The sequence below is a fragment of the Salmo salar genome, chromosome ssa13 (assembly GCF_905237065.1).
Source record: "Salmo salar chromosome ssa13, Ssal_v3.1, whole genome shotgun sequence".
Lineage (NCBI taxonomy): Eukaryota > Metazoa > Chordata > Actinopteri > Salmoniformes > Salmonidae > Salmo > Salmo salar.
The window spans coordinates 47,708,565-47,780,653 of record NC_059454.1 but is presented as its reverse complement, the minus strand read 5'-3'; the positions used below and the strand labels follow the sequence as shown (position 1 = coordinate 47,780,653).

Sequence of the window (72,089 nt, the reverse complement as noted above, 5' to 3'; positions counted from 1 at the left end):
TATGAGGTTCCTTCCTTCCTGCCACACTCATTGCCTGAAGTCAGCTCTGCCTGCCCCGGGATGTCTTCCTGGGGGCTTGGAAATTGCCACGGACCTCTCCGCCAGCTCTGCAGAGTACCAGGACCTCCGAGAGGGGTTCACTAAGGCCCAGGCCACTTCGCTTTTGCAGCCCCGACTGGCATCCAAGAAGGTCAAGTCTGAGCCACTGGCACATTGCTATTCTGTGTCTAGAGCCAAAACCAGGTCTGACTGCCCCTTCTGTTTCTAGGCCCATCCCTCCCCCCGTGTCATCGATGGACAGCCAGTGAACACGATGTGCGCCTCCTGAAGTTTCAACCACGGGGCAGGGGTTTCCAGTACCTGGTTGACTGGGAGGGCTATGGCCCGGAGGAGAGGTGCTGGGTTCCTGCTAAAGACATCTTGGACCCGGCCCTCACCGCCGGCACCTCAGTCAACCATGTATCCGCCCAGGTGGAACGCCAAAAGGTGGAACGTGTCAAAAGCTGCACTGAAGTCTGACAAGACAGCCCCCACAATCATTTTATCATGCATTTCTCTCAGCCAATCATCAGTCATTTGTGTAAGTGCTGTGCTTGTTGAGTGTCCTTCCCTATAAGCATGCAGAAATTCTGTTGTCAATTTGTTTACTGTGAAATAGCATTGTATCTGGTCAAACACCATTTTTTCCAGAAGTTTACTAAGGGTTGGTAACAGGCTGTTTGGTCAGCTATTTGAGGCAGTAAAGGGGACTTTACTATTCTTTGGTAGCGGAATGACTTTAGCTTCCCAAATAGGAGTGGCAATATCGTCTGCTATTATCCTCAGTAATTTTCCGTCCAGATTGTCAGACCCCGGTGGCTTGTCATTGTTGATAGACAATAATTTTTTCACCTCTTCCACACTGACTTTACGGATTTCAAAAGTACAATTCTTGTCTTTCATAATTTGGTCCGATATACTTGGATGTGTAGTGTCAGCGTTTGTTGCTGGCATGTCATCCCTAAGTTTGCTTGTCTTGCCAATGAAAAAGTAATTAAAGTAGTTTGCAATATCAGTGGGTTTTGTGATGAATGAGCCATCTGATTCAATGAATGAAGGAGCTTTTTTCCCCAAAATTTCATTTAAGCTTTTTACTATCATTCTTTATATAATTTATCTTTGTTTCATAGTGTAGTTTATTTTTATTTAGTTTAGTCACATGATTTCTTAATTTGCAGTACGTTTGCCAATCAGTTGTGCTGCCAGACTTAATTGCCATACATTTTGCCTCATCCCTCTCAACCATACAATTTTTCAATTCCTCATTAAAACCTGTTAGGGCTAGGGGGCAGCATTTGCACGTCTGGATAAAAAAAATGTACCCGATTTAATCTGGTTACTAATCCTACCCAGTAACTAGAATATGCATATACTTATTATATATGGATAGAAAACACTCTAAAGTTTCTAAAACTGTTTGAATGGTGTCTGTGAGTATAACAGAACTCATTTGGCAGGCAAAACCCTGAGACATTTTCTGACAGGAAGTGGATACCTGATGTGTTGTATTGACTTTAAACCTATCCCATTGAAAAACACAGGGGCTGAGGAATATTTTGGCACTTCCTATTGCTTCCAGTAGATGTCACCAGCCTTTAAAAAGTGTTTTGAGTCTTCTGGAGGGAGATCTGACCGAACAAGAGCCATGGAACGATGATGTCCCATTAGACACCTGGCGCGCGAGTTCATGTTGGGTACCCTCGTTCCAATACGTTATAAAAGAGTATGCATTCGTCCACCTTGAATATTATTCATGTTCTGGTTAAAAAAGGCCCTAATGATTTATGCTATACAACGTTTGACATGTTTGAACGAACGTAAATATATTTTTTCCCCTCGTTCATGACGAGAAGTCCGGCTGGCTTAGATCATGTGCTAACAAGACGGAGATTTTTGGACATAAATGATGAGCTTTTTTGAACAAAACTACATTCGTTATGGACCTGTGATACCTGGAAGTGACATCTGATGAAGAGAATCAAAGGTAATGGATTATTTACATAGTATTTTCGATTTTAGATCTCCCCAACATGACGTCTAGTCTGTATCGCAACGTGTATTTTTCTGGGCGCAGTGCTCAGATTATTGCAAAGTGTGATTTCCCAGTAAGGTTATTTTTAAATCTGGCAAGTTGATTGCGTTCAAGAGATGTAAATCTATAATTCTTTAAATGACAATATAATATTTTACCAATGTTTTCTAATTTTAATTATTTAATTTGTGACGCTGACTTGACTGCCGGTTATTGGAGGGAAACGATTTCCTCAACATCAATGCCATAGTAAAACGCTGTTTTTGGATATAAATATGAACTTGATAGAACTAAAAATGCATGCATTGTCTAACATAATGTCCTAGGAGTGTCATCTGATGGAGATTGTAAAAGGTTAGTGCATCATTTTAGCTTGTTTTATGGTTTTGGTGACCCTGTCTTTGACTTGACAAAACATTACACACAACTCTTGTAAATGTACTGTCCTAACATACTCTAAATTTATGCTTTCGCCGTAAAACCTTTTTGAAATCGTAAAACGTGGTTAGATTAAGGAGATGTTTATCTTTCAAAGGGTGTAAAATAGTTGTATGTTTGAAAAATTTGAATTTTGACATTTATTTGGATTCAAATTTGCCGCTCTTGAAATGCACCTGCTGTTGATGGAGTGCACCACGGGTGGCACGCTAGCGTCCCACCTAGCCCATAGAGGTTAATCCAAGGGGATTTCCAGTAACAGTTTTTCCAGTAATTTTCTTAACGGGTGCGTGCTTATAAGTAGTTTCATAAATGCGTCAAGTGCAGCGTCTGGTTGCTCCTCATTACACACCACAGACCACCAAATATTCTTTACATCATCAAGATATGAATCACAACAAAACTTCTTGTATGACCTCTTATACACCATATTTGTCACTCCGCTGATCTATTTCACCTGTCGTTGTGCTTGTCTCCACCCCCCTCCAGTTGTCGCCCCTCTTCCCAATTATCCCCTGTGTATTTATACCTGTGTTCTCTGTCTGTTTGTTGCCAGTTTGTCTTGTATGTTTTTCAAGTCAACCAGTGTGTTTTTCCGTACTCCTGCTTCTATTCTCTTTGCTATTCCTCCCAGTCTTGACCCTTGCCTGTCAAGTCTCTGAGCCCGCCTGCCTGACCACTCTGCCTGCCCCCGACCCTGAGCCTGCCTGCCGACCTGTACCTCTGCCTCCATCTGGATTACCGACCTCTGCCTGCCTTGACCTGTCTACTGCTTGCCTCTGTTGGAACATTAAACAGTGTTACTTCGACAGTCTGCATCTGGGTCTTACCTTGATCTCTGATAATATTAGGCCCAGCCTTTGGAACTTTCGTTTCCTAGATATGGCTATTATATTGTGATCACTACATCCTATGGATTTGGATGCTGCTTTAAAGCAAATTTCTTCAGCATTAGTAAAGATGTGATCAGTACATGTTGATGATTTAATTCCTGTGCTGTTTGTAACTACCCTGGTAGGTTGACTGACAACCTGATCCAGGTTGCAGGCACTGGTTACAGTTTGACGTTTTTTTCTTGAGTGGGCAGCTTGATGATAGCCAGTCAATATTTAAAATCACCCAGAAAATATACTTCTCTGTTGATGTCACATACATTATCAAGAATGGGCTTTAGGTGAGGCAGATGAACCTGTAGCCATATTACTTTAACAGTATTTAACATTAGATCCTCTCTAGGCTTTACAGGAATGTGGTTCTAAATATAGACCGCAACACCACCTCCGTTGGCATTTCTGTCTTTTCGGTAGATGTTATAATCATGTATTGCTACCACTGTATCATCAAAGGTATTATCTAAGTGAGTTTCAGAGATAGTCAGAATATGAATGTCATCTGTTTCAAGCAAGTTATTGACTTCATGGACCTTATTTCTTAGGCTACATATGTTAATATGGGCTATTTTTAGCACTTTTCTGGGTTGCTTGATTGTTTTTAATGCTTTACTTGGAAGCTTATCAGAGGTAGACTTGCTCATGTTATTTACATTGGAGCTGATAGTGTAGGGTGAGCTGCATAAGGTGGTCTTCCTACTGTTGCACACCACCTCAGTGCTAACAGCGTAACTCTGGTTTATAGGCTCATGATTACTGCTTACAATAGCTGTAGGATAAACAGATGTATTCGGTGCAATTAAGGGTACATTAAATTACTTACATTGTGTTTGCCAATGCCCATAAGATCATTGAAAGAGCTTGGATGCAGCAGGGTCCCCCTTAGATTATCTATTTGAATGGGGGGAGAAACCTTGGAGTTGCAACCAAGGTAACAAACAGTCAGGAGCACAGCTGAGCAAAATACACCTGAAGACCATCAACTGAATTGGACTCTCATGTTTTGATATAGGCCTATCTTTTTTTTGCTAGCCTATACCAGAAGAAATAGGCCAAATTCAATAGCATGATCTTAACCTTTTTTTGTTAGAAATAATTGCATGATTAAATAAAATTCCCAAATACATATTTAGTGAAATGTAAGAAACAAAATGCTTAGTGATATAGACCTATGAGTTATTAACCACATTATCATAAACATTCTCAAATACATGGATCCAAAATACATTTCTTGAACAATAATAATGATTGAATGACATTTAATAGGAAATGAATTGTGTAAATCCAAGCAAGAAGTTAACGTGTTACCTTCAATATCTGACGATAGAACTAGGTTAAAAGCAGAGAAGTACTTGAAACATGAGAACTTTGTCTTGCCAGAGAAGGATGCCAAGTGTAAATTAATATGTGGCAGGTGGGAATTAATGTGATTCCTTGTTATACTTAGGAAATTATTTGTGGCAAACGTTATTTTGCACCATTTCATATTGGATTTTTAGAAGAGTACATTTTTAACTTTGATTTTGTATGAAGTATGAGAATGAATTCTGAGCAGGATTAACCCTTTAACCCAAACAACATGACCCTGAGCCAAACAATGAGTACAATATTAATCATACAAACATCAAATGATAGCTTTACCCTTCTACAGAATGACAATAACATACAGTACCAGTCAAAGGTTTGGACACACCTACTCATTCAAGGGTTTTTAAAATTTGTACTATTTTCTACATTGTAGAATAATAGTGAAGACAGCAAAACTATGAAATAACACATATGGAATCATGTAGTAACCGCTCAGCAAGGAAGAAGCCACTGCTCCAAAACCGCCAAAAAAAGCCAGACTATGGTTTTCAACTGCACATGGGGACAAAGATCGTACTTTTTGGAGAAATATCCTCTGGTCTGATGAAACAAAAATATAACTGTATGGCCATAATGACCATTGTTATGTTTGGAGGAAAATAAGTGTCGAGCGGCCTAGTCATATAACTGCCTACCTCAACTCCTTCTACTCATGAGACCAAGCCCATGCATATACAGTTATACAAACTTGCAGGAGAAAACAATAGTCCAGTGTTTTCTAAGGCCTCAGCAGTAATTTTACATTTCCGTGTTGCTTACAGTGGTATGTCTGACTTGTCTCTTATCTATTTACTCCCCTGCAGGGGTCTGTGTCTTGGTATCCCTTTTAGCCTTGAGGCGCTTTCTCACAGACACCCTGTTTTGACTGCAATGGCTCACACATCTGCTCAGACCGGTTCTTATAAGAGGCAGAGACTAGAAAAGAACTGTGGAATAGTATTAAACCTTATAATGCATATATTGCTACTCCGTGGTCCAGTACCCTATAAATGTAGTGGGGGAGGTTCTTATAGCCCTTCCCTTTCTATTAATACAACATAAGCATAATCAGTTATTATAATACATCAATCCTTTGGTGCAGCCCCTATCATGACCCCAAGGTGACCCCTATCACAACACTGAACCATACATGAGAGCATCAGCTGTTCCGGACAACTGTGTGTGATCATGCTCTCTATAGCCGATGTGAATAAGACCTTTAAACAGGTTAACATTCACAAGGCCGTAAGGCCAGACGGATTACCAGGACGCGTACTCAGAGCATGCGCTGACCAGCTGGCAAGTGTATTCACTGACATTTTCAACCTCTCCCTGACCCAGTCTGTAATACCTACCTGTTTCAAGCAGACCACCATAGTCCTGGTGCCCAAGAACGCCAAGGTAACCTGCCTAAATGACTACCGCCCTGTAGCGCTCACATCTGCAGCCATGAAATGCTTTGAAATGCTAGTCATGGCTCACATCAACACCATCATCCAAGAAACCCTGGACCCACTCCAATTCGCATACCGCCTAACAAATCCACAGATGACGCAATCTCTATTGCACTCCACTCTGCCCTTTCCCACTTAGACAAACGGAACACCTACATACGTGAGAATGCTGTTCATTGACTATTTCTCAGTGTTCAACACCATAGTGCCCTCCAAGCTCATCACTAAGCTAAGGACCATGGGACTGGACACCTTTCTCTGCAACTGGATCCTGGACTTCCTGATGGGCCGCCCCCAGGTGGTAAGGGTAGGCAACAACACATCCGCCACACTGACCCATAACACAGGGGCCCATCAGGGGTGCGTGCTTAGTCCCCTCCTGTACTCCCTGTTCACACACACGACTGCATGGCCACGCATGACTACAACACCAAGTTTGCAGAAGATACAACGGTGGTAGGCCTGATCACCGATGACGATGAGACAGCCTATAGGGAGGAGGTCAGAGACCTGGAAGTGTGGTGCCAGGACAACAACCTCTCCCTCAATGTGAGCAAGACAAATGAGCTGATCGTGAACTACAGGAAAAGGAGGGCTGAGCACGCCCTCATTTACATCAACGGGCTGTAGTGGAGCGGGTCGAGGGCTTTAAGTTTCTTGGTGTCGTGATAACTATGGACCTACCATGGTCCAAACACACCAACACAATCGTGAAAAGGGCACGACAACACCTATTCCCCCTCAAGAGGCTGAAAAGATTTGGCATGGGACCTCAGATCCTCAAAAGGTTCTACAGCTGCACAATTGAGAGCATCCTAACTGGTTGCATCACTGCTTTGTCCGACTACAAAGGGTAGTGCAGACAGCCCAGTCCATCCCTGGGGCTGAGCTTCCTGTCATCCAGTATCTCTATACCAGGTGGTGTCAGAGGAAGGCCCTAAAATTGTCAAAGACTCTAGCCACCCAAGTTATACACTGTTCTCTCTGCTACTACACGGCATGCGGTACCGGAGCGCCAATTCTGGGATCAAAAGGCTCCATAACTGCTCGATACCTCCAAGCCATAAGACTTCTGAACAGTTAATCAAATGGATACCCGGACTATTTGCATTGACCCCCTTATTTTATTCTTATTTGTTATTATCTTTTGCACTAACTCTCTTGCACAGGTTCAATGTACACTCACTGGACTCAAACGGTACGTTTCAAACAGAAGCAGTGCCTACGCTTGACAACACTTCGCTTCAAAAGATTGGCCTCTTCGTGGGCATAGGTGTGAACCTATTCAAGTAAGTAAATAGATTTGGAAAATGTAAATAAAATGTGTTATTAGCAAGCTAGCTACAGCAGGCCACTGTGTGTAGGCTAATGAGCTGCTTGTTAGCTAGCTAGCTAGCTAGCCAACTTGACATACTATAGCTATGTGAAATATCATCAGCTACTTCAAAGTAGCTCGTTATCTTGATGTAGGCCTATTTATCATTATAAATTAAACACATGCTCCAAATGCATTTGTAGATAACAGCATTGGAAAAGGTTGAAAGGATTTTCTACTCCAGCTGTCAGAAAAGGGAGTAGGTGTACTAGTTAGATAGGGTTGTGGGATGACATTATGAAAATATTCTCCAGTTTGAGACCCTAGAGAGGAAAACTATGAAGACAGACAGAGAGATTATGGTCAGGGCTGTCTAATTGTAATGAAGTGAAGCCTGTTCCTTTGTGATGTCTGTTATCAGATATGGAGAGCTGCGAAAGTCTGTCTGCAGATGAAGAGGTCCCAGTGAATGTCCCAAGAGACTTCTGGCACATCCTTATATGCCATGGGTTGTATGTGTGCCTATGTTAGCAAATGTTGTATACAAAAATACAGTAGAAAAGTCACACACAATTTAGGCTACAAACGTATTACAACTGTAACAAGCCAATCCTTCTGCTGGAGCACATGAGGTTGGTGGCACCTTAATTGGGGAGAATGGGTTCATGGTAATGACTGGAGCCGAATTGGTGGAATGTAATCAAATTCATCAATCACATGGTTTCCAGGTGTTTGAAGCCATTCCATGTGCTCCATTCCGGCTATTATTATAAGCCTCCGGTGTGCTGGAGGTATGCTGGGTGTGTAGGCTTCTGTTCCAGCCCAGCACTAACACACCTGATTCAACTTATCAAACCTAATGAGTTGATAATAATGTGTATTATTGTTGGGCTGGAATAGAAGTCTGCTCACCCAGTAGATTAGGAACAGGAGTGAGGTTGGCCACCTCTGGTATGGACTTTTTTGTTCACGTGAAATTAGGCTTTAGTAATAAGAGCCTACTTACTAAGATGTCTAACATTTACAAACAGGTTAGACTATTTGTACGTTTTGAAATTATATTTTGATTAATTCAATGTTGATTCATTGAGGTGTTTAAACTTATTTCAGTTGTTAACTTAAAAACATTATTCAAGATGAACTACTGTAGTCAATGTTCTATCATCACAGATCACATTTCTGCAATAAAAAGGTGTGAAGGGTATCTGTCTCTAATTTGTCTGTTTCTGTTTCCTTTCTCAAATAAGCATTACCTTATTGTCCAGTTGTCAGCGCTCCAATAGGCTTTATTTGATTGTCACTGTCTCAGGATATCAGCCATTTGAACCCATTTTGCAGTCATAGGCCTACAGTATGATGGCATTATTGGCCTAATGGGCATGTGCAATCAATGTGCCCCTTGTCGTTGTACATCTGAAGCAGAGAATAGCTAAACTCACACATCATTTGCATATTGATGAGCTAGCTATATGTTCTCAATTTAAAATGATACCAGTAGATAATGTATATGAGGCTGACCATAAGTCACATTTTCGACATTACCTTTCTGACATTAAATTGTTTAGGGCAAATCCAACCCTTGCATTCTAGGTAGAGTATTGTACATGAAAATAAGGAGCTGGCAATTTGTAGGCTAATTAAAAATGTCAGAAAGGGAAAATAACGTCACTACCTTGTTTATTTGCTGAGATGATTTTAGAATAAAGAGACAAAATCAAAAGGAAAGTGGCATGGAGGAGGATTGTAGAGATGCTGGTGGGTAAAGAGAGATTTGCACTTACAATGTTTGCAAGTCAAAGCCACAATTCATGTCCATGTAGGCCTATGTATTTTACAGGAAGTGAGCTATAGTCATCAATGTCGTCATCACACAAGCATAATGAAAGAGCCATAAGCTATAATATGTGAATTATAATGTTAAGATACCATAATCCAATTGATAGCATATTACATGGGACATTCATGCTTAGTGTATCATTTACAATGGTATAATGCATGTTACTGGGGATTTCGATCCTTTGGTGGGCAAATGTCACAATTTCATTTACTCAACACATGAACAAATGGTGGCTTTGATCACAGTTATGAGATTTAGATTGCTTAATGTTCATAGCTAACAGGCAACACAAACATTGTTGTGCAAATCTCTCTTCACCCACCATCAACACCAACAATCTCTGCAATCCTCCTCCATGCCATTGACCTTATGATTTTGTCTCTGTTTTCTAGAAAAGCAAAATCATATAGAATTGGAAAACTAGACACGACGATCGTCTTTCCTCCATCTTTTTATGGTTGTGCTTGCCCGGAACTAATGACAAGCGGAACTACACCACCAGTCAAAAGCTTTAGAACACCTACTCATTCAAGGGTTTTTCTTTATTTTTACTATTTTCTACATTATAGAATAACAGTGAAGACATCAAAACTATGAAATAACACATATGGAATGTGAAAGGTGTTAAACAAATCAAAATATATTTTATATTTGAGATTCTTGAAATGACCACCCTATGCCTTGATGACAGCTTTGCAAGTCGCTAGGTGCAGGCAAGGCCATAAGCAAATAGGTCAACTTGGATATGACAAAAGATAGACAGGTGTTTTCCTTTCCAAAGGAACCTCTTAACAATCAATGCTACGGTTGAGTAGCTGTTCTAAGTAGTGTATTTAAGACAGTCAATTTAAGCAGGACCATCCGGTTATTCTCTTCAAATCATAGTTTGTCTACGCGGCTTTCATCATCACTCTGGGATCATTGACACTGCTGATTAGCCGTCCTCAGGAGACCACTCTTCCAGAACGGGTGCAAGTAAACAGACAACTAAGAAGGATAGTGTGACATAAGGTGGACAATCAGAGACTTACACGTGAGAACGAAAGAGAAGGCCATCCAAAGAATAAGGCCCAATCTAACCCTTCTCACCAAGCGGAACCCGGCCCACGAAGGCCTGGGCCCAACAGAGATACGAAGACCTTCAACACGTAAATACATACATTACTTCTTACCCATAAGAGGATATTTCCTGATATGAGGAAATTATTAATTAATGACTGGTATGATATCTATATACTCTTGAGTTAATTCTCCCTGGCATATTACATAATTTATGCAGCAGCATACAACACATTTTTGGACACTGATGTGCTGTGCTCACTTGAACAGGAAGGTGGCACGGCAGTCCTTCTTGTGGGCAAATGTTATCAAACTTTGTCATCAAAGTCTGGTATTCTCTGGATTTATGGTGCTTTCAAGACAACTGAGAACTGGAAAAAAACAAGGTCAAATCATGACATCAGTGATCTTCGGGTCAGAGCTCTAGAAAGAAGCACGAGTTCCCAACTTGGAATTTTGAGTTGGATGACCGTAGATTGTTTTTTTCGAGTTCCCAGTTGTCCTCAACTCACTGAAGTCTGATATTACTCAGTTCCGAGTTTGTAGTTGTTTTGAACGCGGCGGAAGTTATGTTGGACTAACAGCATGGCCAATGTATTCAACCTTTTCTGGCCCGTGGTGTTGCGTGTGAATGTTTATCCTATTAAGCTAGGAAAAAAATACACTTAGACCCAGACTTGGACCACACACCCTCTCCCCCAAATAGCAGGCAGGGGAAGCAAAAGTGATTTCTTTGCAACGCTTTAAGTTAACCACTGATTCCTTCCAAACCACTCATTGTTGAATTTGAGATTTCCAACATGTGTAATGTTTATGTCCACTGGCCAATGAGCACTGATACGTTAGATCTATAATTTTCTCTTCATATGACATGGATTGAAAAGGATTTGCCAGTAGATTGTCGACATGATTCACGATGATACCATAGACTTACATTAGAAGTGCCCATCCAAGAAGGCTCAAGGTCATTGGCCACAGATACATATACAAAGTCACATATCTACCGTAGCTTTGATTTGACTGACCATGTCAACATCAGACACGCATGTCTAGCTTGCTAAGATTTTGAAAGTATGATGTTGACATGGACAGTCATATTAAAGCTATGGTAGATATAACATGATTTTATGTAATTTTATCTGTGGCCAATGACCTTGAGCCTTCTTGGATGGGCACTTCTAATGTAAATCTATGGTAGCACCCAAGGGACTTAACTTTCTACCTCTCCCTGTAGATTTTGCATTGATGTGTTCTCATGGTTGACAGAACACTGAGCCAATCACGGCACAACTAGAGAACATTACCAACCCGTACGCTGTGTATTTCTGCTGTCTGACCCTGCACCACAGAAAGCATGGAGCTAAGTTGAAACGCCTGCATTTTGGAGCTGCCTTACTCAAGAAAGCAAAAAAGAGACCATGTTTGTATGCAGCTTTATTAACTAAATGTTTCTTTTTTTTACATTGTTTGCAAACTGATGTGTGACAAGTATTAATGCCAAATTAACATGCAAAAACAGGCAACACATTTTTTTTTTGCTAAGCCCTGAATGACGGGTCGCCACTGGCTACCATACAAAAAGCCCCATAAAAATGGAATCCAATGGACACCTTGCCATTCACCTTGTAGTGCCAAAAGGTGACCAAAACGCGTAAAATACGCACACACATCTTTGGGCACCGCCAACGACCCGTGACCCTAAACGTCTCTAGGTGTCAAAGTTGATAATCTCATTTGATATATATATATTTTTTAATAGACTTGTGGTTCTGAGACAACTGCAATATTTCAACAAACGAAAAGAACACCAACATCAGCAAAAACATGGCCTACAGGCCTGCAGCATAGCAAACAGAGGATGACAACCTTTGGTGTTTTCGTTTTTAAATCGATGTTTAACAATACGTTTCTTAAAATCAATCACCCAACTAAATGGAATGCTGATGAGTGAAATTGGACTAGCACCATCTTGTGGACAAGTAGCCCAAGAGTAGGCCTACATTGCCAAGAGGACAGCGTGGAGCGTTGAACATTGGAGTGCCAATGCACATAGGCTCGTGGTGCATTTCAGCATCATGGAGAGCGCCTCTCATTGCAAAATAGGACCTTTCATTGCATTCACAATCAGGAGTCAGCTAGAATGATTCACATTGAATAAACTGTTGTAGTCTTTGAAGTTCACTGATTGATTATTAAAACTGGCATTACAATCAAAATGTTTTGAACTTTGAACATAAATGTTCCCATCAACTTAAATTACATGGACCACGAAAGGGCAAATCAAACTCAACATTGACCGGTTATTCACGGTTGATGCCATCTGATTTAATTTTCTGTGCACAGTGCACCCAAAACCAAGTGCAACGCACCTGTCGGCAGTCACTGGCCAAAGATGAGTATCTGGATAACAAGAAAACAAATGTAAAATATACTGTGTCTGTAAAATGCATATAGGTTCAGAACTTTTGTGAAACTGCAAAGTTGAAAAATATGGCAAACAGAAATCACAACTGGATGGTCTTCAGAGATAGATGGAGGGGTTGAGGGTAGCTGAAGGATGGGACTAAAAATAAACAAAAGATAACTATTGTAAATTCTAAACTGGGTGGTTCGAGCACTGAATGCTGATTGGTTGACAGCCGTGGTATATACCTGTATACCATGGGTAGGACAAAACATTTATTTTTACAGCTCAAATTACAATAAGGTACCTCGGGGGTTTGTGATATATGGCCAATATATGGCTAAGGACTGTGTCCAGGCACTCCGCGTTTTGTTGTGCATAACAACAGCCCTTAGACGTGGTATATTGGCCATATACCACTCCTCCTCGGGCCTTATTGCTTAAAATATACTGCGTCCGTAAAATGTATATAGTATGTCAGCTGGACATGCATCAGCTGGAAGTTGAAGCCTAAGTGTTGTTGTCCATTAGTTTACTCCAATTAGTGGAGGTAGGGTTAGGGGACAATAATAAAGGACTATCTGGAGAAGAAAAAGAAACACTTCAGCACTCCCTACCGGCACGTTCTGATATCAAGGTGTGGGGCTAGTGGCATATTAGAGACAGGTCTGAAAACATGCATAGTAAACATTGGCAATTGTAACAGACCGATGCATTACAATAACAGCTTTCAGAGCGTGTAACGAGCATGAGTAAGTTTAAATAGAAAAACATTGTGTAAAAACAGGGCCATATTTCAACATACAAACTTAAATCTTACCTACAGTATTTCATTGCAGCACGACCATACTGTGAGGTTTACGAGTCATGTAGCCTAGCTTGTATGCTTGCCCATCAAGCGATGGTCATGATCATGTGGACTCACTGTTCAAGGTTGCATTTGAATTGCCCTTTCATGATCCATGTCATTTAAGTTAATGAGAAGACTGGTGAAATTCACAACTCAACGCCCTTTCTGGTCAGAAGAAATGTTACACAAAGCTATTAAAAGTATTGACTCATGATGAATTGAACAACTGGTTTAGAAATAAAAAGAAATGCCAAATACTTCAAGTTTTCCAGTAATGGCTAGATTTAAGAATTTATACAATTAATTTACAAAGTACACTGACAAGTTCAACAAAACCACCAGTTTGTTCACTTTTCATTTGTTCAAAAATATTAACTATTTAATAAAATGCATTGTAATACTCAAAAAGTTATATATAGTTATTAAATGTTGAAATGGAAAAACATTCTGATGTTGAAAGATGAGCATTGTAGAAATTACATTTTTAGCACAATGTAAAGAGATAATGTGACCGTGGCACCTACACCCCAGTGAAAATGGACACCTGAGAAAAACTAAGATCATGGCTTTTGAGCAGAGTCGGCATCTACTTGCATGGTTATAAAAATATACACCGTTTTGAATTCCAAACTCAATTCTGCCCAGACATTTTCACCTCTACACACACACGCTGGTGCTTTGAGTAAAATGAGCAGTGCATGTAGTTATACATTTGAAGTAATCTTTACTGATATGGATCATTCATAGTTCAACACCACTAGACCTAGGCACTGGTTCCAGTACTTGCACTCCAAACCAGTGAGGACAAACAGGGCCTCCGTCCCTGACGTGTTTTTAACACTATAGGAGGAGTACATCTCTCTAACTCTCAACCGTCTCCTTTGCCTCCTGCTCCTCAGTCTCTGGTGCCACACCCTCCTGCACATGAACTTCCACCCGTCTCCCCAACGCTTTGACCACTGCCGCCGTGCTCTGCAGTGCGTTGTTACCCATAGGCACTGCCACCATGGTAGTGGTGCCCTGGGCCGTGCCCCCAGCCAGGCCCTGTAGCTGGGTGCTCAACGCGGCAGGCAGTGTGATCAGCTGGTAGCCTGGGCTGACCATCTTGACGAAGGCTGAGGTGGCGGGTGCGCCCTCCTGAACGGCGGCGGCCGTGGAGAGTACCGTCAGATTGGAGGCATCTGGCCCCAGCTCACCCGTGGGGGAGGTCAGCACCGTGTAGGTCTGCTGGCCGGCACCGGCTCCCCCCACCGAGAGCACTTTGCACCCAGCAGGCAGGCCTGCCAGCTGGGTGAGGGGCAGGGTGATCTGGGTGGGGGCACTGGACATAACGGCAGGTCCCGAGACAGCGCGGGTGAGGCGTGGGCGTTTGGGTGTGGACGGCACGGCCACGGGAGTTAGGGTCATGAGGACGTTGTTGAGGTGTTGGGATTTGCTCTTTAACTCCTTCGCACGTTTCCTGTGCTCGTCACATTGCTGCTCCAGAGCTACGGCAAAAGATGGGCCAAACTTAATACACAACGCAAAACACTAACATTTCACATTATTTGCAAAAGGAGCTGCTTCTAAGCCAGCTGCAACGAAAATAATAAAACATTTAACTCACCGACAAGACTGCGTGAATACTGCTCTCTATAGCGGTCCATCTGGCTCTTGTGACTGGCTAGCACCTTCTTAACCAAGTCGAGCATGCCAAAGTTCTGCACTATATTGTTGAGCAGCACAGCGTCTGAGAAGACATAGTCCAACGCAGAGAATAGGAGCATGAAAAGACAGGATTGAAGTGAGAATGGCATTAGGACAGCAGAAAAACACATCCCACATGACTATGTTCAACGAATGGGGGAAACATTTCTGAACAAAATCCTGGTTGAAGTTAAAATGTTGTATTAGCACATAACATACAATCAGAACCATCTTTGTTTATTTTGTCTTATTATAAGACCCTCCCAGGGGTTAAAACAAAAGTCCCATGACTGAAACTTAAGGTTGATCTCAGATCAATTATCTGTGGGGCCAAGTTAACCTATCCCTTCATGTAAAAAAAAAAGTAATGACCATCAAATCATGCTTTAAGGGACTTGTTAGGGCTAGGGTCCTTTTTTCAGAATTTCCACCTGACTGACGTTACTCGGGCCCAGAAGCCAGGATATGCATATAATTGGTAGCATTGGATAGAAAACACTGAAGTTTCTAAAAATGTTAAAATAATGTCAGAGACTAACAGAATTGATATGGCAGGCAAAAATCCGCAGAAAAACCAACTGGAAATCTTTTTTTTTTTTTTTAGGTCCCAGGCTCTTATAATGGAAAGCTATGAGTCCTATGTAATTCAGTCTCCCAGATTGCAATTCCTATGGCTTCCACTAGATGTCAGTCTTTATTCAAGGTTTTAGGCTTGTTTCGTCAAAAACAAGCAAGAATTTGGAGTTTTGGTGAAGAGACCACTGGAACAATATCAATCTTTCGGCACGCGAGGAAGAGGGCGTGCGCTTACTAAATTTACTTTCCTATTGAACATACTACTTTCCGTATGAAATATTATAGTTTTATTTACATTTTAGGGTATCTGAGGATTAAATAGAAACGTCGTTTGACTTGTTTGGACGAAGTTTAGCGTTAGCTTTTTAGATTCCTTTTGACTGCATGTTGAACAAGTGGATTACTGAAATCAATGGCGCCAACTAAACAGACTTTTTGGGATATGAAGGATTTTATCTAACAAAATGACCATTCATGTTGTAGCTGGGACCCTTGGGTTTGCAAACAGAGAAAGATTTTCAAAAGTAAGTGATTTATTTAAAATCGCTATTTGTGATTTTGTGAAGCCTGTGCTGGTTGAAAAATATGTTGATGTGGGGCGCCGTCCTCAGACAATCGCATGGTATGCTTTCGCTGTAAAGCCTATTGTAAATTGGACAACGCAGTTAGATTAACAAGAATTTAAGCTTTTAAAATTATATAAGATACTTTTATGTTCATGAATGTTTAATATTATGATTATTTATTTGAATTGCTTGCCCTCCAATTTCGCTAGCGGGACGCCTATCAAGGGAAAGAGGATAATTTTGTACAGGTATTGCGAGTTTAACGAATTCCAGTCTTTTTCAATATAGAAAACAAAATTTAAATCGATTGAACAAAAACAAAACAATTTCAAAGATTTTGTTAAGTTACAGCATTATTCTTATTTTATTCATCAAATCTACACACAATACCGCATTATGACTAAGCAAAAACAGGTTTAGAAATGTTTGCCAATTTCTTAAATTTAAAACGTCACATTTACATATGTATTCAGACTCTTTACTCAGTACTTTTTTGAAGCACCTTTGGAAGCGATTACAACCTCAAGACTCCTTGGGTATAAAGCCACAAGCTTGGCACACCTGTATTTGGGGAGTTCCTCTCAAGCTCTGTCAGGTTGGATGTGTTAGCGTCGCTACACAGCTATATTCAGGTCTATCCAGAGATGTTCGTTAAAGTCCAGAATCTGGCTGGGCCCCTCAAGGACATTGAGACTTGTCTCAAAGCCACTGCTACGTTGTCTTGGCTTTGTGCTTAGGGTCATTTTCCTGTTGAAAGGTGAACCTTTGCCCCAGTCTGAGGTCCTGAGCGCTCTGTAACAGGTTTCCATCAAGGATCTCCCTGTACTTTGCTCCATTCATCTTTCCCTCGATCCTGACTCTACTCCCAGCATCTGCAGCTGAAAAACATCCCACAGCATGATGCTGCCACCACCATGCTTCACCGTAGGGATGGTTTCCTCCAGATGCGACGCTTGGCATTCAGGCCGAAGAGTTCAATCTTGGTTTCATCAGACCAGAGAATCTTGTTTCTCATGGTCAGAGTGCTTTAGGTGACTTTTGCCAAACTCCAAGTGGGCTGTTATATGCCTTTTACTGAGGAGTGGCTTCCATCTGGCCACTCTACCATAAAGGCCTGATTGGTGGTGTTCTTCAGAGATGGTTGTCCTTCTGGAAGATTATCCCATCTCCACAGAGGAACTCGGAGTCAGAGTGACTGTCGGGTTCTTGGTCACCTCCCCGACCCTTCCCCAGATCTGTGCCTCGACAAGATCCTGTCTCAGAGTTCTACATACAATTCCTTTGACCTCATGGCTTGTTTTTTGCTCTGACATGCACTGTCAACTGTGGGACCTTATATAGACAGGTGTGTGCCTTTCCAAATCATGTCCAATCAATTGACTTTACCACAGGTGGACTCCAATCAAGTTGTAGAAACATCTAGGGCCTCCCGAGTGGCACAGCGGTGTAAGGCACTGCATCACAGTGCTTGAGGCGTCATTACAGACCCGGGTTCAATCCCAGGCTGTGTCACAGCTGGCCGAGACCGGGAGACTCATGAAGTGGTGCAAAATTGGCCTAGCGTCATCCGGGTTAGGAGAGGGTTTGGCCAGCCGGGATATCCTCTTCCCATCATGCTCCATTGACTCCTTGTGGCAGGCCGGGCGCCTGCAAGCGGACTTCGGTCACCAGGTGGACAGTGTTTCCTCCGACACATTGGTGCGGCTGGCTTCCGAGTTAAGTGAGCACTGTGTCAAGAAGCAGCACGGCTTGGCAGGGCCGTGTTTCGGATGACGCATGGCTCTCGATGAAATTGGGGAGAAAAATGGGGTAAAAGTACCAAAAACTAAAAAGAAAAATACATATGTAAAAACAAGGATGATAAATGGAATCAGGATGCACCTGAGCTCAATTTCGAGTCTCATAGCAAAGGGTCTGAATACTTATGTAAATAAAGTATGTTTTTTTAAATTTTTAATACATTTGCAAACATAAAAAAAAGGTTTTCGTTTTATTATTATTATGAGGTATTGTATAGAAAAATAATATTAACTTATTTTAGAATAAGGTTGTAGCTTAAAATGTGGAAAAAGTCAAGGGGTCTGAATACTTTCCGAATGCACTGTATACACAAAAGTATGTGGACACCCCTCCAAATGACTAGATTTGGTTATTTCAGCCACAACCTTTGCTGACGTGTATAAAATCAAGCACACAGCCATGCAATCTTCAGACAAACCTTGGCAGTAGAATGGCCTTACTGAAGAGCAGTGACTTTCAATGTGGCACTGTCATAGGATGCCACCTTTCCAACAAGTCAGTTCATCAAAATTCTGTCCTACTAGAAGTGGTAGGCCACACAAGCTCACAGAACAGGACTGCCAAGTGCTGAAGCGCGTAGCTCATAAAAGTAATCTGTCCTTGGTTGCAACACTCACTACCAAGGTCCAAACTGCCTCTGGAATCAACGTCAGCACAATAACTGTTTGTTGGGAGCTTCATGAAATGGGTTGCAATGGCAGAGCAGCCGCACACAAGCCTAAGATCACCATGCGCAATGCCAAGCATCGGCTGGAGTGGTGTAAAGCTCGCTTCCATTGGACTTGGCAGCAGTGGAAACGCTTTCTCGAGTGAATCACGCTTCACCATCTGGCCATCCGACAGACGAACCTGGGTTTGGCAGGTGCCAGGAGAACGCTACCTGCCCCAATGCATAGTGCCAACTGTAAAGTTTGGTGGAGGAGGAATAATGGTCTGGGGCTGGTTTTAATTAATTTGGGCTAGGCCCCTTAGCATTAATATTTCCCTTCACTGGAACTATGGCATACAATGAAATTCAAGATTATTCTGTTCTTCCAATATTGTGGCAACAGTTTGTGCACAAAGCGAGGTAAATAGAGAAATGTTTTGTCAAGATCTTGACGAGGTAAATAGAGAAATGTTTTGTCAAGATCTTGACTGGGCAGCACAGAGCACTGACCTCAATCCCATTTAACACCTTTGGTATGAATTGGAACCCCAACTGCAAGCCAGGCCTAATCGCCCAACATCAGTGCCGACCTCATTAATGCTCATGGCTGAATGGAAGCCAGTCCCCGCAGCAATGTTCCAACATCTAGTGGAAAGCCTTCACAGAAGTATGGAGGCTGTTATAGCAAAAGAGGGGAGGGGAGGTGTGGAGACCAACTCCATAGTAATGCCCATGATTTTGGAATGAGATGTTCGGCAAGCAGGTGTCCAAATACTGATCATTTAGTGTACCTTAACAACAAAAAAGGTAGGGGCGTAGATCAGAAAACCAGTCAGTATCTGGTGACCACCATTTGCCTTATGCAGCGCAATACATCTCCTTCGCATAGAGTTGATCAGGCTGTTGATTGTGGCCTGTGGAATGTTGTCCCATTCCTCTTCAAATAGCTGTGCGAAGTTGTTGGATATTGGCGGAAACTGGAACACGCTGTCGTACACGTCGATGCAGAGCATCCCAAACATTCTCAATGAGTGACATGTCTGGTGTGCTTCCCGGAATTATGTACAGATCCTTGCGACATGTGGACGTGCATTATCATCCTGAAACATTAGATGATGGCGGTGGATGAATGGCACGACATTGACACTCAGGATCTCGTCACGTTATCAGAAAATGGCTCGCCCACCCGACACCATCCACAGTGTCTGCCATCTGCCCGCTACAGTTGAAACTGGGATTCATCCGGCGTGCCAGTAGCCATCGAAGGTGTGCATTTGCCTATTAAAGTCGGTTACGACACCAAACTGCAGTCAGTTCAAGACCCTGACAGTTTGTGCAGAAATTCTTTGGTTGTGCAAACCTACAGTTTCATCAGCTGTCCAGGTGGCTGGTCTCAGATGATCCCACAGGTGAAGAAGCCGAATGTGGAGGTCCTGGGCTGGTATGGTTACATGTGGTCTGCGGTTTTGAAGCTGGTTGGACGTACTGATAAATTCTCTAAAACAATGTTGGAGGTGGCTTATGGTTGAGAAATTAACATTCCATTATCTGGCAACATCTCTGGTGGACACTCCTGTAGTCAGCGTGCAATTGGCATGCTCCCGCAAAACTTGCGACATCTGTGACATTGTGTTGAAAACTGCACATTTTAGAGTGGCCTTTTGTCACCAGCACAAGGTGCACCTGTGTCTGTTTTTTATTTCACCTTTATTTAACCAGGTAGGCTAGTTGAGAACAAGTTCTCATTTGCAACTGTGACTTGGCCAAGATAAAGCAAAGCAGTTAGACATACAACACAGTTACACATGGAATAAACAAACATACAATCAATAATACAGTAGAAAAATCTATATACAGCATGTGCAAATAAGGTAGGATAAGAGAGGTAAGGCAATAAATAGGCCATGGTGGCAAAGTAATTACAATATAGCAATTAAACACTGGAATGGTAGGATGTGCAGAAGATGAATGTGCAAATAGAGATACTGGGGTGCAAAGGAGCAAGATAAATAAATAACAGTATGGGGATGAGGTAGATTGGATGGGCTATTTACAGATGAGCTATGTACAGGTGCAGTGATCTGTGAGCTGCTCTGACAGCTGGTGCTTGAAGCTAGTGATGGAGGTAAGAGTGTATAGCTTCAGAGATTTTTGCAGTTCGTTCCAGTCATTGGCAGCAGAGAACTGGAAGGAGAGGCGGCCAAATGAAGAATTGGCTTTGGGGGTGACCAGTGAGATATACCTGCTGGAGCGCTTGCTACGGGTGGGTGCTGCTATGGTGACTAGTGAGCTGAGATAAGGCGGGGCTTTACCTAGCAAAGACTTGTAGATGACCTGGAGCCAGTGAGTTTGGCGACGAATATGAAGCGAGGGCCAGCCAACGAGAGCATACAGGTCGCAGTGGTGGGTAGTATACGGGGCTTTGGTGACAAAACGGATGGCACTGTGATAGACTGCATCCAATTTGCTGAGTAGAGTGTAGGAGGTTATTTTGTAAATGACGTCGCCGAAGTCAAGGATCGGTAGGATGGTCAGTTTTACGAGGGTATGTTTGGCAGCATGAGTGAAGAATGCTTTGTTGTGAAATAGGAAGCCGATTCTAGATTTAATTTTGGAATCGACATGTTTAATGTGAGTCTGGAAGGAGAGTGTACAGTCTAACCAGACACCTAGATATTTGTAGTTGTCCACATATTCTAAGTCAGAACCATCCAGAGTAGTGATGCTGGATGGGCGGGCAGGTGCAGGCAGTGATCGGTTGAAGAGCATGCATTTAGTTTTACTTGCATTTAAGAACAGTTGGAGATCACGGAAGGAGAGTTGTAAATGGCATTGAAGCTCATCTGGAGGTTAGTTAACTTCTTGCGGATTAGTGGGACGCTACCGTCCCATTTCGACAATTTCCGGTGAAATTGCAGAGCGTCAAATTAAAATTACTATAAATATTAAACTTTCATGAAATCACAAGTGCAATACAGATTGTCTAGCCCGGCTGATTTGTACGGGTCCAGATTTTGCAGCTCTTTCAGAACATCAGCGATCTGGATTTGGGTGAAGTGGGGGAGGTTTGGGATGGACATTTCGGGGGTTTTGGTGGACTTCATAAGCCAGGATTCAGACACGGCTAGGACATCCAGGTTGGCAGAGTGTGCTAAAGCAGTGAATAAAACAAACTTCGGGAGGAGGCTTCTAATGTTAACATGCATGAAACCAAGGCTTTTACGGTTACAGAAGTCAACAAATGAGAGCACCTGGGGAGTAGGAGTGTAGCTAGGCACTGCAGGGCCTGGATTAACCTCTACATCACCAGAGGAACAGAGGAGGAGTAGGATACGGGTACTGCTAAAGGCTAACAGGACTGGTCGTTTAGTTCGTTCAGAGCAGAAAGTAAAAGGAGCAGGTTTCTGGGCGTGAGAGAATAGATTCAAGGCATAATGTACAGACAGAGGTATGGTAGGATGTGAGAACATTGGAGGTAAACCTAGGCATTGAGTAATGATGAGAGAGATAGTCTCTAGAGACGTTTAAACCAGGTGATGTTACCGCATATGTGGGAGGTTTAACTAAATGGTAGGTTAAGGCATATTGAGCAGGGCTAGTGGCTTTACAGTGAAATAAGACAATCACTAACCAGGACAGTAATGGACAAGGCATATTGATATTAGGGAGAGGCATGTGTAGCCGGGTGATCAATAGGGGTCCAGTGAGTGGTTGGGCTGGCTGGAGACACGGCAATTCAGACAGCTAGCAGGCCGGGGCTACCAGCTAGCAAAAGGGCCTTAAAAGGACATCTCGACAAAGTAAAGTCTGTTTTGGTCTCCACGTTGGTGACATCGATAGACCAGTCGTGATGGATTAGTAGGGTTCCGAGTAGCAGAGGGTTCCAAGTCCAATTGGCAAAAAAGGTATAGTGGCCCAAGAAATTGCCCGATGGATCTATACAGCTAACAGTCCAATATGCTCTAGACAGCTAGCGGGCCGCAGCTTGCGGATGGGCATTCAGGGGTGGTCGCTATGTAGAGGCCAGTTGAGTACCCCCTCGAGTAGATTAAGTCGTAGTCCAGTCGTGAAGGATCAGCGGGGTTGCGTGCCCCATACCGGCAGTAGAAGGGGTTCGGGTATTGTAGCCCAGGAGTGGCTGATGGGCCTCTAGCAAGCCGGGAGAAAGGGCAGAGAATGGACTCCAGGCTAATTGGTGCTTGCTCTGGGACCAACGTTAGCCAGTACTCGGATAGCAGCTAGCTAGCTGCGAAGATCCAGGTGAAAATGTCCAGAGCTTGCGGTAGGAATCCGGGGATATGGAGAGAAAATAGGTCCGGCATGCTCTGGTTTGAGTCGCGTTGTACAAACTGGCGAGAGCTTTCCGAGTTAAAGGTTAGCTGATGACCGCTAGCAGTGATTAGCTGACTGCTAGCTAGTAGCTAGTGAGCTGGCTAGCTTCTGTTGTGGGATTCCTTATTTCGAGGTGAATAATACTTTACAAAAAAACAGATCCGCCCCACATTGGGTGAGGCGGGTTGCAGGAGTGTTTTGAAGTTGTGTTTTGAATATTAAAAAAAAGATATGCGAAGAAAAAGATATATACACGGGACACGATAACATTTACATTTAAGTCATTTAGCAGACGCTCTTATCCAGAGCGACTTACAGTAGTGAATACATACATTTCATGCATTTTTTCCCCTTTTCTTTTATTTGTACTGGTCCCCCGTGGGAATCGAACCCACAACCCTGGCGTTGCACACACCATGCTCTACCAACTGAGCCACAGGGAAGGCTAACGATAAGACGAGGACGTCTGACTGCTACGCCATCTTGGATTTACCATCTTGTGTAATGATCATGCTGTTTAAACAGCTTCTTGATATGCCACACCTGTCAGGTGGATCAATTATCTCGACAAAGGAGAAATGCTCACTAACAGGTTGTTTCCAAGATGGTGTAGCAGTCAGACAGATGTGTGTGCTTGTCTTGTCCCGTCCCATGTATATATAATTTTCATATATATATATATATATAAAAAATATCACTTTTCATCTACGGACTGAATATACTCTCCTGCAACCCGCCTCACCCAATGTGGCACGGATCTGCTATTTTTATACTTTAGAACCGGTACCCCCTTCAGCAGCTAGCCAGCTAACTAGCTAGTAGTCAGTTAGCCGCTGCTAGCGGTCCTCACCGTTAACTCGGACATCAGCCAGCCTCAACCCCGGTCAATTCCTGCCAGTCTGCACAGCGCAATATAGACCCAGAGCAAATCGGACTGCTTTTTCTCTACCACATCTCCGGATTCCTACCGCAAGCTCTGAACCTTTAAACTGGATCACCACAGCTAGCTAGCTGCTATCCGAGTGGCTACTCCTGGCTAACGTCTCTGTCCCGAAGCAAGCACCAGTTAGCCTGGAGCTAGGCCCATCTCCCGGCTAGCCAAAGAGGTCCACCAGCCAATTCTTGGGCTACAATACTTATTTTGCCAATTGGCCTGGACCCTTTACTGCCGACACAGAGCCCCGCTGATCCATCGCCGTGCCTCCAGCTCGCCTAGCGTAGCAGCGACTATGGAATTGGCTCCCTGACTCATGTAGTGCTACTCATTGGATCCTATGATCACTCGGCTACACATTCCTCTCCCTAATGTCAATATGCCTTGTCTATTGCTGTTTTGGTTAGTGATTGTCGTCTTATTTCACTGTAGAGCCCCAAGCCCTGCCCAATATGCCTTAGATAGCCGTTTTGTTCCACCCCCCAAACATGCGGTGACCTCCCCTGGCTTAACTGGTGCCTCCAGAGATGCAACCTCTCTCATCGTCACTCAGTTGCTAGGTTTACCTCCACTGTACTCACATCCTACCATACCCTTGTCTGTACATTATGCCTTGAATCTATTCTTCCATGCCAAGAAATCTGCTCCTTTTACGCTCTGTTCTGAACGCACTAGTCAACCAATTCTTATAGCCTTTAGCCGTACCCTAAACCTACTCTTCCTCTGGTGATGTAGAGGTCACCCCAGGCCCTGCAGCCCCCAGCACCTCTCCCATTTCCCAGGCGCTCTCATTTGTTGACTTCTGTAACTGTAAAAGCCTTGGTTTCATGCACGTTAACATCACTGCTTTAGCACACTCCACCAACCCTGATATCCTAGCCGTGTATGAATCATGGCTTAGGAAGGCGACCAAAAATCCTGTCACAGAGTTCTGTCACACTATCCAGGTCTGTGCTCAAACAATTCTAGCTTCTACTTTTAAAAATCCACCTTTCCAGAAACAAGTCTCTCACCGTTGCCGCTTGTTATAGACCCCCTTCAGTCCCCATCTGTGCCCTGGACACCATATGTGAATTGATTGATGATAGATGGGGGGGCAGAGTTCGTGCTGTTCGGTGACCTAAACTGTGACATGCTAAACACCCCGGCCGTCCTACAACCTAAGCTAGATGCCCTCAATCTCACACAAATTATTAAGGAACTTACCAGGTACAACCCTAAATCCGTAACCATGGGCACCCTCTTAGATATCATCCTGACCAACTTGCCCTCTAAATACACCTCTGCTGTCTTCAACCAGGATCTCAGCGATCACTGCCTCATTGTGTGCGTGATGGGTCCGTGGTCAAACGACCACCCCTCATCACTGTCAAATGCTCCCTAAAACACTTCAGCGACAGGCCTTTCTAAATCGACCTGGCCCGGGTATCCTGGAAGGATATTGACCTCATCCCATCAGTAGAGGATGCCTGGTAACTCTTTAAAAGTGCTTTCCTCGCCATCTTAAATAAGCATGCCCCTTTCAAAAAATGTAGAACTAAGAACAGATATAGCCCTTGGTTCACCCCAGACTTGACCTCCCTTGACCAGCACAAAAATCCTGTGGTGTTCTGCATTAGCATCGAATAGCCCCCGCGATAAACAACTTATCAGGGAAGTCAGGAACCAATATACTCAGTCAGTTTGAAAAAGCTAGCCTTAGCTTTCCTAACAGAAATTTGCATTCTGTAGCACTAATTCCAAAAAGTTTTGGGACACTAAAGTCCATGGAGAATAAGAGCACCTCCTCCCAGCTGCCAATGCACTGAGGCTAGGAAACACTGTCACCACCGATAAATCTACAATCGATCATTTCAATAAACATTTTTCTACGGCTGGCCATGCTTTCCACCTGGCTACCCCGACCAACAGCTCAGCACCCCCTGCAGCAACTTGCCCAAGCCCCCCCCCCCACACCGCTTCTCCACCACCCAAATCCAGATAGCTGATGTTCTGAAAGAGCTGCAAAATCTGGATCCCTACAAGTCAGCTCGGCTAGACAATCTGTACCCCCTCTTTCTAAAATGATCCGTCGAAATTGTTGCAACCCCTATTACTAGCCTGTTCAACCTCTTCCGGATCATCCGAGATCCCCAAAGATTAGAAATTCAAAGGGGGACACACTCTAGACCCAAACTGTTATAGACCTACAGTGAGGGAAAAAAGTATTTGATCCCCTGTTGATTTTGTACGTTTGCCCACTGACAAAGAAATGATTAGTCTATCATTTTAATGGTAGGTTTATTTGAACAGTGAGAGACAGAATAACAAAAATCCAGAAAAACACATGTCAAAAATGTTATACATTGATTTGCATTTTAATGAGGGAAATAAGTATTTGACCCCTCTGCAAAACATGACTTAGTACTTGGTTGCAAAACCCTTGTTGGCAATCACAGAGGTCAGACGTTTCTTGTAGTTGGCTGTCTTTTTTTATTTTTTGTACTGGCCCCCCGTGGGAATTGAACCCACAACCCTGGCATTGCACACACCATGCTGGCATTGCAAACACCATGCTCTACCAACTGAGCCACAGGGAATCCATTGGTGATGTGGACACCAAGGAACTTGAAACTCTCAACCCACTCCAACACAGCCCCGTTGATGTTAATGGGGGCCTGTTCGGCCCACCTTTTTCTGTAGTCCACGATCAGCTCCTTAGTCTTGCTCACATTGAGGGAGAGGTTGTTGTCCTGGCACCACACTGCCAGATCTCTTCTCCCTATAGGCCGTCTCATCGTTGTCGGTGATCTACCACTGTTGTGTCGTCAGCAAACTTAATGATGGTGTTGGAGTCATGTTTGGCCACGCAGTCGTGGGTGAACAGGGAGTACAGGAGGGGAATAAGTTCACACCCCCGAGGGGCCCCAGTGTTAAGGATCAGCGTGGCAGATGTGTTGTTGGCCACCCTTACCACCTGGGGGCGGCCCGTCAGGAAGTCCAGGATCCAGTTGCAGAGGGAGGTGTTTAGTCCCAGAGTCCTTAGCTTAGTGATGAGCTCCGTGGGAACTATGGTGTTGAACGCTGAGCTGTAGTCAATGAACAGCATTCTCACATAGGTGTTCCTTTTGTCCAGGTGAGAAAGGGCAGTGTGGAGTGCGATTGAGATTGCGTCATCTGTGGATCTGTTGGGGCGGTATGCGAATTGGAGTGGGTCTTGTGGACTTGTTTATGTGCTGCTGTGCGGTTTGTTGCTAACCTTACTTTGCTACCTACCAACTTTACGGTTTTACTTTTTAATTACCGTTACAAATTTTTATTCCCCCCCCCCCCCCGCTCAACTTATTTCATTAAACGTTTTCACCCAGGACGCTTTATCTGGACGCGTTTCGTCAGGACCTCCAACAGCCGAAGCTAAGTAGTAACATTATGCCTTCTAATTGCAGTCGCTGTAGTCATAATATGCAGGAGAACGATCACCTTATGGCGAGGATAGCCGTGCTGCAAGCCTAGCTTCAGACGCAATCATTAGGCAAAGGTAATTTAAGTGTAGGAAAGGATGAAACAGTGTCCGTGCCACCAATGAGTACAGATAGTAGTACAAATCCCCTCGCACAGTCCCCGCAGCCGGACAATTTTCTCATGGCTTCTGGAAGGAAATGCTGTAGGAATGCTCAACCGGTGTCGCTCATTCAGCCGACAGAAACTTTCAACCGGTTCTCCCCATTAAGCAACGGGTCGGAGTCCGATGCCAAGCCTTCTCTGGTCTCTCCACCTCCTGTTACGGGGTCTGAGACGCCGAAGCCTCCCACCAATAGCTCTGACAAATTGAAAACCCTAGTCATTGGCGACTCCATTACCCGCAGCATTAGACTTAAAACGAATCATCCAGTGATCATACATGTTTACCAGGGGACAGGGCTAATGACGTTAAGGCTAATCTGAAGATGGTTCTGGATAAGGCCAAAACTGGCGAGTGTAGAGAGTATAGGGATATTGTTATCCACGTTGGCATCAACGATGTTAGGATGAAACAGTCAGAGGTCACCAAGCGCAACATAGCTTCAGTGTGTAAATCAGCTAGAAAGATGTGTCGGCATGGAGTAATTGTCTCTGGCGCCATCCCAGTTAGGGGGAGTGAGGAGCTCTACAGCAGAGTCTCACAACGCAATCGCTGGTTGAAAACTGTTTTCTGCCCCTCCTATTTGGCCCTCTTTCTGGGACTCACCCACAAACAGGACCAAGCCTGGCCTGCTAAGGAGTGACGAACTCCATCCTTGCTGGAGGGGTGCCCTCATCTTAGCTACAAACATAGACAAGGCTCTAACTCCCCTAGCTCCACAATGAGATCGCCAGCCTGCCACTGGAGTCTGCCACTAGCACAGTCAGTGTAGTCAGCTCAGCTATGCCCACTGACACCGTGTCTGTGCCTCGATCTAGGTTGGGCAAAACTAAGCATGGCGGTGTTCGCATTAGCAATCTCACTGGAATAAAGACCTCCATTTCTGTCATTATTGAAAGAGATTGTGATATCTCACATCAAAATAGGAATACTTAATGTTAGATCCCTCACTTCCAAGGCAGTTATAGTCAATTAACTAATCACTGATCATAATCTTGATGTGATTGGCCTGACTGAAACATGGCTTAAGCCTGATGAATTTACTGTGTTAAATGATGCCTCTCCTCCAGGTTACACTAGTGACATATGCCCCGGAGGTGTTGCTAACATTTACGATAGCAATTTCAATTTACCAACAACAACAAAAAAAGACGGCATTTTCATCTTTTGAGCTTCTATTCATGAAATCTATGCAGCCTACTCAATCCCTTTTTATAGCTACTGTTTACAGGCCTACTGGGCCGTATAGAGCGTTACTCACCGAGTTCCCTGAAATCCTATTGGATCTTGTAGTCATGGCAGATAATATTCTAATTTTTGGTGACTTTAATATTCACATGGAAAAGTCCACAGACCCACTCCAAAAGGCTTTCGGAGCCATCATCGACTCAGTGGGTTTTGTCCAACATGTCTCCGGACCTACTCACTGCCACAGTCATACTCTGGCACCAAGTTTTGTCCTGTGGAATAAATGTTGTGGATCTTAATGTTTTTCCCTCATAATCCTGGACTATCCGACCACCATTTTATTATGTTTGCAATCGCAAAAAATTATCTGCTCAGACCCCAACCAAGGATCATCAAAAGCCATGCTATAAATTCTCAGACAACCCAAAGATTCCTAGATGCCCTTCCAGACTCCCTCCACCTACCCAAGGACGTCAGAGTACAAAAATCAGTTAACCACCTAAATGAGGAACAAATTTAACCTTGCGTAATACCCTAGATGCAGTTTCACCCCTAAAAACATTTGTCATAAGAAACTAGCTCCCTGGTATACAGAAAATACCCGAGCCCTGAAGCAAGCTTCCAGAAAATTGGAACGGAAATGGCGCTACACCAAACTGGAAGTCTTCCGACTAGCTTGGAAAGACAGTACCGTGCAGTATCGGAGAGCCCTTACTGCTGCTTGATCATCCTATTTTTCCAACTTGAGGAAAATAAGAACAATCCAAAATGTATTTTTGATACTGTTGCAAAGCTCACTAAAAAGCAGCATTCCCAAAGAGAGGATGGCTTTCACTTCAGCAGTGATAAATTCATGAACTTCTTTGACGAAAAGATCATGATCATTAGAAAGCAAATTGCAGACTCCTCTTTAAATCTGCGTATTTCTCCAAAGCTCAGTTGTCCTGAGTATGCACAACACTGCCAGGACCTAGGATCAAGGGAGACACTTTATACTATATCTCTTAACACATTGATGAAAATAGGCCTCTGAACCTTCAAGCTGCATACAGGACCATATTCCAACTAAACTACTGAAAGAGCTGCTTCCTGTGCTTGGCCCTCCTATGCTGAACATAATAAACATCTCCCTATCCACCGGATGTGTACCAAACTCACTAAAAGTGGCAGTAATAAAGCCTCTCTTGAAAAAGCCAAACCTTGACCCAGAAAATGTAAAAATAAAAAATACAAATGTTTTAAATGTTTTTTTTTTTTTTAAGATTTGAAGAAGAAGAAAAAAATACCAGAAAAATAAAAAAATAAAATAAAATTAACGGCCTATATCGAATCTCCCATTCCTCTCAAACAGTTTAGAAAAAGCTGTTGTGCAGCAACTCACTGCCTTCCTGAAGACAAACAATGTATACACAAATGCTTCAGTATGGTTTTAGATCTCATAATAGCACTGAGACTGCACTTGTGAAGGTGGTAAAGGACCTTTTAATGGTGTCAGACCGAGGCTCTGCATCGGTCTTCGTGCTCCTAGATCTTAGTGCTGCTTTTGATATCACCGATCACCACATTCTTTTGGAGAGATTGGAAACCCAAATTGGTCTACACGGACAAGTTCTGGCCTGGTTTAGAGCTTATCTCTTGGAAAGATATCAGTTTGTCTCTGTGGATGGTTTGTCCTCTGACAAATCAACTTTAAATGTCAGTGTTCCTCAAGGCTCAGTTTTAGGACCACTATTGTTTTCACTATACATTTTTCCTCTTGATGATGTCATTTGGAAACATAATAGTTAACTTTCACTGCTATGCGGACAACACACAGCTGTACATTTTGATGACACATGGTGAAGCCCCAAAATTACCTTCCCTGGAAGCCTGTGTTTCAGACATAAGGAAGTGGCAAATGTTCTACTTTTAAAAACTCGGACAAAACAGAGATGCTAGTTCTAGGTCCCAAGAAACAGAGATCTTCTGTTGAATCTGACAATTAATCTTGATGGTTGTATAGTCGTCTCAAATAAAAAAAACTGAAGGACTTCGGCGTTACAATGGACCCTGAGCTCTCTTTTGATGAACATATCAAGACTGTTTCAAGGACAGCTTTTTCACATCTACGTAACATTTAAAAAATCTGAAACTTTGTCCAAAAATGATGCAGAAAAATGTATCCATGGTCTTGTCACTTCTAGGTTAGACTACTGCAATGCTCTACTTTCCGGCCAAAAGTTTGTGTCGGGGGGATAGTAGGTCTATCTCCCCCCTCTTCCTACCTGGCCTGATGACTCCTTGCTGTCCCCAGTCCACCTGGTCGTGCTGCTGCTCCAGGTTCAACTGTTCTGCCTGCGGCTATGGAACCCTGACCTGTTCACCGGACATGCTACCTTGTCCCTGACCTGCTGTTTTCAACTCTCTAGAGACAGCAGGTGCGGTGGAGATACTCTGAATGATTGTCTATGAAAAGTCAACTGACATTTACTCCTGAGGTGCACCCTCTACAACCACTGTGATTATTATTATAATACCCTGCTGGTCATCTATGAACATTTGAACATCTTGGCCATGTTCTGTTATAATCTCCACCCCGGCACAGCCAGAGGAGGACTGGCCACCCCTCATAGCCTGGTTCCTCTAGGTTTCTTCCTAGATTCCAGCCTTTCTAGGCAGTTTTTCCTAGCCACTGTGCTTCTACACCTGCATTGCTTGCTGTTTGGGGTTTTAGGCTGGGTTTCTGTACAGCACTTTGAGATATCAGCTGATGTAAGAAGGGCTATATAAATACATTTTATTGAAATTTGATTGGTCTAGGGTGTCCTGGAGGATGCTGTTGATGTGAGACATGACCAGCCTTTCAAAGCACTTCATGGCTACCGACGTGAGTGCCACAGGCGGTAATCATTTAGGCAGGTCACCTTCACTTCCTTGGGCACAGGAAGTATCAGTGAAGACACTTGGTCTGCACATGCTTTGAGTACACGTCCTGGTAATCTGTCTAGCCCAGCGCCTTTGTGAATGTTGACTTGTTTTGTTCACATCGGCTACCAAGAGCGTTATCACACAGTCATCCAGAACAGCTGGTGCTCTTGTGCATGCTTCCGTGTTGCTTGCCTCGAAGCGTGCATAAAAAGGCATTTAGCTCATCTGGTAGGCTCGCGCCGCTGGGCAGCTCGCGTCTGGGTTTCCCTTTGTAGTCCGTAATAACTTTCAAGCCCTGCCACATCCGACGAACGTCAGATGTAGTAGGATTTAATCTTAATCCTGTATTGACGCTTTGCTTGTTTGATGGTTCATCAGAGGGCATAGCGGGATTTCTTATAAGCGTCCGGATTAGTCTCCCACTCCTTGAAAGCGGCAGCTCTAGCCTTTAGCTCGATGCGGATGTTGCCTGTAATCCATGGCTTCTGGTTGGGATATGTACGTACAGTCACTGTGGGGACGACATCATCGATGCACTTATTGATGAAGCCGATGACTGAGGTGGTGTATTCCTCAATGCCATTGGATGAATCCCGGAACATATTCCAGTCTGTGCTAGCAAAACAGTCCTGTAGTGTAGCATCTGCATCATCTGACCACTTCCATATTGAGCGAGTCACTGGTACTTCCTGCTTTAGTTTTTTTCTTGTAAGCAGGAATCAGGAGGATAGAATTATGGTCAGATTTGCCAAATGGAGGGTGGGGGAGAGCTTTGTATGCATCTGTGTGTGGAGTAAAGTTGGTCTAGGATTTTTTCCCCCCGGTTGCAAAAAAATTAAATAGTAAAACTGATATAAGTTTGCCTGCATTAAAGTCCCTGGCCACTAGGAGCGCCGCTTATGGGTGAGCATTTTCTTCTTATTCTCATGGCCTTATAGAGTTGGTTGAAAGCAGTCTTAGTGCCAGCTTCGCTTTGTTGTGATAAATAGACGGCTCCGAATAATACAGATGAGAACTCTAATGGTAGATAGTGTGGTCTACAGCTTATCATAAGGTAGACATCGCGCACCAGCTGTTATTGACAAAAAGACACACACCCCCACCCCTTGTGTTACCAGAGGTAGCGCATCTGTTCTGCCGGTGCATGGAAAATCTCGCTAGCTCTACATTGTCCGTATCTTCGTTCAGCCACGTCTCGGTGAAACATAAGATGTTACAGTTATTAATGTCCCGTTGGTAGGATAATCTTAATCGTAGGTCATCAATTTTATTTTCCAATGATTGCACGATAGTAAGAAGAATGGAAGGCAATGGGAGTTTATTCGCTCACCTCCGGATTCTCAGAAGGGTGCCCAATCTGCGGCCTCTTTTTCGGCGTCTTTTCTTCACGCAAAAGGCGTGGATCTGGGCCTGTTCCAGTGAAAGCAGGATATCCTTCTCGTCGGACTTGTTAAATGAAAACGTTTCTTCCAGTCCACAGTGAGTAATTGCTTTTCTGATGTCCAGAAGTTATTTTTGGTCATAAGAGACGGTAGCAGCAACATTATGTACACAATAAGTAAAAAAATAAGTTATACAAAATGCAAAAAACCCCTACAAAATAGCACAATTGGTTGGGAGAATGTAAAACGTCAGCCATGTTCTTCGGCGCCATCTTATATTATCCACACACACAGAGATAATTTAATTGAGAGAAGCCCCACTGACCGTTGACCTGCAGGGGAGGCTCGGTGATGCGCTCCTGCATTCCCTTTAGTACCTCCTGGATCTCCTTCTGGAAGTCCTCCACCACTTCCTCCAGCAACCCAGCCTCCTTCAGACCCCTCCAGAAGGTCACAGAATCCTCTGGAACAAAGCAAGCACACACACACACACACACACACACAAAGTCGCTTCTAAACAACGTACTAAATACTCTGAAAGAGATATTCAGAGTTAGATAAAACACTGTAAGTTGTGACTTTCCAGTAAATCAGTGGTTTTCAAACCTCTCCCTGGGGACTCCCAGAAGTTTCACAATTTTGTTGTAGCCCTGAACTAGCTCACCTGATTTATCTATTCAAGGACTTGATGACACACTACATGACCAAAAGTATGTGGACACCTGCTGGTAGAACATCTTATTCCATAATCATGGGCATTAATATGGAGTTGGTCCCCCCTTTGCTGTTCTAAAAGCCTCCACTCTTCCACTAGATGTTGGAACATTGGAAAGAAGTCCCCCGCAGCATTCAGCCACAAGAGCATTAGAGAGGTCGGGCACTGATGTTGGGCAATTAGGCCTGGCTCGCAGTCAGCGTTCTAATTCATCCCAAAGGTGTTCGATGTGGTTGAGGTCAGGGCTCTCAAGTTCTTCCAAACCGATCTCAGGAAACCATTTTCTGTATGGACCTCATTTTGTGCACAGGGACATTGTGTTGCTGAAAAAGGAAAGGGCCTTCCCCAAACTGTTGCCACAAAAGTATCTATATCACTGTATGTTGTAGCGTTAAGATTTACCTTCACAGGAACTAAGGGGCCTAGCCTGAACCATGAAAAACAGCACCAGACCATTATTCCTCCTCCACCAAACGTTACAGTTAGCGCTATAAATTGGGGAAGGTAGTATTCTCCAGGCATCCGCCAAACCCATATTCGTCCGTCGGACTGCCAGGGAAGGCGTTTCCACTGCTCCAGAGTCTAATGTCGGCGCGCTTTACACCACTCCAGCCGACGCTTGGCATTGCGCATGGTAATCTTTAGCTTGTGCGAGGCTGCTTGGCCATGGAAACCAATTTCACGAAGCTCCCGACGAACAGTTCTTGTGCTGACGTTGCTTCCAGAGGAAGTTTGGAACTCGGTAGTGAGTGTTGCAACCGAGGACAGCACTATGCGGACGCGTTTTGTGAGCCTGTGTGGCCTACCATTTCGCGGCTGAGCCGTTGTTGCTCCTAGAAGTTTCACAATAACAGAACTTACAGTTGACCGGGGCAGCTCAAGCAGGGTAGAAATTTGACGAACTGACTTGTTGGAAAGGTGGCATCCAATGACGGTGCCACGTTGAAAGTAACTAAGCTCTTCAGTAAGGCCATTCTACTGCCAATGTTTGTCTATGGAGATTGCATGGCGGTGTGCTCAATTTTATACACCCGTCAGCAACAACTATGGCTGAACTAGCCAAATTCACTTATTTGAAGGGGTATCCACACACTGTGTGTGTGTGTGTGTGTGTGTATGTATGTATGTATGTATATATATATATATATATATATATATATATATATATAGATAGTGTAGGTTGACAAGTTGAATTAGGTGGGCTAGCTGTGGAATAGTTAAAATACATGGAACGTCTGCGGGTGCCCAAAGAGATTTGAAAACCTCTACAGTAAATAGAGATTGATTAAGAGAGTAAGTGTACATCATGATCACAATTATAACTGTCAACAGATCTAAGTGCACTGTCATGTGATTGGAAAAGCAGTGGCGCCATTACACGATTAAGTATCTGATTATTGAACGTTGAACGTCTAAAGTAATCTATCCTAATTTCTAAGCAAAGTGGTCAGTTCAAACTCACCTCCTATCGCTGTGACCCATTCCGTGGTGTCTTCTGATGATACCTCTGTTGGAAACTTGGCCGGTGAGCCGTTTACTAGAATGACATCATGGTAAGCTTTGAACACCTCAAATGTTACACAATTCTTTCCACAGACTAGGATGTGAGTGGATCATGGTGTGCACCTGTGTGTTTACCGTCAGATAAGGAAGGGGTGACAGGAACGTATTCGGTGGACTGCTGGCTGCTGAGTGACACTCTGGTCCCCACCAGGTCAATCTTAGTACTGCGGCAGGTGTTGGAGCACACCTTGGAGTGCTGGTAGAAATCCAGCTCGCCTGAGTCCATGATTTTCCTATGGGGAATTATCATACACCATTATTCAGCTGCCAGACAGCATCAGAGAAAGTCTTATCTCCCGACAAAGTGCAGGGTCGCGTTCATTAGGGCATGCAATGGAAAACTATTTAAAACATTTTGCAACCGAAAGAAAAAATAAGCATTTCTTATTCAGTCCAGGTAGACCCTTCCCTGTTTCAGTCCATTTGAAACGTGTTTCTTTCATTTAGTGGCTATTGAACATGACCCAGGCCTTACTAAACTAGTGCCATGGAAGCACACTTCATTTATTTTATGTTACAGTGCCATCGTGTGGCACATTTCAGAACTGCAAAATGATTGATAATCTATTTTGCAGACTGGCAGTGTGAACTTAGAGAACTCTACTCAATTATTTGCATGGAGAACCATATGGTTCACATTGTAAATTCTTTGTGCAAACCCAAGTGTGCATCCCTTCGAAGCCACTGACCTGATCATAGTGCCGTTCACACGAATGGCTCTCTTCCAGTCCTTCAGTGTAGATTTCCCAGCCAGATAGACAAATTCCTTGGGACTGATGAGATGCTCATTGAACTGGAACAGAGATTGACCCTGATGATGTCGGTCTTATTCATGAGTGCACATCGTAGCAAAATGGGGTGTAAAAGAAAACAAGCGTTTCTTATTGGACAAGTTCAGCCTGTTTTATTTCTTTGTTTAGGGTCAAATGAACATGACCCGGTACCTCCATGGTTCCTTTCTTTGTGCGCATATCATGGGGATAATAAACCTCAAAATGATGATTCGATAGGACTGTGAAAGACTGAGTTGAACTTGGCTAAAATGGCTAAAAGGTGAGTTAAATCAGACGTACTTGGACACATTTGATGTTGATGCCAGGGCAAACAAACTTCTTCCAGACCAGGGTGCCCTTCACGTCCCCACAAGTGATTGGGTAGACCAAATCAGCTTCCACATCCATCTCCTCTGACAGCTTCACTGCTCAGACAGAGAGGCAGATTACAAGCCAGCATTTAATTCATTTGATCATTTAAGACATGCACACAGCCACTTAACAAAAACTAAGTGATGGTTTAGGGAAGTAGAATGGCGCCAGAGGGAATGGCTGACGTTTTACAACTGTGCTATTTTGTTTTTTTGCAACTTATTTTGTACATAATGTTGCTGCTACCATCTCTTATGACCGAAAATAACTTCTGAATATCAGAACAGCGATTACTCCCCTCGAACTGGAAGAAACTTTTTCCATTAACGAGTCCGACATGAAGGATATACTGCTTTCTCGGGAACAGGCCCAAATCCCCATCATTTGCATGAAAAAAAAGACGGAGAAAAGGGGGCGGAGGTCGGGCTGCCTTCTGAGAATTTGTAGGCGAGCGAGTAAACCCTCACTGCCATCCGTTCTATTGGCCAACATGCAATCATTGGAAAATAAAATCAATGACCTACGATCAAGTTTATCCTAAAAACGGGACATAATATCTTGTGTTTCACAGAGTCGTGGCTGAACGAGGACAGAGATAATATAGAGCTGGCGGGATTTTCCATGCACCGGCAAGACAGAGAAGCTACGTTTGGTAAGACGAGGGGTGGGGCTGTGTGTCTTTTTGTCAATCACAGCTGGTGTGCGATGTCTAATATTAACATCTCTAGGGTCGCCGGGACGAAATCGTCCCACCTACTCAACAGCCAGTTGAATCCCGTGGCGCGTTATTCAAATACCTTAGAAATGCTATTACTTCAATTTCTCAAACATATGACTATTTTACACCATTTTAAAGACAAGACTCTCGTTAATCTAACCACACTGTCCGATTTCAAAAAGGCTTTACAACGAAAGCAAAACATTAGATTATGTCAGCAGAGTACCCAGCCAGAAATAATCACACACCCATTTTTCAAGCTAGCATATAATGTCACATAAACCCAAACCACAGCTAAATGCAGCACTAACCTTTGATGATCTTCATCAGATGACAACCCTAGGACATTATGTTATACAATACATGCATGTTTTGTTCAATCAAGTTCATATTTATATCAAAAACCAGCTTTTTACATTAGCATGTGACGTTCAGAACTAGCATACCCCCCGCAAACTTCCGGTGAATTTACTAAATTACTCACGATAAACGTTCACAAAAAACAAATTATTTTAAGAATTATAGATACAGAACTCCTCTATGCACTCGCTATGTCCGATTTTAAAATAGCTTTTCGGTGAGAGCACATTTTGCAATATTCTGAGTAGATAGCCCGGCATCACAGGGATAGCTATTTAGACACCCACCAAGTTTAGCCCTGACCAAAGTCAGATTTACTATAAGAAAAATGTTATTACCTTTGTTGTTCTTCGTCAGAATGCACTCCCAGGACTTCTACTTCAATAACAAATGTTGGTTATGTTCCATAGTTATGTTCAAATATCCTCCGTTTTGTTCGTGCGTTCAAGACACTATCCGAATGGTAAAGAAGGGTGACGCGCACGACGCATTTCGTGACAAAAAATGTCTAAATATTCCATTACCGTACTTCGAAGCATGTCAACCGCTGTTTTAAATAAATTTTTATGCCATTTTTCTCGTAAAATAACGATAATATTCCGACCGGGAAAGCGTGTTTACGTTCAAAGACGAAAGAAAATAAAACATGGGGTCGACTCGTGCACGAGCCTCAGTCTGATGGTACTCTGACCGGCCACTATCCAAACGCGCTAATGTTTTTCAGCCAGAGGCTGGAATTACATCATTCAGCTTTTTCCCGGGTTCTGAGAGCCTATGGGAGCCGTAGGAAGTGTCACGTTACAACAAAGATCCTCAGTCTTCAATAAACAGAGCCAAGAAGAACAAGAACTTGTCAGACAGGCCACTTCCTGTAAGGAATCTTCTCAGGTTTTTGCCTGCCATATGAGTTCTGTTATACTCACAGACACCATTCAAACAGTTTTAGAAACTTTAGGGTGTTTTCTATCCAAAGCCAATAATTATATGCATATTCTAGTTACTGGGCAGGAGTAGTAACCAGATTAAATCGGGTACGTTTTTTATTCGGCCGTGCAAATACTGCCCCCTATCCCCAACAGGTTAAATAAGTCTCTAGGTATTGCTTACCTGAGGTAGAGTAACTTATGATAAGCTGTAGACCACACTATCTATATTATTCGTGGCTGTCTATTTACCACAGGAAAAAAAACGATGCTGGCACTAAGACAGTACTCAACCAACTGTATAAGGCCATAAGCCAACAAGAAAATGCACATCAAGAAGCAGCGCTCCTAGTGGCCGGGGAGTTTAATGCAGGCAAACATAAATCCATTTTACCTCATTTCTACCAGCATGTCACATTTGCAACCAGAGGATCACCTTTTCTCCACACAAAGAGATGCATACAAAGCTCTCCCCCGCCCTCCATTTGGCAAATCTGACCATAATTCTATCCTCCTGATTCTTGCCTACAAGCAAAAACAGGAAGTACCAGTGACTCGCTCAATACGGAAGTGGTCAGATGACGCGGGTGCTACGCTACAGGACTGTTTTGCCAGCACAGACTGGAATATTTTCCAGGATTCATCCAATGGCATTGAGGAGTATACCACCTCAGTCACCGGCTTCATCAATAGGTGCATCAACGACTTCGTCCCCACAGTGACCATACGTACATATCCCAACCAGAAGCCATGGATTACAGGCAACATCCTCATCGAGGTAAAGGCTAGAGCTGCCGCTTTCAAGGAGTAGGAGACTAATCCGAACGCTTATAAGAAATCCCGCTATGCCCTCAGATGAACCATCAAACAAGCAAAGCGGCAATACAGGATTAAGACTGAGACCTACTACACCGGCTCTGACGCTCGTCAGATGCGGAAGGGCTTGAAAACTATTACGGACTACAAAGGGAAACCCAGATGCTTCCCTGACCGATTCTGTAATACCTACATGTTTCAAGCAGACCACCATAGTTCCTTTGCCCAAGAAAGCGAAGGCAACCTGCCTAAATGTTTACCGCCCTGTAGCACTCACGTCGGTAGCCATGAAGTACTTTGAAAGGCTGGTCATGCATCACATCAACAGCATCCTCCCAGACACCCTAGACCCACTCCAATTCGCATACCGCCCCAACAGATGTCACCATCTCAATCACACTCCACACTGCCCTTTCTCACCTGGACAAAAGGAACACCGATGTGAGAATGCTGGGGCGGCAGGTAGCCTAGTGGTTAGAGCGTTGGACTAGTAACCGAAAGGTTGCAAGATCGAATCCCCGAGCTGACAAGGTAAAAATCTGTCATTGAGACAGCCTATAGGGAGGTCAGAGACCTGGCAGTGTAGTGCCAGGACAACAACCTCTCCCTTAATGTGAGCAAGACAAAGGAGCTTATCGTGGACTACAGGAAAAGGCGGGCCAAACAGGCCCCCATTAACATCGACGGGGCTGTAGTGGAGCGGGTCGAGAGTCTCAAGTAGAGGTCAACCGATTAATCAGCATTTTTGGACGCCGATTACATTGCATTCCACGAGGAAACTGCGTGGCAGGCTGACCACCTGTTACGCGAGTGTAGCAAGGAGCCAAGGTAAGCTGCTAGCTAGCATTAAAGTTATCTAATAAAAAACAATCAATCTTCACATAATCACTAGTTAACTACACATAGTTGATGATATTTCTAGGTTAACTAGCTTGTCCTGCGTTGCATATAATCAATGCGGTGCCTGTAAATTTATCGAATCACAGCCTACTTCCTCAAACGGGTGATGATTTAACGAAGGCGCATTCATGAAAAAAGCACAATTGTTGCACGAATGTACCTAACCAATGCCTTTCTTAAAATCAATACACAGAATTATATTTTTTTAAACCTGCATATTTAGTTTAATTTCTTTGATGTTAGCAGGCAATATTAACTAGGGAAATTGTGTCACTTCTCTTGTGTTCATTGCACGCAGAGTCAGGGTATATGCAACAGTTTGGGCCGCCTGGCTCGTTGCAAACTAATTTGCCAGAATTGTATATAATTATGACATAACATTGAAGGTTGTGCAATGTAACAGCAATATTTAGACTTAGGGTTGCCACCCGTTTGATAAAATACAGAACGGTTCTATATGTCAAAGAATAAATGTTTTGTTTTCGAAATGATAGTTTCTGGATTTGATCATATTAAATGACCAAAGGCTCGTATTTCTGTGTTTATTATAATTAAGTCTACGATTTGATATTTGATAGAGCAGTCTGACTGAGTGGTGGTAGGCAGCAGCAGACTCGTAAGCATTTATTCAAACTTTACTGCGTTTGCCAGCAGTTCTTAGCAATGCTTGATCACAGCGCTGTTCATGACTTCAAGCCTATCAACTCCTGAGATTAGGCTGGCAATACTAAAGTGCCTATTAGAACATCCAATAGTCAAAGGTATATGAAAAACAAATGGTATATAGCGAAATAGTTGACGTGTCATAATTCCCATAATAACTGCAACCTAATATTTCTTTGCTGGGAATCTTGAAAAACTGGGAATATTGAACCACCAGCTTTCATTGGTTCTGAGCAAGGAACTTAAACATTAGCTTTTTTACATGGCACATATTGCACTTTTACTTTCTTCTCCAATACTGTTTTTGCATTATTTAAACCAAATTGAGCATGTTTCATTATTTATTTGAGACTAAATAGATTTTATTTATGCATTATATTAAGTTAAAATAAGTGTTCATTGTTCATTCAGTATTGTTGTAATAATCCGTATCTGCTTTTTTTGGTCCTCCAATAATCGGTATCGGCATTGAAAAATCATAAATCGGTCGACCTCTAGTTTCAAGTTCCTTGGTGTCCCCTTCACCAACAAACTATCATGGTCCAAACACACCAAGACAGTCGTTAAGAGGCCACGACAACACCTTTTCCCCTTCAGGAGACTGAAAAGATTTGGCATGGGTCTCTAGATCGTCAAAAAGTTCTACAGCTGCACCATCAAGAACATCCTGACCGGTTGCATCACCGCCTGGTATAGCAACTGCTCAGCATCTGACCATAAGGCGCTACAGAGGGTAGTGCGTACAGCCCAGTACATCACTGGGGCCAAGCTTCCTGTCATCCAGGACCTATATACTAGGCGGTGTCAGAGGAAAGCCCCCCCCCCAAAAAAATGGACTGTTTTCTCTGCTACTGCACGGCAAGTGGTACTGGAGCGCCAAGTCTAGGACCAAAAGGCTCCTTAACAGCTTCTACCCCCAAGCCATAAGACTGCTGAACAATTAAATCAAATGGCCACCAAACTATTTACATTGACCACCCCCCCCATTTGTTTTGTACACTGCTACTACTCGCTGTTTATTATCTATGCATAGTCACTTCACCCCTACCTACATGTACAAATTACCTTGATTCACCTGTACCCCCGTACATTGACTCGGTACCAGTACCCCCTGTATATAGCCGTGTTATTTTATTATTGCTTTTATTCCTTTTTACTTTAGTTTATTGGTAAATATTTTCTTAACTCTTTCTTGAACTACACTGTTGGTTAAGGGCTTGTAAGTAAGCATTTCACGATAAGGTCGACACGTTGTATTCGGCGCATGTGACAAATAAAGTTTTATTTTAATTTGATTGTTACTTTGATAGGCCTGCCTCGAGGGACAATGAATGAGTTAGAGGAATTTGTACAGCAGAACTAGCTGTGCCCTTTGGTACAGGGGATATTATTTATTATAAATACAATATGAATACCGCTAGAGAATCTCCAAACAGTCTGTCACAAACATCACAGAGTTATGTTTAGATTCATCATCAAGCGCATGGCAGTGACAATGTCCTGATCAGCATATAACTTCACACTTTACCTTAGGCTCCTTCAGTCCATTATTAGGCAAACATTATTCCTTATAGTCCAAGGACCTTACATGTTCTGTTTAGAGGCGAATTGGCTCTGGCAGCCAAAAACTCCATCGAAGCATTAATTGATTCTCAAATTGCGGTACGGTTCTAGAACAAAGTCATATGCTTTCATATCACATCAAAATTATTTAAAATGTTAAATATACACTCACTGTACACTGTTTTAACACAGTTGCAGCTGACAGTGGTTCAGTGACAACACGTTTGTGGTGTCAGTCTTTGGTTTACACACAGGTGTTCGGAGACACAGATAGCTAATTAGCACAGGACTGTCTTCCATTTGTTTTCCGTAAACAAGCGCTGCAACATGGAACTACGGCAGTGTGGGAACCCTATAAAAAATGTGTAGTAACATAACCTTTTTATTTATTGCTGCTGATATGAAGGAGACGTTCCTTTGGTTTCCAAAACCGTACCGCAAGTGATGAGTGTTAATGTTTAGAGCAAGTGTCGGGGATCTTAACTTCTCTAGGGTAGGGGGCAGTATTTTCACAGCCGGATGAAAAACGTACCCAAATTAAAACGGCCAACTACTCGGGCCCAGGAACTAGAATATGCATATTATTAGTAGATTTGAATAGAAAACACTCTGAAGTTTCTAAAACTGTTTGAATGGTGTCTGTGAGTATAACAGAACTCATATGGCAGGCAAAAACCTGAGAGAAATCTAACCAGGAAGTGGGAAGTCTGGTGCTTGTAGTCCTTTCAAGTCATTGCTTATCGAACACACAGTGACTTAGGGTTCATTTTGCACTTCTTAAGGCTTCCACTAGATGTCAACAGTCTTTAGAAAGTTGTTTGAGGCGTCTATGATGAACAGAGAGCGAACAGAGGAAGTTGGAAGTTGTTGACTCAGGAAAGGACATGAGTTCATTGGCATTCACGTGAGAGTTAGCGGTGTTCCAAAACGTTTTTCAAGACACTGGAATCGTCCAGTTGGAATATTATTGAAGTTCTAAGTTAAAAAGGCCCTAAAGATTGATGCTATACAACGTTTGACATGTTTGAACGAACGTAAATATAACTTTTTTTGACCGCGCTTCCTACACTTGGAGTAGCTTACAGAATGCGGAAACAACAAGGAGTTATTTGGACATAAATTATGGACTTTATCGAACAAAACATTTATTGTGGACCTGGGATTCCTGGAAGTGCCTTCTGATGAAGATCAAAGGTAAGTGAATATTTCTAATGCTATTTATGATTTTAGATGACTCCAAAATGGCGGGCATCTGTATTGCCTGGTGTATTTTTCTGAGCGCAGTACTCAGATTATTGCAAAGTGTGCTTTCCCCGTGAAGCTTTTTTGAAATCTGTCACAGCGGTTGCATAAAGGAGATGTTCATCTATAATTCTTTGAATAACAGTTTAATATTTTATCAACGTTTATGATGAGTATTTTTGTAAATTGTTGTGCCGATTCACCGGCAGTATTGGAGGCAAAATATTTTCTGAACATCACGCGCCAATGTAAAAGGCTGTTTTTGGATATAAATATCAACTTGATCGAACAAAAAATGCATGTATTTTGTAACATGATGTCCTAGGAGTGTCATCTGATGAAGATCGTCAAAGGTTAGTGCATAATTTTAGCTGAATTTCTGGAATTTGTGACGCCTGTCCTTGCTAGGAAAATGGCTGTGTGGTTTTTCTTGTGTTGAACTGTCCTAACATAACCTAACTTTATGCTTTCGCCGTAAAGCCTTTTTGAAATCGGACAACGTGGTTACATTAAGGAGACGTGTATCGTTAAAATGGTGTAAAATAGTCGTATGTTTGAGAACTTTGAATTATGACGTTTTGTGGTTTTGAATTTGGTGCTCTGATTTTTCACTGGCTGTTGAATAGTGTGAACCGTGGGTGCTAGTGTCACACGTGCCCGAAGGGGGGTTAACAAACCTCCCCGGCCAGAAGATACTATCGTCAATAGGCGCTAAAGGTAGTTTGCGTGAATGGGTTAACTTTACCTAGGACTGCCTCCTTTGTCACAGTGCTGGTGGCGTCGGTTTCTGACTCCACGCTTCCATCTGTAAGTTCCTCCCTGAATGGCATAGATAGAGAAACTCCAATAAGTCAATAAGCCATAGACAAAGCTCAGTGAGTGTTAAATCAAAGACAATATGCAGCATGCCAGATGAGAGGGGACAGATACCATCAAGCGTACCACTACCAAAGACTAGACTATGCCCTAGTAGGGCATAGGCTACCAAGACTTGACTATGCCCATCTTTGGTAGTGGCACGCTTGATTACAAACCTACTACCACCACTAGGGTTGACCTTTTGAATATATGTAACCTGATGAGGAAAAACTCATCAAATAGTCTTATGTAACATAAGGTATAGGCCAGTGGCGGCTGCCAATGGGAGGACGGCTCATAATGGCCGGAACAGAGCAAAACGGAGTATCAAACACATGAAAAAAAATATGTATTTGATACAATTCCACTCACTCCGTTCCAGACATTACCATGAGACCGTCCTCCTCAATTAAGGTGCCACCAACATCCTGTGGTATAGGGCTAGGGGGTATCACTGACTCAAAGTAACTGAGATTTGTGTGTATGGTAAACACACAATTAACTCACTCCGTTTTAGGCTTTAATACTTCCCTGGTTGGTCTGGAGAAGCTGTGATGGGACTTCAATCTCAATGTGTGTGTGTACCACCACTCACCCTGCCTGGGTCAGCTCTGTAGCCACCAGCACAGTCTTCACCTCCTCTGCAGCCAAGCCCTCCCCTGCTCCATCCGGCGTTGTCACGACTACCACCTCCTCCACATTAACATTGACCTCAGATGATGCCATGGGGAGGGGGGGCGGGGATGGGGGGGCTCAGGTCTCACTGAGTGAAACAGACACAGTTCTGTGCTAATGATGACATTTGACATTCTAGAGCACATCTCCCTTCAATGTCTTTTAGGCTGGTTTAGCTTGCATGATATATGGGGTGGGCTATTATTGGTAATTGACAGAAGTGTACTAGGTCTCTTCACTATGGCTACCACCAACTGGCCTTTCAGGGGTGATTGATCATACTTTTGCTTAGGCTGCCATTTGGCAATGTAAGCTAGTTAGTAGGGACGTAACGATTCACCAATACGCATCGGTCCCCGGTTCAAATGTTTAAGATATGAGTACATCAGTCTACGGTCCCCGAACAGATTTAAAATGTAGCATGCGGTCAAAAAAAAAATAACATCGATTCAAAAGTTACAAGTCACCAGTTCACAAAATAATTATCCTATTTGGCATACTTTTAACCATCCAAAAATAGCTAATCTTTTGTGACAACTGATGCGTTCTCTCCTTCAGCGTCAAACTGAGCATGTAACGGTGCTGACAGTCATAGAGCAATAAGTCATTTTGCATTCCAAACAATCCCAGGCAATATCAGTAGCCTAGTAAAACTGTGCACTGTACGCTCTGCTGACCATCAAGAGGTAGGCCGTGCGTCACCTTGAGCATTCAAATGTTTGTAAAATGGCTTGCGCAATATTAGGCTTTATTAGTTGAGTGACAACCAAGGCAATTTGTTAGGCTATTATCAGATGCACTGTTAAAGTGTTTTACCAGAATAAAGTATCCTAAGCAACCTTCTGATTGGGGCTTAGTTTAGTTTTGCTTTAAACCATAAAGATGGGCAACTTTGATGGGGGTGGGGGCCAAAGAAAATCTGAACTCAATATGAGGGGCTGCAGTTGCTCACAAGTCTGAGTGAGACCGACTAACGATGATTATTATATTTTATTATAATTTTTTTTAAATGGGGGCCCCCCCGACCAGTAATTCCGCCATGATAACAAGTTTATATAGCTGGCCACTAAACTAACTTTGCAATAAATAAAATGTTGCTGACATGGGCTAATTGACTGACTGTCAGTGACTGACATAAGAGAGAAACTGCTAATGCACAACCCAATTTCGAATTTGCGTATTTTACTTTTCTAACTCGCAACAGTTAGAACAGACTCCAACTGAGTTCCTAAATAAATAAGTGTTTGTGGAGATTTATCTGAGGGTTTTCAAAAGGGGGACCAGTTGCCCATCCCTGCTTTAAACAATCAGTGTATACATGTTATTTGTTCTATATTCAGGGTAAAGTTGATCATTTCATAACGAGGACAGCAATCACTTTTGCTAGCACGGTGAAAGCAAGAGGAGAAAAGTTCACTCCGTAAAAGCTTCCAAACGGTCTAAACCAAGGGTGTCAAACTCATTCCATGGAGGGCCTAGTGTCTGCTGGTTTTATTTTCTTCCTTTCAACTAGACAACCAGGGGAGGGCAGTTTCTTACTTAACAGTGGCCTTAATTCATCAATCAAGTACAAGCGAGTGAAAACCCGCTGACACTCGGCCCTCCGTGGAACATGTGTCAAACTCGGTCTAAACCATTTGATTTTGAGACTGGATGAAATCCAAAGTTGTGCTACACACAAAAATATAAAAATGCAACAATTTCAAAGATTTTACTGAGTTACAGTTCATATAAGGAAATCAGTTAATTTAAATGAATTCATTAGGCCCTAATCTACGGTTTTCACGTGACTGGGAATACAGATACCTTAAAATTTTAATTTTGAAAAAATTTAAATGTATAAAAACGGGCCTCAGGAACTCGTCACGATATATTTCTGTGCATTCAAAATTGCCATCAATAAAATACAATTGTGTTGATTGTCCGTAGCTTATGACTTCCCATACCATAACCCAACCGCCACAATGGAGCACTCTGTTTACAACGTTGACATCAGCAAACCGCTCGCCCACACGGCGCCATACGTGTGATCTGCGGTTGTGAGGCCAGTTGGACATACAAATTCTCTAAAACGACATTGGAGGCAGCATATAGTAGAGAAATGAACATTCAAGTCTGGCAACAGCTCTGGACCTTCCTGCTGTAAGCATGCCAATTGTACACTTGTACAAAACTTGAGACATCTGCAGCACTGTGACAAAATTGCACATTTTAGAGAGGCGTTTTGTCCCCAGCACAAGGTGCATCTGTGTAATGATCATGCTGTTTAAATCAGCTTCTTGATAATCATCCACCTGAGAGGTGTGGCATATCTTGGCAAAGAAGGAATGCTCACTAACAGGATTTACATTTCTGCACAAAATCAGAGAAATAAGCTTTTTGTGTATGGAACATTTTTGGGATCTGTTATTTCAGCTCATGAAATATGGGACCAACACTTTACGTTTATAATTTTTGTTACGTGTATATTCATTGGCTATGTCAAAGCTCATTTTTGAAGATAAATATTGACACATTACTAGCTCAAAAACACAATCTGCAAAACATTGCAAATGAACTAGTGGCTCAGCTCAGGTGCCTACATCAGAGGTTCCCAAAAACGTTTGGCCCACAATAGGCCTGGGCGGTATACCATAAACCGATATTGATGCACAGACCGGTTTTGGTTTTTATTTTACCTTTTATAAAATGGTATTTTAATGTTTTATTTTTTAATATGATGAATGTGTCCCTTTTTATAGTTTACTTCGCTACTTGAGTCATCTCTCTCCGCTCTCGCTATATGCCGCTTTCCACACAGAACTAGCCCTGTCCCGTCACTCAAGGAGCACATTTGTTGTTCCGCCTCGCGTTCAGTCTCTGCAGCACGCCTTTTTTTAGTATGTTGGCCCTAAATCTTGTTAGCCGCTAATGCTAATCACTAGCTAGCTTATAAATTTACTAAATCAGAGCAAACGTAAATAGCTATACCGCCTGATAATACCAGTGATGGTATAGACCTACCTCTGCATGTTTTAGGTGCAACAGTATCTTCTAAATCAAAAGAATAGACAAAGCAAGAATATGTTAGCTACATGACGTAGCTAAGAGAAACCATCCAATGTAGCCAAAGATTATAGGTCCTCTAGGAAACACTTGTCAACACTTTGGTTCCTACCCTGTCACAATAACTCCTCCCTGGCACTGTATTCAAAGTAGAGGTCGACCGATTATGATTTTTCAACGCCGATACCGATTATTGGAGGACCAAAAAAGCCGATACCGATTAAAATCGGCCAATTTTTATTTATTTGTAATAATGACAATTACAACAATACTGAATGAACACTTATTTTAACTTAAAATAATACATCAATAAAATCAATTTAGCCTCATAAAATGAAACCTGTTCAATTTGGTTTAAATAAATGCAATAACAAAGTGTTGGAGAAGAAAGTAAAAGTGCATTATGTGCCCTGTAAGAAAGCTAACATTTAAGTTCCTTGCTCAGAACATGAGAACATATGAAAGCTGGTGGTTCCTTTTAACATGAGTCTTCAATATTCCTAGGTAAGAAGTTTTAGGTTGTAGTTATTATAGGAATTATAGGACTATTTCTCTCTATACAATTTGTATTTCATATACCTTTGACTATTGGATGTTCTTATAGGCACTTTAGTATTGCCAGTGTAACAGTATAGTTTCAGTCCCTCTCCTCGCTCCTACCTGGGCTCGAACCAGGAACACATCGACAACAGCCACCCTCGAAGCAGCGTTGCCCATGCAGAGCAAGGGAAACAACTACTCCAAGTCTCAGAGTGAGTGACTTTTGAAACGGTATTAGCGCGCACCCCGCTAACTAGCTAGCCATTTCACATCGGTTACACCAGCCTAATCTCGGGAGTTGATAGGCTTGAAGTCATAAACAGCGCAATGCTTGAAGCACAGCGAAGAGCTGCTGGCAAAACGCAGTAAAGTGCTGTTTTGAATGAATGCTTACGAGCCTGCTGCTGCCTACCACCGCTCAGTCAGACTGCTCTATCAAATCATAGACTTAATTATAACATAATAACACACAGAAATACGAGCCTTAGGTCATTAATATGGTCGAATCCGGAAACTATCACGTTTATTCTTTCAGTGAAATACGGAAACGTTCCGTATTTTCTCTAACGGGTGGCATCCATAAGTCTAAATACTCCCGTTACATTGGACAACCTTCAATGTTATGTCATAATTCCATAAAATTCTGGCAAATTAGTTCGCAACGAGCCAGGCGGCCCAAACTGTTGCATATACACTGACTCTGCGTGCAATGAACGGAAGAGAAGTGACACAATTTCACCTGGTTGATATTGCCTGCTAACCTGGATTTCTTTTAGCTAAATATGCAGGTTTAAAAATATATACTTCTGTGTATTGATTTTAAGAAAGGCATTGATGTTTATGGTTAGGTACAGTCGTGCAACGATTGTGCTTTTTTCGCAAATGCGCTTTTGTTAAATCATTCCCCGTTTGGCGAAGTTGGCTGTCTTTGTTAGGAAGAAATAGCATTCACACAGTTCGCAACGAGCCAGGCGGCCCAAACGGCTGCATATACCCTGACTCTGTTGCAGAGGTGACACATTTTCCCTAGTTAAAAGAAATTCATGTTAGCAGGCAATATTAACTAAATATGCAGGTTTAAAAATATATACACTTGTGTATTGATTTTAAGAAAGACATTGAGGTTTATGGTTAGGTACAGGTTGGAGCAACCTTTTTCGCGAATGCGCACCGCATCGATTATGTGCAACGCAGGACAGGCTAGATAAATTAGTAATATCGTCAACCATGTGTAGTTAACTAGTGATTATGATTGATTGATTGTTTTTTTATAAGACAAGTTTAATGCTAGCTAGCAACTTACCATGGCTTCTTACTGCATTCGCGTAACAGGCAGGCTCCTCGTGGAGTGCAATGTAAAGCAGGTGGTTAGAGCGTTGGACTAGTTAACCCTAAGGTTGCAAGATTGAATCCCCAAGCTGACAAGGTAAAAATCTGTCGTTCTGCCCCTGAACAAGGCAGTTAACCCACCGTTCCTAGGCCGTCATTGAAAATAAGATGTTCTTAACTGATTTGCCTAGTAAAAAAATATTTATATAAAAAATAAAGGCAAATCGGTGGCCAAAAATACCGATTGTTATGAAACCTTGAAATCGGCCCTAATTAATCGGCCATTCCGATTAATCGGTCGACCTCTAATTCAAAGTGCCCACTATTATACTACTACCCTGTCTTTCTAAGGTCTTCGAAAGCCAAGTTAACAAACAGGTTACCAACCATTTCGAATCCCACCGTACCTTCTCCACTATGCAATCTGGTTTCAGAGCTGGTCATGGGTGCACCCCAGCCATGCTCAAGGTCCTAAACGACATCATAACCGCCATCGATAAGAGACATTACTGTGCAGCCGTATTCATCGACCTGGCCAAGGCTTTCGATTCTGTCAATCACCACATTCTTATTGGCAGACTCGACAGCCTTGGTTTCTCAAATGATTGCCTCGCCCGGTTTACCAACTACTTCTCTGATAGAGTTCAGTGTGTCAAATCGGAGGGCCTATTTTCCGGACCTCTGGCAGTCTCTATGGGTGTGCCACAGGGTTCAATTCTCGGGCCGACTCTCTTCTCTGTATACATCAATGATGTTGCTCTTGCTGCTGGTGATTCTCTGATCCACCTCTGCGCAGACGACACCATTCTGTATACTTCTGGCCCCTCTTTGGACACTGTGTTAACTAACCTCCAGACGAGCTTCAATGCCATACAACTCTCCTTCCGTGGCCTCCAACTGCTCTTAAACACAGGTAAAACGAAATGCATGCTATTCAATCAATCACTGCCTGCACCTGCTCACCCGTCCAGCATCACTACTCTGGACGGCTCTGACTTAGAATACGTGGACAACTACAAATACCTGGGTGTCTGGTTAGACTGTAAACTCTCCTTCCAGACTCACATTAAGCATCTCCAATCCAATATGAAATCTAGAATCGGCTTCCTATATCGCAACAAAGCATCCTTCACTCATGCTGCCAAACACACCCTCGTAAAACTGACCATCCTACCGATCCTCGACTTCGGTGATGTCATCTATAAAATAGCCTCCAACACTCTACTCAACAAACTGGATGCAGTCTATCACAGTGCCATCCGTTTTGTCACCAAAGCCCCACACACTACCCACCATTGCGACCTGTACGCTCTCGTTGGTTGGCCCTCGCTTCATACTCGTCGCCAAACCCACTGGCTACAATTTATCTACAAGTCTCTGCTAGGTAAAGCCCCGCCTTATCTCAGCTCACTGGTCACCATAGCAGCACCCACTCGTAGCATGCGCTCCAGCAGGTATATCTCACTGGTCTCCCCCAAAGCCAATTCCTCCTTTGGCCGCCTTTCCTTCCAGTTCTCTGCTGCCAATGACTGGAACGAACTGCAAAAATCAGTAAAGCTGGAGACTCATATCTCCCTCACTAGCTTTAAGCACCAGCTGTCAGAGCAGCTCATAGATCACTGCACCTGTACATAGATGGGCTATCTACCAACCTCATCCCCATACTGAATGTATTTATCTTGCTCCTTTGCACCCCAGTATCTCTACTTGCACATTCATCTTCTACACATCTACCATTCCAGTGTTTAATTGCTATATTGTAATTACTTCGCCACCATGGCATATTTATTGCCTTAACTTACCTCATTTGCACTCACTGTATATAAACTTTTTGTTTTCTTTTGTTCTACTGTATTATTGACTGTGTTTTGTTTATTCCATGTGTAACTCTGTGTTGTTGTATGTGTCGAATTGCGGCGCTTTATCTTGGCCAGGTCGCAGTTGCAAATGAGAACTTGTTCTCAACTAGCCTACCTGGTTAAATAAAGGTGAAATAAATAAAAAAATATATATATATATATATATATACACACACAAACACACTCTCTCCTCTCATCCGTCTCCGTGAATCCGTCTCCGCACCACGTGCTCTCACCCCTGGTGTCCCCCAAGGCTCAGTTCTAGGCCCTCTCCTATTCTCGCTATACACCAAGTCACTTGGCTCTGTCATATCCTCACATGGTCTCTCCTATCATTGCTACGCAGACGACACACAATTAATCTTCTCCTTTCCCCCTTCTGATAACCAGGTGGCGAATCGCATCTCTGCATGTCTGGCAGACATATCAGTGTGGATGACGGATCACCACCACAAGCTGAACCTCGGCAAGACGGAGCTGCTCTTCCTCCCGGGGAAGGACTGCCCGTTCCATGATCTCGCCATCACGGTTGACAACTCCCTTGTGTCCTCCTCCCAGAGTGCTAAGAGCCTCGGCGTGACCCTGGACAACACCCTGTCGTTCTCCGCTAACATCAAGGCGGTGACCCGATCCTGTAGGTTCATGCTATACAACATTCGCAGAGTACGACCCTGCCTTACACAGGAAGCGGCGCAGGTCCTAATCCAGGCACTTGTCATCTCCTGTCTGGATTACTGCAACTCCCTGTTGGCGGGGCTCCCTGCCTGTGCCATTAAACCCCTACAACTCATCCAGAACGCCGCAGCCCGTCTGGTGTTCAACCTTCCCAAATTCTCTCACGTCACCCCGCTCCTCCGCACACTCCACTGGCTTCCAGTTGAAGCTCGCATCTGCTACAAGACCATGGTGCTTGCCTACAGTGCTGTGAGGGGAACGGCACCTCCGTACCTTCAGGCTCTGATCAGGCCCTACACCCAAACAAGGGCACTGCGTTCATCCACCTCTGGCCTGCTGGCCCCCCTACCTCTGCGGAAGCACAGTTCCCGCTCAGCCCAGTCAAAACTGTTCGCTGCCCTGGCACCCCAATGGTGGAACAAGCTCCCTCACGACGCCAGGACAGCGGAGTCAATCACCACCTTCTGTAGACACCTGAAACCCCACCTCTTTAAGGAATACCTGGGATAGGATATAGTAATCCTTCTAACCCATACCCCCCCCACAAAAAAAAGATATAGATGTACTATTGTAAAGTGGTTGTTCCACTGGATATCATAAGGTGAATGCACCAATTTGTAAGTCGCTCTGGATAATAGCGTCTGCTAAATGACGTAAATGTAACCATATTCTCATTCACCCCTTTAGATTTGTGTATTAGGTAGTTGTTGGAGAATTGTTAGATATTACTGCACTGTCAGAACTAGAAGCACAAGCATTTCGCTAAACTCGCATTACCATCTGCTAACAATGTATGTGACCAATAACATTTGATGAAACACCTTAGGGATGAATTGGAATGTCGACTGCGAGCCAGGCCTAATCAACCAACATCATTAGACTCCACTCTACTGGGAAGGCTTTCCACTAGATGTTGGAACATTGCTGAGGGGACTTGCTTCCATTCAGCCACAAGAGCATTAGTGAGGTCGCAACTGATGTTGGGCGATTTAGGGCGTTCAAATTCATTCCAAAGGTGTTCGATGGGGTTGAGGCATGATCTACACTAAAGTATCTAGAATCGTCTTGAAAGGGAAATATACACATGCCTACTAATCGCTTGAAAGGGAAATATACACATGCCTACTAATCGCTTGAAAGGGAAATATACACATGCCTACTAAGTAGTTAGGGATGAATATTATGTGGAGGGCCTGACTAACAAGCTAAGACATTTGGAATCAACACTATTGAACTAACTAGATGTTACGTATAACGTTAGTTCTTCTCATTGCAGTTTTTGTGCTGTAGGTACATTATTCATGGTATAAGAAGCTAGTGGGGTGGCTAAGTTTAGCATGTCAAGCCAGGCCCAAACAAGGCAGAGATACATGTACTATAGCTATGGCGCACTAGCTGGATAGTTCACTAAGTTAGCGGAACCATACACTGGCATTTCATTTTTTAATTTTTTTTTTTATATATATTTTTTTTAACTGGCATTTCATTTTAAACTGAGCTTCACAGTTAACGCACAGCAAGCCAACGCCAGCTAACTACGCCGTGGGGATGAAATAACGTAGCAAGTTACGACGGCCCGACCGAAGCGTCCAGTGTTTACGTTCTGCTGCGTCGTGAGGAGCAGTTGCTTGCTAACAACAGAGGCACATATATGGCTGTTTTTTAGTACTGTGAAACTTGCTCATCTTACCTTTTTCAGAAATGGCTGCTGTTGTAGTGGTCAAGAATAACGCTAACGTTGCTCAAAGTTCAAGAGCGTAGGTTATGCGCAGTCACTGGATGGTTACGTCACAAATAGAGCAATGAGCCAGATGTTTCACCGGATGTATAAAGCTGAAGCATCCGGTTGACGGTTCCACTTACCATCAAATATGGTAAGGAGAGGAAGCCCAGTGGCCGGCAGTGGGAGAAGATGGAGCGAGATTGAACTGGGCCGACATTCTGCTGATTTTCTCATCGAAGAAAAGTCCGATCTGACTAAATGTTTCTGTTCCCAAATCTAAAAGATGTTACGAACAGAGTGCATTAAGTTCTGTATACGTGACCCTTTGCCAAAATAAAAAAAAATGGCGTTGTTTACAAGAAGTGGAAGAGCGAATTGAGTTATTGCACCAGATACTCAACATGTCTATTGCTTCTTTAATCAGGACTACAGTTTTCAGCTGTGGTAACATAATGGCAAAAGGTTTTTCTAATGATCAATTAGCCTTTTAAAATTATAAACTTGGATTAGCTAACACAACGTGCCATTGGAACACAGGAGTGATGGTTGCTTATAATGGGCCTCTTTACGCCTGGGTAGCTGTCCCATTAAAAATCATCAGTTTCCAGCTACAATAGTCATTTACAACATGAACCATGTCTACACTGTATTTCTGATCAATTTGAAGTTATTTTAATGGACAGAAAATGTGCTTTTCTTTCAAAAAGGTCATTTCTAAGTGACCCCAAACTTTTGAATGGTAGTTTATATGTTTATGGAGCTGTGCTAAGTCACTCATAACCAACACTTTATAGTTATGGTCGATGACCTACATTCTAAGTAATCATCCTACCCAATTTCCAAAGGAATATAAAGGAATATGTAGGACATGACCTGTAAGATTTCTTTGCCACATTCAACATAAACAACTCCAACCACAGGCCAATTAGGTGTTGGAAAGATCTAAGATCTGTTTGTGACAGCCCTTTCACAGACTCTCCTTCACAACCAGTCAACCAACCATTCCACTACTGGAGTATCCCCAGCATCATTCAGGATGAGATAACATTCCAGTAAGTCAATGGTCTCGTTGCTATGAAAGCTATAAAATGGAAACTGATCACCACACAGCCCTGAATACCCTGCCTGTCATATAGGAAGGATATTGGCCTTGTTGCTGCAGCTTGTCTAGTATGACCAGTTAGCTGTGCAACCTGGACAGGCCCCAGAACTACAACCACTACAGGCTACTTTGTCTCCTCACCCTGTTTGGACACACTCATGTCCTGGTCACCTCAAATGCTTTGAATCAGTCTTGCACACTTAGTTTCGGTGGGTAAAATAGGGGAAATGTTAGATCTGTACATACAGTACTAGTCAAAAGTTTGGACATACCTACTCATTCAAGGCTTTTTCTTTATGTTTACTAATAGTGAAGACATCAAACTATGAATAACACATATGGAATCATGTAGTAGCCAAGAAAGTGTTAAACATGAAAATATATTTTATGTTTAAGATTCTTCAAAGTAGCCACCTTTTGCCTTTGCGGACAGCTTTGCACACTTCTGGCATTCTTTCAACCAGCATCATGAGGTAGTCACCTCAAATGCATTTCAATGAATAGATGTTCCTTGTTAAAAGTGAATTTGTGGAATTTCTTTCCTTGATGCGTTTCAGCCAATCAGTTGTGTTGTGACAAGGTAGGGGTGGTATACAGAAGATAGCCCTATTTGGTAAAAGACCAAGTCCATATTAGGGCAGAAACAACAGTCCATCATACTTTAAGACATGAAGGTCAGTCAATCCGTAAAATTTCAAGAACTTTGAAAGTTTCTTCAAGTGCAGTCGCAAATACCATCAAGAGCTATGATGAAACTGGCTCTCATGAGAACCGCCACAGGAAAGGAAGACCCAGAGTTAACTCTGCTGCAGAGGATAAGTTCATTTAGAGTTACCAGCCTTAGAAATTGCAGCCCAAATAAATGCTTCATAGAGTTCAAGTAACAGACACATCAACATCAACTGTTCAGACGAGACTGCTAGAATCAGGCCTTTATGGTCAAATTGCTGCAAAGAAACCACTACTAAATGACACCAATAAGAAGATGGGACTTGTTTGGGCCAAGAAACATGAACAATGGAAATTAGACCGGTGGAAATGTGTCCTTTGGTCTCATGAGACCAAATTTGAGATTTTTGGTTTCAACCGCTGTGTCTTTGTGAGACGCAGAGTAGGTGAACGGATGACCTCCACATGTGTGGTTCCAACTGTGAAGCATGGAGGAGGAGGTGTCATGGTGTGGAGGTGCTTTGCTGGTGACTCTGACTGTGATTTATTTTTAATTCAAGGCACACTTTGCAATTATGTTAACACAGCTGATTACAGAAGAAATAAAACTGGCCTTCTTTAGACTAGTTGAGTATCTGGAGCATCAGCATTTATGGGTTCGATTACAGGCTCAAAATGACCAGAAACAAAGACTTTTCTTCTGAAACTCATCAGTCTATTATTGTTCTGAGAAATGAAGGCTATTCCATGCGAGAAATTGCCAAGAAACTGAAGATCTCGTACAATGCTGTGTTCTACTCCCTTCGTAGAACAGCGCAAACTGGCTCTAACCAGAATTGAAAGAGGAGTGGGAGGCCCCGGTGCACAACTGAGCTAGAGGACAAGTACATTAGAGTGTCTAGTTTAAGAAACAGACGCCTCACAAGTCCTCAACTGGCAAATTCATTAAATAGTACCTGCAAAACACCAGTCTCAATGTCAACAGTGAAGAGGCAACTCCGGGATGCTGGCATTCTGTGCTCTCTCGTTAGGACACTGTTGTTCAGACGAGCTAGCCGACAACACAGCTAATAGAATAACTTCAATCTGAAGCTGGAAAGACTGGGCTTTGTTTCGTTTGACAGTTTTTCAATTGACATTTCTTTGTATATGTCCATAAAAATGATGCCAGCTGATTAATGATTTCGATTGCCTGAGAAACGCTGTCTGCCTCTCTCTCTCGTCCTGACTCCCATACCTTACACGTTCATTACTATGGGACAGTTGGAGATTGAATTTGAATATTGAGATAATGTTGCAACAATGTCAGAGACAGATAGCAAGGTTTATGTTAGTCTAGAAAATGTCTAGATGTATGTGTGTGTGGGAGTGCACAGTGCATTTGGAATTCCAGCAATTAGAATTCATTACAACCATTTAAAAATGTGAAAATCTTCTAGTTGAAAAGCTGGAGGTGTTGATGTTTTAGTGAAAGAAACGTTATTCTGTAGAGATGTGTTTAGAGATGAAGAATTATGGCAGTTGAGATATATTGTAGGTAAACGTGTTCCTCTGTTGAATGACAGATGATATAGCAGGGTGCAGGGCATAATTATGACACAAAAGTGTAACCTTTCTAAAAACACACTTCACACAAGCCGGAAATTCCTTTCAGGAAAGCTTCCTTATCCGAAAAGGTCTGCTTGTTCCGGCGCACTTTGGCAGCATGCATCTCCTAGGAAGACCAAAAAGACCTCAAACAGAAACCAGTCAAGACGTAGGTGACAGGCTGTAGTCTGTTCGCCTCACCTTTCCCCAGAGAGAACTTACTGTTCTGAGGACAGATATTTATTTATCTGAGGAAGAAATAGAGGAATGGCAGAGAGAAAAAAAACAGGTCCTTACCTTCTTGCAGAGCCGCTGCTTCAGAGAGTTCAGGTACGTCTCCCGGTTCGCTTTCTTCGCCTCCATTTTGGAGTTGAGCTTCTCTTCTGCCATCTTGCTGAAGTTGTTGTTCTCTTCCATGGCCTTGTGTAGCACCTACCTCTCGTGCTCCCTCCGCTCAGCCAAATGCCTCAGCACCTGAGCTTCCTGGGACTATGGAGCAGAGAGAACAAGTACACTCTGAAGCAACATTCGATAGTCTACTAGAAACTATTATGTTAGGGCTGTGACTACCTTTTTTCATCCACTCTAAATAGCTTGATATTCAATGCAGACTTGTACTGTATCTAAATCAGAATTGTAGATGTGCAAATTGTGCGTGTATGATTATATAATTGATTATATAATTTCCCCAATAATTCAAAATGGTAATTATTTGTCTCATTTATTGTCAAATGAGTCAACCAGATTTTGAAACAATAATTTGGGTTTCGGTTTGAAGCCTGGGGGCTTGTTTCGCCCCCAGGCTTCCACAGACACATTTCTCTCCTCTCTTTGGTACATTATATTCCAGCAGCGATGACAGGTCCTCCCCATTCATGACTGCTCCTTCCCCCAGGGAAGTGACTGTGTGATACGCAACCAAGAAATGAAGCAGTTGTCACTCAACAATGCTAGTTAGTTCTCAGTTTTTCCACTGAAGTGAAAATGCACAGTAGAAAAAGGTGAGGTGAAAAATGCTTACAGAAAACACAGGAAAACCCCCAAACTAGAATGAAGCCATGTTGCTAGTTATTTCTGTCTGTCTGAAATGTAAACTATCCGCCTCTTTTTTTCAAGGTTGTGTTCATTAGGGCATGTGACAGAAAAGGTTTTGAAGAATGTTGGAAAAAAAGGACAATAAGCATTTCTTATTGGACAAGTCCATATAGTCCCTCCCTGTTTCAGTTTGCTTTCTTACATTTGATACCTTATGAACACAACGAAGCTCATTCATGTGTGACCGCTCTGGCATTTCAGTAGAGGTTCTGGATGTCTAAAGGGAGACTTGTATTTGTTACCCCATATCATTCATCTTCCCTTATACAGTGCATTCGGTATTCAGTATTCAGACCCCTTTACTTTTTCGACATTTTGTTACGATACAGCCTTATTCTAAAAAGGATTCAAGATTTTTCCCCTCATCAATCTACACAGAATACCCCATAATGACAAAAACTGTTTTTTATAAATGTTTGCAAAAATGGAAATATTACATTTACATAACTATTCAGACCCTTTACTCATTACTTTGTTGATGCACCTTTGGTAGCAAATACAGCCCCAAGGGGTATGATGCTACAAGCTTGGCACACCTGTATTTGGGGAGTTTCTCCCATTCTTCTCTGCATATCCTATCAAGCTCTAAGGTTGTATGGGAAGCGTTGCTGCACAGCTATTTCCAGGTCTCTCCAGAGATGTTCGATTGGGTTCAAGTCCGGGTTCTGGCTGGACCACTCAAGGACATTCAGAGACTTGTCCGGAAGCCACTCCTGCCTTGTCTTGGCTCTGTGCTAAGGGTCGTTGTCCTGTTGGAAGGTGAAGTCTGAGGCCCCCAATCTGAGGTCCTGAAGCTGCTCCAGAGCGTTTTCATCAAGGATCTCTCTGTACTTTGCTCCGTTCATCTTTTCCTCGATCCTGACTAGTCTCCCAGTCCCTGCCACTGAAAAACATCCTAGACATGACGCGTGGCATTCAGGCCGTAGAGTTCAATCTTGGTTTCATCAGACCAGAGACTCTTGTTTCTCATGGTCTGATAGTCCATTAGGTGCCTTTTGGCAAACTCCAAGCGGGCTGTCATGTACCTTTTACTGAGGAATAGCTTCCGTCTGGCTACTTCACCATAAAGGCTGGATTGGTGGAGTGCTGCAGAGATGGTTGTCCTTCTGGAAGGTTCTCCCATCTCCACAGAGGAACTCTGGAGCTCAATCAGAGTGACCATCGGGTTGTTGGTCACCTCCCTGACCAAGGCCCTTCTCCCCCGATTGCTCTGTTTGGCTGGGCGGCCTGCTCTAGGAAGAGTCTTGGTGGTTGCAAATGTCTTCCATTTAAAAAAAGTTAATCAGGCTAGGGTGTATTTTTCTCCACTTCCTGTCTGACTGATGTGCTCAAAGTAAACTGCCTGTTACTCAGGCCCAGAAGCCAGGATATGCATTTAATGGGTACCATTGGATAGAAAACACTTTGAAGTTTGTAGAAATGTTAAAATAATATATGAGACTATAACACAATTGATATGGTAGGAGACAATCCAAAGACAAAACAACCGGAAATTTTATTTTTTTGAGATCCCATGCTCTTACAATGGAAAGCTATAGGGCATATGCAATTCCAGCTCCCAGATTGCAATTCCTATGGCTTTCACTAGATGTCAACAGTCTTTGTTCAAGGTTTCAGGCTTGTTTCTTCCCAAATGAGGAAGAATTTTGAGTTTTAGTACTGGGAGTCAGTTGGAAATCAGTCTGTGCACGCGCGATGAAGAGGACGCACACCTGCTAATTTTGCTTTCCTATTGAACATACTTCTTTCTGTATGAAATATTACAATTTAATTACATTTTAGGGTAAAATATAAACGTATTTTGACTTTTTTTAACAAAGTTTAGAGGTAGCTTTTTGGATTCCTTTCTCTGCAAGTTGAACGAGTCGATTACTCAAATCGATGGCGCCAACCAAACTGATTTTTTGGGGATATAAAGAAGGATTTTATCTAACAAAACGACAATGCATGTTGTAGCTGGGACCCATTGGATTGCAAATCAGAGGAAGATTTTCAAAAAGTAAGTGAATATTTAATCGCTATTTGTGATTTTATGAAGCCTGTGCTGGTTGAAAAATATTTTGATATGGGGCGCCGTCATCAAACAATCGCATGGCATGCTTTCGCTGTAAAGCCTATTGTAAATCGGACAATACAGTTAGATGAACAAGACTTTATGCTTTTAACCGATATAAGACACTTTTATGTACCTAAATGTTTAATATCCATAATTTTTACGATTATTTATTTGAATTGCGCGCCCTCCAATTTCCCCGTAAGTTGTCGACAGGTGACCCGCTGGCGGGATGCCTAGCCCTAAGAAGAAGGCTTCTTGGGGACCTTCAATGCTGAAATATCTGCATACATAGGCGTACGGAGGCCCATTATCAGCAACCATTAGTCCTGTGTTCCAATGGCATGTTGTGTTAGCTTATCCAAGTTTTTCATTTTAAAAGACTAATTGATCATTAGAAAACCCTTTTGCAATTATGTTAGCACAGCTGAAAACTGTTGTACTGATTAAAGTAGAAATAAATCTGGCCTTCTTTAGACTAGTTGAGTATCTGGAGCATCAGCATTTGTGGGTTCGATTACAAGATCAAAATGGCCAGCAACAAAGACTTTTCTTCTGAAACTCGTCAGTCTATTCTTGTTCTAAGAAATGAAGGCTATTCCATGCGAGGAATTGTCAAGAAACTGAAGATCTCGTACAACGCTGTGTACTACTCCCTTCACAGAACAGCGCAATCTGGCTCTAACCAGAATTGAAAGAGGAGTGGGAGGCCCCGGTGCATAACTGAGCAAGAGGACAAGTACATTAGAGTGTCTAGTTTGAGAAACAGACGCCTCACAAGTCCTCAACTGGCAGTTTCATGAAATAGTACACGCAAAACACCAGTCTCAACGTCAACAGTGAAGAGAGGACTCCGGGATGCTGGGCTTCTCGGCAGAGTGGGAAAGAAAAAGCCAAATCTCAGACTGGCCAATAAAAAGAAAAGATTAAGATGGGCAACAGAACACCGACATTGGACAGAGGAAGATTCGAATTTTTTTAATGGACAGACAAATCTGTTTGAAGTGTTCGGATCACAGAGAAGAACATTTGTGAGACGCAGAAAAAATGAAAAGATTCTGGAGGAGTCCTTGACGCCAACTGTCGAGCATGGTGGAGGCAATGTGATGATTTGTACAGGGTAAAGGGATGTTGAAGGAGGAAGGCTATCACTCCATTTTGCAACGCCATGCCATACCCTGTGGACCAGCTCTTAATTGGAGCCAATTTCCTCCCACAACAGGACAATGACCCAAAGCACAGCTCCAAACTATGCAATAACTATTTAGGGAAGAAGCAGTCAGCTGGTATTCTGTCTATAATGGAGTGGCCAGCACAGTCACCGGATCTCAACCCTATTGAGCTGTTGTGGGAGCAGCTCGACCGTATGGTACGTAAGAAGTGCCCATGAAGCCAATCCAACTTGTGGGAGGTTCTTCAGGAAGCATGGGGTGAAATCTCTTAAATTTACCTAAACAAATTGACAACTAGAATGCCAAAGGTCTGCAAGGCTGTAATTGCTGCAAATGGAGGATTCTTTGACGAAAGCAAAGTTTGAAGTACACAATTATTATTTCAATTAAAAATCCTTATTTATAACCTTGTCGACGTCTTGACTATGTTTCCTATTCATTTTGCAACTCATTTCATGTATGTTTTCATGGAAAACAAGGACATTTCTAAGTAACCCCAAACTTTTGAATGGTAGTGTGATTGATTGCCATTTTTTCCTCCCTATCTTTCTTTCCCTGCCTTCTGTCTCCCTTTTCATCCCATCCTCCTCTACCTTCCTCTCAGCAAACTCCAAGAACTTACTTCACCAGCTTTTTCCCTCTCCCATCCTCCCTCATTTTTTGCTCAATACACTTGTATCCTCCTTCCTTTCTGTCATCTATTAGCAACCTCTCCTCAGCAACCTCCATGAACTCCATGAACCTGACCTGCTTTTTCCTGCCTTGCTCCCCCCTATTCCTCATTCCATTTTCTGTCACTCTCCTTTATCTCTGTTCTCCTCTCTTACCTTTTACCTCTCCTCAGCAAATCCATGAACTTCTATCTCACAATATTTTCCCCTATTCTCTTTTCCCCCCTACATCTCTTTCTCCCTCCCTCCTTTCCCTCATCTTCCTCTCTTACTTTTCTCCTCTCCTCAGCAGCCTCCAGCCTCCTCTGCAGTTCGTCCAGGGAGATGTTCCTCTTGGGAGGAGACGCCTGGGCGGGGGGAGAGGCCAGGGTACTGGGACTGCCTGGGAACAGGTCGGTGGGGGATTTCAGGATCACCTCAAAGGACTGGCCCGACAGTCGCTTGTTGATGGACTTCACCTCCAAGTCTACGTAGAGACACAAGACACATAAGACACAAAATGGCTGCTGTCCATTACCTCAGATGGGTGGGTGATACACATTGGTGGTGGATAGGATTTATTACCAGCCATCCGATGTACAGTAAAAAAAAATGAGCCAAAGACAAAAAAAATTACATACAAAGCACAATGTTCACATCAAACATGGGCTGACCTCCAAATTGGTTGTTGGTGGTGGGGTATGATGTCTGGGGGTATAGGCAGGAGCAAATGAGAGACATCATGGACATCTCCTTGATCTGCTCTGTATAGGCTGTAAGAAAAAGGAACAAAGAAAGAAAAAGAGAGACATGGTAAAAGTAGCAAAACGCATGGCCCGCCCACCTGAGGAGCTGTATTTTTCAGCCAACTATGTCCTGTGTTTGAACGGTGCAAAAATCCACTTGTCACTTTAATCTCCATGGATTGATTGCTTTCATTTTACTTCTGCGGCTATTTCATACTCTTGCTTGTACCTGTCTTTTTTTTCTGTTAACGCTACGACTACAGGAATGTTTGTAGGACCTGTCAAACACACCCCGTAATGGCTGAAATGGGTTCAATGGAATACATTGGCTTTCTGAATCTATAAGAAGGCTTAAGCTTGACAATTACATAACAAGAAAGAGTAGAAAGATACATTCATTGGTGTTCACTTTTTTTGTGAAATTGAAAACTTCTGAAAATTAATACTAGGATTATAGTGATATTATGTCTGATCTCGCAAACAATGTAAAGTGTTTTCTGGTTAAAGCCCTGTTTCACCCCTTTATGTTAATTTATCCATATATCCAAATGAGGCACACATAATTTTCTTGTCTTTTAACACAATATATAAAATATATCTTCATCCATTGTCTAACTGTTACATTTATTAGAATTGTCTTTAAAAACGTTCAACAATTTTGATGACCGTTGCTACAAGACACTACGTCACCGCAAAATCTACGGGTAGAGCTCGAAAATTCAAGCCACTTGGGTACTGCCATAGACTTACATTAGAAGTGCTCATCCAAGAAGGCTAAAGGTCATTGACCACAGATACAATTATGTCAAATCACGTTATATATACCTTAGCTTTGATTGGGCTGATCATGTCAACATCATACTTTCAAAATCTTAGCTAGCAAGCCAGATAAGCAGTCATCATCATGCATCAAGTCGGCAATCTACTGGCAAATCCTTTTCGATCCTTGTCATATAAAGAGAAAATGTAGATAAAACGTATCGGTGCTCATCGGCCATTGGACATAAACATTACACAACAAGTTGGAAATTGCAAATTCAACAATGAGTGCTAAGGCGGCACTGCAGCCCCGGGTTTGATCCCAGGCTGTGTCACAGCCGGCCGTGACCGGGAGATCAATGGGACGGCACACAATTGGCCCAGCGTGGTCCGGTTTAGGGGAGGGTTTGGCTGGCCGGGATGTCCTTGTCTCATCGTGCTCTAGCGACTCCTTGTGACGTTCCGGTCGATCGAATTCGGTCCTCAGTTCAACAGTGTTTCCTCCGTCACATGAGTGCGGCTGGCTTCCGGGTTAAGCAAGTAGTGTGTCAAGAAGCAGTGTGGCTTGGCTCTCGACCGTCGCCGAGTCCGTAGGGGAATTGCAGCGATGAGACAAGATCGTAACTACTAATTAGATATCATGAAAAAGAAGGTAACTCCATGGGCCAGAAATATTTGAATACATTGGCCATGCTGTCGATCCAGCATGACTTCTGCCATGTTCAAAACAACTGGAAACTCAGATCTGGGAAATCTCAGACTTCAGTGAGTTCAAGACAAATGAGAACTCGGATAAAACTAACTCCAACTGGGAAAATACAGAAAATAATTTTTAACGGTCATCCAACTCTTTCTAGAGCCCACAAGAAGGACTGCTGCGCTACCTTCCTGTTCAAGTGAGCACAGCACAACAAGGTGAGTTCAAAAATGTATTGTACGTAGCTAAAAAAGTAATACTAAGTGTATGTTGTGTAGTAAGTTAGTAGCTCATGTGCCTCAACCTAAAAATGTGCTCTCCTTTCACCTAACTTAGCCTACTGTTCTGCACATTTAGCCTATAGCCTGTTTTAGAGAAATGTCATCATCGAATACTGTAAGAGCTTTCCTTGTCTGCTTATATGCCCCCTTTATTTATCTTACAGTTCTGACTTGGTGTACAGGGGAGAATACTGTACAAACGGCCCATGTTATGAATTCTGTCGCCGTACATTTCAAAAGTGATTATCGTTCCACATATTTTATTATTAAACTCTGAAACTATGCAATACATACAAATAAACTAAAGAACAAAACCAACAAACTGTGACGCAGAGGTGAAACATACACTAACTCAAAAACAATCTCCCACCAACCCAGGTGGGAAAAACCCCTACTTAAGTATGATCTCCAATTAGACACAACGGATGATCATCTGCCTCTAATTGGAGATCATCCCAAACAAAACCCAACATAGAAATACAAAAACTATAACATAACAACATAGAAAATCTAAACTAGAAAAAAAAACTGCCATGCCCTGACCTAAAATAACAGCTTTCTATGGTCAGGACGTGACAATTACAGATTGCTTTTTCTACGCTCGTCGTTCCCTTATGCCATAGTTTGTACATCTCAATTGTCAGTAGAAACCACATTTGTTTAAGCAAATCAGCCGTGTCAGCTATGTGTTTTTAAATGAGGCTGAATGAACTGTTTCGCTGCCAGACAAGACTACGCTGATAGCCAGGTGTATCAGTAGTAAGGGTTTGGGACTGCTGTTGGGACAGCTTTATGTAGGCCCTAACAGTTTGTCGGCACCTTTTGTCACTGTTATAGTGCAATTAATGTATTGTTTAGTGTAGTTTCTTTGTGCCATGCATCTAAAAAATTTTTTTTGCATTTGCCCCACTAAGATTTACATGCTAAAATTGCCACTGTACAACCATGAGTCAAAACATGTTAGAATCACCTTTGGCAGGGATTACAGCTCTCTAAGAGCTTTGCACACCTGGATTGTACAATATTTGCACATTATCATATATATATATATTTTAATTCTTCAAGGTCAAATTGGTTGTTGATCATTGCTAGACAAACATTTTCAAATTGGGCCATATATTTTCAAACTGATTTAAGTCAAAACTGTAACTACGTCACTCAGGAACATTCAATGTCGTGTTGGTAAGCAACTCCAGTGTATAGTTTGCCTTTCAGATTTTAGGTTATTGTCCTGCTGAAAGGAGAATTTGTCTCCCAGTATCTGTTGGGAAGCAGACTGAATCAAGTTTTCCTCTAGGCTTTTGCCTCTACTTAGCTCTATTCCGCAAAATTTAGGCAGTTTATACAATTTTAAAAACATTACAATACATTCACAGATTTCACAACACACTGTGTGCCCTCAGGCCCCTACTCCACCACTACCACATATCTACAGTACTAAATCCGTGTGTATGTATAGTGCGTATGTGTTTGTGTTGCTTCACAGTCCCCGATGTTCCATAAGGTGTTTTTTTTACCTGTTTTTTAATCCAATTTTACTGCTTGCATCAGTTACTTGATGTGGAATAGAGTTCCATGTAGTCATGGCTCTATGTAGTACTGTGTGCCTCCCATAGTCTGTTCTGGACTTGGGGACTGTGAAGAGACCTCTTGTGGCATGTCTTGTGGGGTATGTATGGGTGTCTGAGCTGTGTGCCAGTAGTTTAGACAGACAGTTCGGTGCATTCAACATGTCAAAACCTCTCATAAATAAAAGTAGTGATGAAGTCAATCTCTCCTCCACTTTCAGCCAGGAGAGATTGACATGCATATTATTAATATTAGCTCTCTGTGTACATCCAAGGGCCAGCCGTGCTGCCCTGTTCTGAGCCAATTGCAATTTTCCTAAGTCCTTTTTTGTGGCACCTGACCACACGACTGAACAGTAGTCAAGGTGCGACAAAACTAGGGCCTGTAGAACCTGCCGTATTTGATAGTGTTGTTAAGAAGGCTTTACTATAGACAGACTTCTCCCCATCTTAGCTACTACTGCATCAATATGTTTTTACCATGACAGTTTACAATCTAGTGTAACTCCAAGCAGTTTAGTCATCTCAACTTGCTCAATTTCCACATTATTTATTACAAGATTTAGTTGAGGTTTAGGGTTTAGTGAGTTTTGTTCCAAATACAGTATTTAGAAATATTTAGGGCGAACTTATTCCTTGCCACCCACTCTGAAACTAACTGCAGCTCTTTGTTGAGTGTTGCTGTCATTTCAGTCACTGTAGTAGTTGGCGTGTATAGTGTTGAGTCATCCACATACATAGAAACTCTGGCTTTACTCAAAGTCAGTGGCATGTCATTAGAAAAATGGAAAAAAGCAAGGGGCCTGAACAGCTACACTCCCAGCTACACTGGGAATTCCTGATTCTAACTGGATTATATTTGATAGGCTTCCATTTAAGAAATCCCTGTGTGTTCTGTTATAGAAGTAACTCTTTATCCACATTATAGCAGGGGGTGTAAAGCCAAAACAGTTTTAACCAGCAGCAGACTATGATCAATAATGTCAAAAGCTGCACTGAAGTCTAACAAGACAGCCCCCACAATCATTTTATCATCAATTTCTCTCAGCCAATCATCAGTCATTTGTGTAAGTGCTGTCCTTGCTGAGTGTCCTTCCCTACAAGCATGCTGAAATTCTGTTGTCAATTTGTTTGCTGTAAAATAGCATTGTGTCTGGTCAAACACAATTTATTCCAGAAGTTTACTAAAGGTCGGTAACAGGCTGATTGGTTGGCTATTTGAGCCAGTAAAGTGGGCTTTACTATTCTTGGGTAGTGGAATCACTTTAGTTTCCCTCCAGGCCACGCTCTCTAGTAGGCTTAAATTGAAGATGTGGCAAATAGGAGTGGCAATACCGTCTGCTATTATCCTCAGTAATTTTTCATCTAGATTGTCAGACCCTGGTGGCTTGTCATTGTTGATAAACAACAATAATCTTTTCACCTCTTCCACACTGACTTTACAGAATTAAAAAGTACAATTCTTGTCTTTCATAATTTGATCTGATATACTTGGATGTGTAGTGTCAGCGTTTGTTGCTGGCAAGACATCCCTAAGTTTGCTTATCTTGCCAATGAAAAAGTCATTAAAGTAGTTTGCATTATCAGTGGGCTTAGTGATGGATGAGCCATCTGATTCAATGAATGAAGGAGCCGAGTTGGCTTTTAAGGTGCCCCAAAGATTTTTACTATGTTTCTTTATATAATTTATCTTTGTTTCATAGTGTAGTTTCTTTTCTTTTTATTTAGTTTAGTGACATGATTTCTTAATTTGCAGTATGTTTGCCAATCAGTTGTGCTGCCAGACTTAATTGCCATACCTTTTGCCTCATCCCTCTCAACCATACCATTTTTTGATTCCTCATCAATCCAAGGGGATTTAACCGTTTTTACAGTCATTTTCTTAACGGGTGGGTGCTTATTAGTAACTGGAAAAAGTAGTTTCATAAATGTGTCAAGTGCAGCGTCTGGTTGCTCCTCATTACACACCACAGACCAGCAAATATTCTTTACATCATCAACATATGAAGTGCTGCTCAGTTGTTGTGTTTTAAGAAACTCATGCCAGCCTACACATTGTATATGAAAGACATCCTATGCTATAGTATTTTACAGCAGTAGTTCTCAACCCTGGGGGTCCGTGTGTGAAAGTGGTAATGTCAGCATTTCTTGAAGGAGTCATCCAAGCACTTGTGTTGAAAAACCTTGTCAATGGAATCTGAGGATGCCTCTCTGCATTCACAGGTTCCGATACAGAATACAAACAAGCCAATCTAACACATTCATTAAATCTGCTTGAAATCCTCCTGAAGTGTGCACTTGTTCACCACAATTCCACACATTTAAAAGCATTGGATTAGTATTGACATGGGCTAGAAGAAGTTTCCATATACCAGTCATTTCCTTTCAAATCCATGAAGGGAAGTGAACAAGTGAACACTTTAGGAGAAAGAAGATAATTTGGACGTACCCCATGACTGCCTGTGTGTTTGTCCCGTATGAAGTCAGTCTTCCTATAATGCTAATGAGGCAGGAGCCTGAGCATGTCTAGATGATTAGCCTCCAGAAAATAATACTTCCTCTTAAAGATCAATACCTTTTAAGGTAGCTTGCTGCTGCTGAATAGATAAGCAGGCTGTGGCCTTCATTGTGGGAGCAGAGATACCGAGGTGCCCTACCTCGTATGGGTAAATGAGGAAAGTGGGCACAGCTCGCACTCTGGAGTTTAAAACATGTCCTTTATCAAGAAGCATTGTTAAAAGTAGTGTTAACATGTTGGCCTTCATTAGAACGCACACGTCGTGTTACGTAGTCTCTGAGATTATCAGATCGTTAAGTCATATTCATGGGGTTCACGCAATGTTAAACACTACTTCGTAATTTGCAGAGATCTGCTACAGATTTGATTTGTCTCAGATCTCTTCTAATTACAATTTGGTGTGTTTGGTTTGAGTCGGGTGTAAGCATGGAGAAGATAATATCTTTAGTTGGACAGTGCTACGGTGCTGAAATTTCTCAAGCCCTGTAGGAACTGAGCAGGGTTGAAGTAATTGCCCAACTGCTCATTAAATGGTGTAACATTTATAGTGTAAATGGAAAAACTAGAGTGGTGAGGCATCGTTCAACTCTAAAGGGGGAAAGGTTATGTGTGTTATACCATGCGGTCAGCATTTGCCCATTGTTCTTCTCAAAATTCTTCAAGCTCTGTCAAATTGGTTGTTGATTATTGCTAGACAACCATTTTCAGGTCTTGCCATAGTTTTCACGCAGATTTAAGTTAAAACTATAACTCGGTCACTCAGGATCATTCACTGTCTTCTTGGTAAGCAACTCCAGCATCTTTTTTAATCCTTAAAAACTCCCAATACCTTAACGATTACAAGCATACCCATATCATGATGCAGCCACCCCTATTCTTGAAAATATGGAGAGTGGTACTCAGTAATGTGTTGTATTGGATTTGCCCCAAACATTACACTTTGTATTCAGGACAAAAAGTTAATTGCTTTGCCACATGTTTTGCAGTATTACTTTAATGCCTTGTTGCAAACAGGATGCATGTTTGTAATGTTTGTATTCTGTACAAGCTTCGTTATTTTCACTCTGTCAATTAGGTTAGTATTGTGGAGTAACTAAAATGTTGATCCATCCTCAATTTTCTCCTATCACAACCATTAAACTCTGTAACAGTTTTAAAGTCACCATTGGCCTCATGGTGAAATCCTTGAGCGGTTTCCTTCCTCTCCAGCAACTGAGTTAGGAAGGACGCCTGCATCTTTGTAGTGACTGGGTATATTGATACACCATCTAAGTGTAATTAATAACTTCACCATGCTTGAGTGGCTATTTTATTTTTACCCAGCTACCAATAGATGCCCTTCTTTGCAAGGCATTGGAAAACCTCGCCGGTCTTTAAAGTTGAATCTGTGTTTGAAATTTACTGCTCGACTGAGGGACCTTATAGATACTTGTATGTGTGGGGTACAGAGATGAGGTAGTCATTCAGAAATCATGTTAAACACTATTATTGCACACAGAGTGTGTACAGGCATCTTATTCTGTGACTTGTTAATTAAGAAAATGTGTAGGCTTGTCATAACAAAGGGGCTGAATACTAATTGACTCAAGACATTTCAGCTTGTCATTTTTTATTAATTTAATTGAAAAAAATTGAGAAACATAATTCCAATTTGACATTATGGGGTATTGTGTTTGGGCCAGTAACCCCAAAAAAGCACAATTTAATCCATTTTAAATTCAGGCTGAAACACAACCAAATGTTGAAAAAGTCAAGGGGTATGAATACTTTCTGAAGGCACTGAATCTAAATCAAGTGTATTTATAAAGCCCGTTGTACATCAGTAGATGTCATAAAGTGTTATACAGAACCCCAGCCTAAAACCACAAACAGCAAGCAATGCAGATTTAGAAGCACTGTGGCTAGGGAAAACTCCCTAGAAAGGCAGGAACCTAGGAGGAAACCTAGGCTCTGAGGGGTGGCCAGTCCTCTTCTGGCTGTGCCGGGTGGAGATTATAAGAGTACATGGCCATTAAGGCCAGATTTTTCTTCAAGATGTTCAAACGTTCATAGATGACCAGCAGGGTCAAATAATAATCACAGTGGTTGTAGAGGGTGTAACAGATCAGCACCTCAGGAGTAAATGTCAGTTAGCTTTTCAAAGCAGATCATTCAGAGGTCGAGACTGCAGGTGCAGTAGAGAGAGAAAGAGAGACGCGAAAACAGCAGGTCCGGGACAAGGTAGTATGTTCGGTGAACCAGTCAGGGTTCCATAGCCACAGGCAGAACAGTTAAAACTGGAGCAGAAGCACGATCAGGTCGACTGGGGACAACCAGGAGTCATCAGGCCAGGTAGTCCTGAGGCATGGTCCTAGGGCTCAGGTCCTCCTGGAGGGGAGGGAGAGAGAGAATTAGAGGGAGCCTACTTAAATTCACACAGGACACCAGATAAGACAGAAAAATTACACCAGATATAGCACTGACCCTAGCCCCCCGGCACATAGACTATTGCAGCATAGATACTGGAAGCTGAAATGGGGGCGGTTGGGGGGGCATTGTGGCCCCGTCCAACGATACCCCCGGACAGGGCCAACCAGGCAAGATATAACCCCACC

General features: G+C 42.6%; 1 protein-coding gene and 1 pseudogene across 7 annotated transcripts; both read right to left on the bottom strand.

Moving 5' to 3' along the window:
• Positions 1-11,832: 11,832 nt before the first annotated feature.
• On the bottom strand, positions 11,833-54,709 carry LOC106566943 (glucocorticoid modulatory element-binding protein 2). 7 transcript variants are annotated; one of them, XM_014135609.2, is made up of 10 exons: positions 54,566-54,709; positions 45,348-45,515; positions 44,640-44,713; positions 36,638-36,762; positions 36,254-36,375; positions 35,628-35,797; positions 35,464-35,538; positions 33,612-33,749; positions 15,272-15,394; positions 11,833-15,152 (listed from the first exon to the last, which is right to left on the bottom strand). In XM_014135609.2, the coding sequence occupies exons 2-10, from the start codon at positions 45,476-45,478 to the stop codon at positions 14,527-14,529; spliced, it is 1,584 nt and encodes a 527-aa protein (XP_013991084.1). In that variant the 5' UTR covers positions 45,479-45,515; positions 54,566-54,709; the 3' UTR covers positions 11,833-14,526. The 7 variants fall into 7 exon arrangements, with proteins under 7 accessions (XP_013991084.1, XP_013991089.1, XP_013991086.1 ...); XM_014135614.2 differs by having other exon boundaries at positions 35,464-35,508; positions 35,640-35,797; positions 54,566-54,708; XM_014135611.2 differs by having other exon boundaries at positions 35,640-35,797; positions 54,566-54,705.
• Positions 54,710-57,984: 3,275 nt separating this feature from the next.
• LOC106567297 (stathmin-3-like) lies at positions 57,985-69,431 on the bottom strand (annotated as a pseudogene).
• Between the last annotated feature and the right edge of the window lie 2,658 nt (positions 69,432-72,089).

What these genes read in the sequence shown, in the direction of transcription:
- LOC106566943 (XM_014135609.2), bottom strand. Translation starts at nt 45,478, where the DNA reads ATGGCATCATCTGAGGTCAATGTTAATGTGGAGGAGGTGGTAGTCGTG. An exon ending in GACAAAGGAGGCAGTCCTAG is followed by an intron (nt 36,763 to 44,639) that starts GTAAAGTTAACC and finishes CTGTCTGAGCAG; the next exon opens with TGAAGCTGTCAGAGGAGATG. An exon ending in GTGAACGGCACTATGATCAG is followed by an intron (nt 35,798 to 36,253) that starts GTCAGTGGCTTC and finishes AATTCCCCATAG; the next exon opens with GAAAATCATGGACTCAGGCG.